This window comes from Bidens hawaiensis, unplaced genomic scaffold (genome assembly GCF_021521415.1).
Source record: "Bidens hawaiensis isolate Kalapana, Puna unplaced genomic scaffold, B.hawaiensis_p1.1 tig00040203_1, whole genome shotgun sequence".
Taxonomy (NCBI): domain Eukaryota; kingdom Viridiplantae; phylum Streptophyta; class Magnoliopsida; order Asterales; family Asteraceae; genus Bidens; species Bidens hawaiensis.
The window spans coordinates 58,250-130,338 of NW_027497102.1; the positions used below are offsets into that span (position 1 = coordinate 58,250).

Sequence of the window (72,089 nt, forward strand, 5' to 3'; positions counted from 1 at the left end):
TTTTTTTATATTTTAACGTAATAAAATGAAACAATTTAGCTATAGAAAAAGAACATGCCAAATGAGATAAAAGTGGTCGGAAGATTGCTTTATTATTATTTTTTTTAGTATTTTCAGGAATATAAAATAAAAGACAATTAAAATACTTTCTTCATTTAAAATTTTCATTATATACATTGACTACGCTCTTATAAATTTGTTTATCCATATACTAACCATTTAAATTTATTCTTTTGGTTTATTTTGGAAAGCTATAATCATGAAGTTCTTTTCTTAGCTATCATATATATATATATATATATATATATATATATATATATATATATATATATACTAGCTTTATTCTCTGTAATATGGGGTTGTTTTATATTATTCATTTCTAATATTAATATATTTTTTTGGATTTTAATATTATTTATTGTAAGGAAGTTATTAATATACTTAGAATTTTATGATGAAAGAGTTCATAAATAAATGAGATGTTATAACCCGGTTAAAAGCTATATCGGTTTGGTGAGACCCATGACCCATTTTTTACTATAAAATTGTTTCTTAATTATAAATAATATCTTAAAAAAACAGATACTAATTTTTAATATATCTCTATTTTAGAGGATTTTCATATCAAATAATTTGATGAGATTAATTTATAATATAATGAGATGTTATAACCTGTTTAAAAGGCTATCTGGGTTTGGTGATACCCATACCCGTGAATTCGGTTTGAATGCATGAGAAACATTCATTTACAAATAAAGTAATTGATGACCGTCATTTTATTCAATCAAAAACCTAATTATTCTAAATAGTTAGAGCAAGTAGGGTATCGTATCACAAGGAGTATGTGGTCAATGTATTCGTGTAACAGATTTCTAATTATGAAGTGACTGGTTTTTAGTGCTGATCACACAAGCAATTTTAGTAAATTTAGAGAACTAAGCAACGAACAAATAAACGAGTTGTAATCAGTTAACAAAGCAAATCACACCCGGGAATTCAAGTAAGCAACCAACAGTATCTCATGCAACCTAACAAATTAATTATTAACGATCAACTGAAAACTGATCAATCAGACAAAACCTTAGACATCAACAATTACTTTACACACGGCACTGGTTATCAAACAATCCTTGCCAGTGTGACTCAGTTAAGGGCAATTGTATGTTTTATCGTATTCAATCTAACCAAACAGTTATATGACTAATTATCGTTCAGACCAACGTAAACCTAAACCGACCGAACACACAGAAATACCAAACATCAATAATCATATATCAATCATCAATAATAATACACAAATATTCTTAATCACATGAGAGAAACTGTAAAAGGTTACAAACTATACATCCCGGGTACGATTCTAGGAGATTAGCCGAGCCTAGACATCATCAAATCTTCGATACGGGTAATATGAATCATGTGGAGGGTCTTGGCACGAGCTATGATGGTGGAAATCGCCTTCTTGGACTGTTGGAATCGCCTCTTGGTCGTCAAAATGGAGTTAGTGTTTCATATGATGAAAAAGATGATATAAACTAAAAATCCCGTCTGCACCTCTCGTCGCGGTACGTGACGGGGTCTTCCATGGTCAATCGCGTACCGCGATTGACCAAAAGTCAACATATTTTAATCTCCCATCGCGTACCGCGATGGGGCCCTCGGCAAGCCCATCGCGTACCGCGATGGGACTCTGTTACAACAAACTCCAATCATTTCATTGGTTTGCATGCTGGACATCCCGGGTATTCATTCCGTGTCACAACAGGTCCATATAAAGTACTTTAATGCCTATGACCTGAAATCCATTAATACACGTATGAAGTATCGATAGTTCTAGAATAAACAGTTAAAACTAAGCAATAAACTAACTAAAACATATACAAATTAACCAACCATCAGCAATCTGGTGGCTTGAGAGAATTTAAGGAGGTTTCGCTTATATATATTTAAGATTAAGATTTAATACATAATCTTGTTTTATTATTTATGGTTAGCTTGTGCTTGAAAGAACCCGTGTTTTCACACGGACATCAATACGTCGCTTTGTCAAGATTTACAGCAGGTATTGACTAAAAATTTCGATATTGATAAACTAGGTATATTGACCGACACAACCGCAAACGTAGTGTACAGGAAAATTTTTCTTATTAGTAAATATTTACATAATGTTTCTTTAGTAATTCCTATAATTTTAATATAAATTGTAATTTTATTAACAATATATGATAATTGTGTTGTCGTATTTTGATTAACGTTCAAATTTTAAAATTTTTTTCAATTTCCCGTGTAATACACGGGGCTCAAACTAGTAGGTAATAAGCTATGAGGGAAAGCTTTAACATGTTATGGTCTGCAATTCAGAAAGGGGTGGCGGCGCAGCTTGTTGTCCGCCTACCTGCTATGTTGATGTAATATCTATGTTTCTACTTTAATTAAAAAAAAATTCTTTATTCAATAGTAAGAAGTCCACTTTGTTAAAAAAAATTCTCTCTTTTTTTAATGAATTTTGGTGCTTATTTGTCACATCAAGATTATGTTATTGTTATTTATTTTTATCCTGATTAAATACAGATGATGTTAAATCCTGATATTAGGAATAAGTCAATTGCTAAAGTTGTATTGAATCACGGGTTCCCGAAAGACGCTCTTTTTTAAGTCCCTTTTTAGTAATGTGAATTGTCAAGTTTGTAAACTTTTATGGGAAAACATTATGATCACTTTTAATGCCAATTTAGCATTGTTTCATTTGTGAGTATGACCGACAAAAATCTGTATTGTTCACACTAGAAGTTGACTCTCATTTGAACATTTTGTAACACTTTAAAACATAACTTTATGCACTTATTATTTATCTTTAATTGTGTCCACATTTAAGTTACTTGGTTATATGTTATTTTGATTTTTAAATTTTCATATATTATATTTATTAGTATTAATGTGTTAAAATAATTTTTTTTCAACCCGTGTGTAACACGGGATATAAGCTAGTATAGATATATAAAAACATATAAAAAGTTGTGCCCCGGCCGAGGGTGCGGCTCCCGCACCTCTTTGGCCGATCCTGTGGATAATCCCACATTTTGTGTATTGGTCGATGATAATCTTACATTTAAAAATCCTTGCCAATGGTCCAACCTTTCAACTATTTTTTCTCTCAATGAACCTCCGTTAAAAAACACTTAGCGTCGTTAAGTGTTTTTCTGAATTTCAAACCGATATTTTAGAGATTTTAATCATAGAAAGTATACGAGTCGACTAATATAAATTTATCTTGAAAGGGGATTAAATGAATTTTGGTCCCTTACCTTGCATCTATATCTATAATATATGAATTATCTATAATCTATAAATTAATAACAGTTTTAATAACTTGCTTATGAAGTTACTTGCCTTGGCGTGCAAGGCAAGGCACTTATAGAGATCGTATAAATACCCCCCAGTCAATTAAAATAATATCAAGATATGTCTGCTACTTTGAAGGATGTTTTTCCGCATGCGAAATCGTCGTCTGCAGCGATATGGTATGATCACTCAAGTGATCTCAAGTGATCCATGGTTTAAGCAAAGATATGGTGGCGGTGTTGCTATTAAAACCAATACGGTAGCATTGCCAGAAAGATCCAAGGACCCGCTGCTGCCTGGGAAAAGAACAACACTGGCGGTTGGTGTCGATGAGCGTGGCAATTTAGCATTTGATGCTATCGTGAAACAAGACGAAAACGCTACAAGGATTGTTTATTCACAGCACTGAGATCTCATTCCCAAGATTCTGAAATTAGATGAATATCAAGATTCATCAAAACAAGACGAAATTAGATGAATATCTCGGTGAGCGTGGCAATTTAACATTTGATGCTATCGTGAAACAAGACGAAAACGCTACAAGGATTGTTTATTCACAGCACCGAGATCTTATTCCCAAGATATGTCTGCTGCTTTGAAGGATGTTTTTCCACATGCGAAATCGTCGTCTGCAGCGATCTGGTATGATCACTCAAGTGATCCATGGTTTAAGCAAAGATATGGTGGAGGTGTTGCTGTTAAAACCAATCCGGTACCGTTGCCAGAAAGATCCAAGGACCCGCTACTGCCTGGGAAAAGAACAACACTAGCGGTTGGTGTCAATGAGCGTGGCAATTTAGCATTTGATGCTATCGTGAAACAAGACGAAAATGCTACAAGGGTTGTTTATTCACAGCACCGAGATCTTATTCCCAAGATTCTGAAATTAGATGAATATCAAGATTCTTTAAAACAAAAGGATATGATTGAGAAAACCAAACTAGAAACAACTAAAGCTCTTGTAAACATTATGCTAGCTAGTCATGTTGCACAATCCCAACATTCTTCAAAGTTTATAAAGTATAAACACTCGGGTGCAGGCACAATAAAAAGGGTCTTGTATTGTTTAAGCAACACTCCATCACGTTGGCATCGCTCATGCCGTTTTTTCTCTCATTGTTTCAAACACGGGTGTAAATGTGGGAGAGATTGGTCATTTTTTTGCGCATTGCCTTCCCTTTGTTGGAGACGGAATCCTCCCCGCGGTAGAAACCTGACACATCGTAGCAAAGAACTTATTACATATTTCTTCCCAAAACTCAGTTGTATGTTTATCGTCACCTTCGATACAAATAAAAACTTAGTATTAGTCAACAAAAAAATAAAACATTAAATACATATAAATATTTTTATAATTTACCTTCAATTGAGTATTCGGATGAGTCAATCCACACACGCGCCAATGCCATTTTTTCACCCGTTTCCCACTTTTGTCTTTCGGCTTTTTCGTTAGTTGTTTGACCGCAACATGTTTCTTTTTATTATTTTGTTTACGATGAACTTGCGGTTCGGATACTTGGGTTTCGGGTATTTGTGTTTCGGGTGTTTGGGTTTCGGGTACTTGCGAAGACATATACGATATTGGTTGTCGAAAGAACATATCGGTGGTAAACGGTTGCATGGGTGGAGGCATTACGGGTCGATGTTGGTTGGCAAAGAAAGGGTTGTTAAGGTCATTGTTATTTGAGAGCAAATTAGCCCATCACCTTTGAGCCGTGCCCCTCAGCGGTGTTCCGCCCCACCTTCGGCACCCCCCTAAACCGTGCCCCTCAGCGGTGTTCCGCACCATCCATGCCCCAAGTGAGCCCAATAAGGCGCCTATAGCGAACTGTCCTATGGAGATCTTGGCGCTTAACACTATATATTTTAAATTGAAATTTATGATTTACGCTACAACCTACAAGGGTAACGTAAAACTCAGCTGCCTAAAGTTTCAATCCTTTTTTTTTTTGGTAAATAGTTTTAAGACATTGTTTTTCAGATTAATTCAACCGGTCCGTCTTAGTTAATATTGAAAACATTAATTTTAATATTCCATGACTTCTGAAAATAATAGTTTCTGACAAAAAGCTCTAACAATAGTTTTGAAACCATTTTTTTCCTTCCTTATTTTCTCCACCTGCCATTATAAATTATTTAAGTTTTACTTTTGTGGCAAAAGGTTAAGTGAATCAAAGTTTTAAATAAAGCTGTGGGCCAAAAGAAAAATATTTAAAACTTATATCACAAAACTCTAAAAAATCAAACTTCTAAAGTTGCATTTATATGTATAGTATTAGAGCTCAACGTTCATAAACTAATTGTTATTAATTATAGATATAGATATAATACCTCGAAATAACAGTCCAACAACGAGAGGGATCACATATAAAGACAAAACGTGGTTTCAAAAAAGACATGTAACGGCAATTATCGCGTGAGAGGGATCACATATAAAGACAAAACGCGGTTTCGAAAAAGACATGTAAAGGCAATTATCGCGTGGACCCCTCAAAATCATACCAACAGAGATCACCTGGATAGCGACATGGAATATGGGATCACTGAATAAAGTACATTATTCGATACCCACTTTCCCGAAATTTTGGCATCCATACGACACCCATACCATCTTGAGTAGGGCTGTTCACGAACCGAACCGAACCGAACGCGGCATGCTCATACTTGGTTTGGTTTGAAAGCGAGCCGAACCGAGCGGATTGAATTTAAAGAAACGAGCGAAATCTTTACGCTTGAACTTGGTTTGGTTTTGAAACCGAGCGGCTTGGTTCGGTTTGGATTTGCTTGATTTCGTACAAAGTTTCCAATTTTAAATTTCTAAAACTTCAAAATATCATTAATTCAAGACCTTCAACTCTAAATTGGCTAAACTTTCACCTTTAAAATGTATAAAACTCATAGTTAACAATAAAACATATATATAAAACGAGTGACTATGGTTTAAATTTGAACTTTGAATTCAACACAAAAGAGGGAAATTTTAAAAACTTAAAAAAATAGTATACTTTTATATATATACATAGAGTTTATATATAAAACTAATATATAAAAATTAATTCGAGCAAAACGAACCGAACCAAACCGAGCGAGGCTTTGCTCGTGCTTGGATTGCTTTTAAACCGAACCGAGCCGAACGGCTCACTTGCAAACCGAGCCGAAATCGAACGATGAATAAGCGGCGAGCGACGAGCAGTTTGGACAGCCCTAATACCATATAGAGATAAAACATTTGGTACCGAGTATTAGTATCAGCACCAATACTGTAAAACTCTTACAATATTCAGTATCTATTTTTACAAAAATTTTGTATCGGCCCGATACCAGTATTGGTCTCATTTCTAGACAAAAGAGACTGGTTTTGTATCCTAAGTGGTCATTAACTTGGTTATTTTTTCATTAAAATCGCCAAAAAATAACAAAAGATATTTAATGTACTATATTTAAAAAAATTGATATATATATATATATATATATATATATATATATATAGGGGATGGTTCAAGAGAGAAATGATATTATTGCAAGAAATGTAAGCAATGAATATGAACCACTAGTTTTGTTATAAGTTTTAATTTTTTAAAGCTAAATAAAGAAACTATTAATTATTCTCTTTCTTCAATTAATATAACTAATAAATCATAATACTTATTTATTTAATTAATATAACTAATTAAATTATTATAATTAGAAAATATTAAGAATTCATTTATTTTTATAACTTACTTTTTGTTTCTTGAACTTTTATCCTACACAAGTGTAATTTATTCATACATTAAAAATTCTTTCTATCCAAAACTAATTTCTTCCAACTCAATATATTAATATCCATCAACACATACTTACACTATGATGAATAATACCAAAAAACAATTTTACATGTGTTTGCATTAGATATCAACAAAAAACATACAACCTACACAAAATCGTATAATCTACACTTGTTCTAAGAATAAGACAACATATAACCTACACACGAAAAACATTTAACCTACACACAAAATTCATCATCAATATACACACGCACACGAAAACATATAACCTACACACGAAAATTTTATCTTACACAAATACAATTTATTCATACATTAATTTCTTTACAAAACCAATTTCTTTAAATTCAACATATCAATATCCATCAACACGTAGTTACATTATGATGAATAATACAAAAAACTATCTTACACATGATTGTATTAAATGTCAATAAAAAATATACAACCTACACAAAAACATATAACCTACACTTGTTCTAAGAATAAAAAAACATATAGCTTACATACGAAAAACATATGACCTACGCATGTGTAGGGTATGTGTATCTTTGTGTAGTTTATATAACTGTTGATGTCGAATTACATATGTAAGTTATATTCTTTTTGTATGTTGTACGTTTTTATTGCTCAAAACAAGTGTAGGTTATATAACTTTGTGTAGGTTGTATATTTATTGAACTTAAAACGTTGATATATGCTAATATATTGAGCGGAAATTATTTTTTTAATGTAAAGGAATAGTATTATATGAATAAATTGTATTTATGTTAAATAAAATGAAGAATGTGTAAATAAAAATAAAACTAAAGTAATGTTTTTATCTTTTTAATTATTATAGTTAAATGAGTTAGATATATTAATTAAAGATATTTATTATGGTTATATTAGTTGTATTAATTGGAGAGAGGGAGTGCATTTATTGTTTCATTTACATCTTTTTTATTTATTTTTAAATATTTAAAACTTAAAATAAAAATAGTGACTTATATTTATTTCTCTCATTTCTTGCAATAATTTAATTTCTTTCTTGAACTTAAACATATATATATATATATATATATATATATATATATATATATATATATATACATATATATATATATATGGCAGGGTTAATGTAAAAAACAATAATTTTGTGAGAAGCATAAGAAGAGATCTAGACCTTTGGATCTAAGATCTAGCGGTTGAGATTAGTAGTTTTTAAAAACCGTATAGTTTCCTATTTATATGGTATAGTTTCCTATTTAGATGGTTTGCTTTATTTTAAAACATTCTCACACTTCTCACAAAACAATTGTTTTTATATGAATCCTCTTCTCTCTCTATATATATATATATAAACGAAAACATAAAAATCCTACGTGTCGCGATGTGGTCGCCCCATTTTTTTGGAGTCACCAGATTTGCTTGATTTTTAAATGGAGGCTTCTCATGCATTTAACCCGGATTCATGGGTGTGGGTCTTACAAACCCAGATATTTCTTAAACGAATTATAACATCTCATTAAATTAAAAATTATTCTCACCAAATTATTGATGTAAAAATCCTATAAAATAGGATATAATAAAAATTGATATTTTATTTATTTTAAAAAAGATATATATATTATTTAAATTAAAAAAACCAATTTGATAGTAAAAAAAATAAACGGGTCTTGGATATCATCAAACCATAAGTATATTTATTAACTTTCATAAATATTATTTATAATTAAAAAACCAATTTTATAGTAAAAAAAATAAACGGGACTTGAGTCTCATCAAAACCATATATCTTTTAAACCGGGTTATAACATCTCATTTATTTGTTAAACAATTTATCATCAAACCATAAGTATATTATTAACTTTTATACAATAAAAAAATATAAATTCAAAAAATAAATAAATATTAGAACAAACAATATAAAACAACCCCCGTAATACGGGGGATAAAAACTAGTATATATATATATATATATATATATATATATATATATATTGAATGTGAATCAAACCATTTACCGGGGTTAAAATTTTTAAAACCGATAAACTAAAAACTTAAAAAAAAAATTAGCAGTGAACCAAACTGATAACTTTTATGGTTTTAAACTAAACCTTATAACATTTTACATTTAACTTTCAAGAATAGTAGAGCACATAATACACCAAATGATGGTAGACCTAATAAATAATAATTAATAACTATTTTTCTTTTCAATTTCTTTTCCTCTTTTCAATAATAATCAAATTAAAAACAAAGTAACAAGCAAAATTGGCTGTAAAGTCTCGTTTTGTCCAAGCAAGTTCAAAGCAGTTGGGCCCAACAACTTGTATCGGTCCATGTGTAAAATTAGGGCTTGTTTCCCAAAGTTATCAATTCTCAAGTGATTCTCTTACTTATACTTAAGAAAGAAGGATATAGAAAGACTCATTTTCTTTTTCCATTCATTTTTTCTACTCTCCTCTTATCTTCTTTCCCTTTTCAATTTGAAAGGATGGAATTTAGCCCCAAAACTTCCATCCCTTTATCTTCTATTCCTTTCACTTTCTTTCCGTTCACTTCTCTTCTATTATTTCATTATGTAAACTCGGGTACAGAGCGTAAAAGCATTCACAACCCATCCATAATGCCCTTCCACATTTGTAAAACAATCTTCTAAAAACAGATTACATCCAAACCACCATTCTCTATCCTAACTCTATATATTTTAAAAAAATTTATAAATGTTACAGTAATTTTTTATACTTGAAAAGCTATTATTCATTCTTCATCAAATTATGGTGAGGCTATAAAAGCGCGGATTTTAGCAAAAAAAGGTTTTTGAGTACTATAAAGATAAAAATTGGGAATAAGATGAGAGAGGTTTTTAGAAAGAGCCCTTATTGCCTCCACCACTCGCTAGGAAACGACCAAGAACCCCAAACTGGTTTATACATCCTTTCTCGCCGTCACATCCATCATCATCTCCGCCACACCTCTTTGCTGGAATAACGAATCACCGTATCGAGAAAAACAAGGGTGAATCTGAAAGAATCATGGTTGGTGGTCATCTTAATAATTAGGTCAATATCTTGTATATCAATACTGGTTATGATAATAATTTGAATACCAAATTTAAAGAGATGGCAAATTTTATCAAGATTATGAAAGATTTGAATACCAAATTTAAAGAGATGACAAATTTTATCAAGATTATGAAAGATGATGTAAAAGAATACAAGATTATGAGAAACAAAAAGAGATTGAAGAAACCACACAACAAACAAAATAAGCTTTTGATAAGGTAATAAAGGATGATGTAGAAAATATGAATATGATCACAAACGATAAGATAGTGAAGAACCCACGCAACAAACAAAAGAAGCTTTTGAAAAGATCGTAAAAGATGATATAGAAGGATACGAAGATGATCACAAACAATAAGATATTGAAGAAACCACACAAGAAACAATAAAAGCTCTTGAAAAGATTGTAAATGTCCAAACGCAATGTCAAGATTCAAAGCTTATTAAAATACATACATGCGAGGTGAAGTGGTGGTCAGGAGATATCAGAGATGTGATTTATAGTTAAATTATAATGTTAGAAATAGAGGATGAGATGTGAATATCATAAGGGGCCGTTTGGTTCGCATAACGTTTATGAAGAAATTTGAATGTTTTTGTTAATTTAAAGTGCAAAATATAAACTAAACACTTCTAAGTTAAGAATTTTCACTTGAATGCAAACTTTTAAATATATCAAGACCGGACCGTGAACACCCCTACTATTTAATGCTTGAATAACACTCCGGAATTGGTCCATTCGACTTGGCGACGGGCCAAACTTGAGAAATCTATTTTAACCAGCATGCTTTGACTAGTACTAAAAAACAAATTTCTGACTGAACTTGAGTCACCAAAGCAAACCCGCCAGGCCTATCAAAGTAGTATAAATGATTAAAATAATTACCATACCATCTATGTTTGACATCTAAATCCCCAAAACACATATAATCAATCAGTACACACTTTCAAAAAAGAAAAAGAAAAAAAAAAGAAAAATCCATCAAACATCTCTATATATAACAAAAGAAAAAAGGTTCTGACACGTGTCACCCCCATATTCATTTGGGACACGTGTCAGCCTAAGGTTTCATTTACTAACGTGTTTATCAATAAGCCTATCCACGCATTCTCTTTCTCTTTCATCAAATCTTCTCAAGGAAACAATAAAAGCTCTTGAAAAGATTGTAAATGTCCAAACGCAATGTCAAGATTCAAAGCTTATTAAAATACATACATGCGAGGTGAAGTGGTGGTCAGGAGATGTTGTCGACCAGAGATATAAGAGATGTGATTTATAGTTAAATTATAATTTTAGAAATAGCGGGTGAGATGTGAATACCCTAAGGGGCCGTTTGGTTCGCATAATGTTTATGAAGAAATTTGAATGTTTTTGTTAATTTAAAGGAATTGGAATTAATTCCATCTCAAATTTTAAACATGTTTGGTTGGTAATTTTATAAAAGGAAATTGAATTGCTAAAAACCAAAATGATAAAATTACCCCTAATTAACCTCATTTATTCAAACTTCTTCCTGGAAGTTCATCATTGACGGTGGAAAAAACTTATAGCAAACTGATGCTTATAGGAAGAAAATTAAAATTCTTGACATGTTTTAACATTGCAAATAAGAGGCGTGAGTCCTGATTAAACTTTTTTTTGTTTAATTTATTTCTTTACCGAATACTAAATTTCCTCACATCTGTATGGCAATTAATTCGACATCCAACGTCGACTTTCTATCCTTCATGACGTAATTTCAATTTTTTTTTGTGTTGATTAATGTCACACCCCGACCAAAGGCGGAAAATGCTGGGGTGCAACGTGATTGGACAAATACACAAGACACTATTAAAGTGAAAATATTTAATCAACTCATTTATGTCATAAATCAATAAACAACACATCTTGGTCATACAAACAAATTGAACAATCAAGTAAACAAATATATTGTTCGTTTTACTAATATCCTAATAGTCTTGTTAACGTTTTCCGACAAGTCCTCAAGTCGATAAAAGTCAAATCTGTAACAATGCATAAAATAATATTTTGTCAAAACGTATGTTGGTGAGCAATTTCATAGTTGAGTATATATAATATGAGCGAAATCCACAAAGGTATATGAGACTATAAATAAAAGCATCAATCGTGGCATATAAAACATATGTAAATGAGTATCCTTTCTTCTCGGTAACAACCGACATACTCGGATAATGAGGCCCTATTCTACTAGCACAAGGCTAAGTATTTAGGGGAGCGTATGATCATACTTAACGAGGCTCAACAAAAACATAAAAATAAACACTCGCGCACGTAAAGCATATGAGGCATATAACACACAAAAGAGCAAGTATTCCAAGTATCATATACCCTAAAGTTTGTGGTTTAAGAAAAGTGTATAATAAATCATTCTTGTTTTGAATAAGTATGCATGTTACCCCCAAAACACAAAAGGGAAAACGGGGATGAAATGTACTCACCTCGATTGACGAATCGAGAGATAATAAATGATCGAAATGTAGAAAGCTTGCGAACGAAACGAACGAATCCAACTTGAAAGCTTATTCGAAGTCGGAGGTGAGGAAAGGGCCGCCGGAGACGAGCTGCTGCCAGAGAGAAAGAGAAAGAGAACGAGAGAGAGAGTGACGGGAGAGAGACGGAGTGACGGAGAGAGAGACGGAGAGAGATAGGGAGAGCCGAGAGAGATAGAGATAGACGGTGAGATAGAGAGCGATAAAGAGAGAGACGGGGAGAGAGAGAACGGAGGCGGAGAGAGACCACGGCGGCCGGAATTCCGGTCTCCGGAAAAACGAAAACCGACGGGAAGGGGTACCGGTTGCCGGAAAAAGCGAAACAGAGGGGAAGGGATGATGGTGGGGGGTTTTGTGGTGGTTTGCTCGCCGGAAAACGAGCGGAGGGAAAGAGGGGTTGCTGGAGCAGACCTAGGTTGTGGCGGCTGGGTTAGATGAGTTAGAGTTAGGGTTTGTGATGGTGCGTCGGAGGTCGGTGGTGGTGCGTCGGAGGTCGGTGGTGGTGCGTCTGAGGTTGGCGTCGCCGGAATTGATTCCGGCCGCCGGAAAACGGCTACAAAGGTGGGTGGCGGCTGGTAGTTTGTTTGAATAATATGGTAGGGTTAGGTTTAGTTTGGTTTATATATGTATGCATATTTTTCACAAAAGTCCCTCAAGTTTCAATCATGTTTAAAACGAGTTAAAAGGTTTCTAAAGCTTATAACTAGTTTACGAAAATCATTTTAAACCCTCTATGTTTTCTTAACGACACTATAATATGACGAACATCGTTTTATGGTCGAGGTATATAATAATGTTATACAATAATTATATAAGCTTTTAAAAGTATTGTGTCGGGTTTACAATATGAAAGTTTACAAAACGAATATAAATCGAGACTCAAGTTTGACGAATGTCACAGTATCCCCAACTTTTTAGAAATTTCGTCCCGAAGTTAAAATAAACTTAAAGAAAATAAAATAATTATTAACGAATATTGTCTTTAGTAAGATAATTGCATGAACAAATTTTAAGCAAAAGAATAACGTCAAATCCTAGCATGACTCGAAAAACGCTACAAATGATAAACACGATAAAGGCACTTATATATAGAATGTACCAATGGCGTATCCACCATGCCTTTATCACGATTCGCATTTCCATCGTTTTTCCGCTATCATTCTCGGGTCTGAGTTATCGCACACAAGCGTACTTACTACGGCTTCCATATGGGATTTCGATAATTAAGTGTGCACCCATAATTATTTCGATCGTCGTATGCTCCACATGGTTCGTTCCATTGTGTGGTTTAAGAGACATATTTATTTTGAAATCTTTAAATAATAGATGTGTAAATAAATTTGTTGAATTTTTCCAATATTGACAAAACTGTACTAGCGGTTGAGAATTTCGGGATTGACTTTTTAATAAGTAGGAAAATGGGATACATAAATGAAACAGTTTAAAGTCTTAGAATATAAACCAAGGCGAAAATAACAATTCGGCTTAAATTAAGTAAACATGATCAAATAAATAAAAATAAATAAAATTTAGGGTAAACAATATGGAATAAGATTCGAAGTCAGAAGTCATCAAGATAATTACCAAAGTCTATAAATCGAGGTACTAAATGAAACCCGATAAATAGGAATGAAAAGTCCAATAAATGATCACATAAGGTTGGGATAAACGATTATACAACTTGCAATAACGTCGTACGATGAGTTTCACACGTGAAAAAAATAATAATAAAAATCTTGGGGTTATAAGTTATTTAGAATACGATTGCGTGAAATCACGAGAATGAGGTGAGTTTCTTTGGGGTGACGCATACGTGTATCAATATAAATAAAATAGTATTTGATTAACAACCAAAACAATCAATGAAATGTGATAAAACATGAATACGACGACTATTGTGAAACTATTTATATAATCGTCATTATAATAACGGTTTCTAATAGCGCCAAAACTTGTAGACAGCCACACATAGGTCGTTAATGGATTAGATGAAATGATGTAAAATAATGCATAGAATCTTGTCTTGCTTGAAAAGCATAAATGCTCAAATATGACTAACAAAATTTATGAAATATCGTTTGAAAAATAAACAAAAAATTTTTTTTAGCGAACTTGAGGTTTCAAAAGTATCACACAAATTGTCATAGAATAACTTGAATTCGGTCAAAATCAAAACACCAAAATGAAATCTCATGTGCATAATATTGTCGTCGAAACATCTTATCAATGAAGAAAAATCGCAATAATTGTGTGACTCGAATTAATGACTAAATATGTAAATCACGTTTTATATACTCATTGAAAATATAAGAATAACATCGAAAATGAAATCTCAAGTAAAGTCGTTTTATTGTTTCCAAGAAAATGAATATAATAATATCAATATATCGCTGTATCGCGTCGCTAGAGAAACGTTTTGATCATTATCAAGTGTAAATCTTGTAAGTCAAATTTGTTAAAAGGAATTTGTATGCATAAAGCGGTTGTGATGAAAATAATTTATGAAGAATTGATGCTTGCGTTAATAAGATGTTATAATTCGCATAAGTCGTTATTGGACAAAATTTGTGTAACAATGTAAAATATTTATAAACATGTCCCCAAAGATTTGTAGAGTCATGATCATTGAGTTTTTGCAAAATGATGAGAGTTGAAATTTGTTATTGAATAAATCTCGCATTCAACAATCAAAATGAAACCTCGTATTTAAAAAAATTACTAAGAGATTTATCACCTTAAGTGACAATATTTAAAACCTTGAAATCACGCATATAATCGTTTAATAATCTTTTTAAAAACAATTCCTCATATTAAAATTTTGTTGTCATGACAATACCATATATATATTTTTAGAGTTTATAATTTAAAAGTGATTATTTGAACACATGAGGTTGTTATAAATACACTAGTTGTATATATATAAATAAAAAAAATCTGAGAAAAACGAAGCTTGCATGTGTAGGGAGAGGTTTTAAGCTTCGTATGGTGAATGGTTTGGATTTTTTTTTTTTTTTGTGGTAAGTGTGAGTGTTTAGGTCCGTTTGGATAGTTGAGTTTTTTTCTTGAGTTGAGTCGATGAGGTTTGTTGAGTCTAGGTCTTTTGAGTGAGTTAGGCTTGGATGATTTGTGTGAGTAGTGGTTGGGCTAATGGGTGAGGTTTTTGCTTATTTGAGCTCGGGTTAAGTTGATAAGTTGGATAGTTTGATCTTGGCTAGTTTGGGTGGAGGTTTGGTTATACATGTATTTTGTAAAGAGCGTTTAGGTTGCTATTTGATATCAAATTCCATGTTCGATGGGAACGGTGTGGCGATATGGTTTGTGACTCGACGTAGCGTGGGTCAAAGGGTTTTGAGTCATAGTGGGTAAACTTTGGTTTGTATATGTTCAAGGCATTTGTGAGTGTGTTTTTCGGTGTCTTTGAAGTATTAGAATAGTGAGTTTGATAGGTTTTCGTGGCGTGGGAGTGTCGGTATTTAAGGCATTTTGTTGGGTTAGTGTTGTACATCTTGGATTTTGCATGGGGCTTGGGTAGGTGAGGATATAACGTTGATGTGTTAGGTTTCGTTCATATTGAGGAAAGGTTTGAGTGCTCGGGAAATTTTTGAAGTGGGATGGTGGTTTGATTTAAGGTGGTAGTTTGAGGTGGGATACAGGTGTTTGAGAACTTGTGGTTGTGTATAGGGAGATTTTCGATTAGTAGTAGGTATTAAATTGAAAATATCATAATTTATAAATGATGTTTGAAATGTCCATGAAAATGTTGATAATTAAAATTACAAGTTAATATATATATATTATATAATTAGAATTTTTTTTTTTACTTATGAGGAATTTAAAATACGTAAATTGAACGTCAAAATTGGTTATGAGGTCTCAATATTAAATGATGAATGTCGTTTTTGTGAATACAAAGTTGCGAAATAAAAATTTTCTTTTACCAAGTTCATTATTTAATGTGGTGTAACAAAAATATTATAGTAAGTTAAAATGACCGGCATTATAAATCGAGATATCCCGAGCAAACTATTTTTGTCTTTAAAGTAAAATTTATATGAAGTTTTGCATGAGAGTTCCAAGAAGATTACAAGCTATAAGTTTGTGACTTTCTTGGAAGATCATGACAAAACTATCATAAAAATTTTAAAACGCGGAAAATCGTATGATTTAAATTTTTATTTGCGAAAATTTATAACGAACCAAATATTGCATGATGAAAGTTGTTATGAAAATAAATTTGGGTAGCGAATTTTTTTTTACCACGTGTATTATATAACGTAGTATAATTAAAAATGTCGTGAGAAGTTTAAATAATTAAAATTATGAAGTGATTGTCCAAAATTAACAGAATAGTTATAAAAATAAAATTTTATAAAATTTTTATACAAGGACTTTAAAGACAATTTAAAGTTTATACAATAGGAAAATTTACTTGAAAATTTAAGGTGAAATTTATTATAAAACTTTCTTAATATGATGAAATTTATATAATAAAGATTTTGTATGTAAATAAACTTAATGAAAATAAATAGCATATTAAAAAATCATTATGAATAGATCGAACTAGCTTTATATATACAAACATATATTTTTAACTTATATCAAATAGATCATAATGAACGAAACTTGTAATAAAACCATTGTGATATCAAAATGAGAAAATTGGTGTAAAACTTTACTATATAAAATCGAGATATAAAAGAATTTTTAACAATAAATAAAAAAAAATATAACATTTATAAATGTAAGCTTGTGATAAGGATTTATAACAAAATAAAGGGAAAATGGTTTAAATTCTCGAAATGTAATAATAATGTTTTAAGATTTAAATGCGGAAAAATCGTGCATGAACCACCATGACTTGATATTCCGACACTAAAAACCTTTATTACAAAAATACCATGTTGGAGTCTAAACGTGTAGCAAAAATAATAAATTAAAATACAGTGTCATGCCAAAACACTAGTCCACGAAATCACCGTAGTTCTATTGTCTTAACACCGAAAATTAGGATAGCGGGCGGAACGCTCGCATTAGACTACTTAAAGTGGTCATCTCATATGAGACGATCTTTAAGGATATTTGAAACAACGGGATCCAAGTTAAGCTCGTGATACATAAAACACAATAAAAACTAACGTTTTTGCGTATTAAGGCAATGATACCTTGGAGTACTATAAAGTGTGTTTATGTGTATAAATAAAATTAAACAAAAGTAAGGTAAGGATACCTTAGTAGTTTCGAGTATTTGTGTATATATACAATTTGATGAAATAAATAAGTATATAAATAAACAAGTGTATTGAACAATCAAGTAGGGTAAACATGTATAGGCAAACATGTATAACGACCCTAAAGTAAAGACTATACTAGGTCGTTACGTCTAACCACCTATCCTATAGTCTTGTGGCTCTGATACCAATCTGTCACACCCCGACCAAAGGCGGAACATGTCGGGGTGCAACGTGATTGGACAAATACACAAGACACTATTAAAGTGAAAATATTTAATCAACTCATTTATGTCACAAATCAATAAAAAACACATCTTGGTCATACAAACAAATTGAACAATCAAGTAAACAAATATATTGTTCGTTTTACTAAATCCTAATAGTCTTGGTAACGTTTTCCGACAAGTCCTCAAGTCGATAAAAGTCAAACCTGTAACAATGCATAAAATAATATTTTGTCAACACGTATGTTGGTGAGCAATTTCATAGTTGAGTATATATAATATGAGCGAAATCCACAAAGGTATATGAGACTATAAATAAAAGCATCAATCGTGGCATATAAAACATATGTAAATGAGGATCCTTTCTACTCGGTAACAACCGACATACTCGGATAATGAGGCCCTATTCTACTAGCACAAGGCTAAGTAGTTAGGGGAGCGTATGATCATACTTAACGAGGCTCAACAAAAACATAAAAATAAACACTCGCGCACGTAAAGCATATGAGGCATATAACACACAAAAGAGCAAGTATTCCAAGTATCATATACCCTAAAGTTTGTGGTTTGAGAAAAGTGTATAATAAATCATTCTTGTTTTGAATAAGTATGCATGTTACCCCCAAAACACAAAAGAGAAAACGGGGATGAAATGTACTCTCCTCGATTGACGAATCGAGAGATAATAAATGATCGAAATGTAGAAAGCTTGCGAATGAAACGAACGAATCCAACTTGAAAGCTTATTCGAAGTCGGAGGTGAGGAAAGGGCCGCCGGAGACGAGCTGCTGCCAGAGAGAGAGAGAAAGAGAACGAGAGAGAGAGTGACGGGAGAGAGACGGAGTGACGGAGAGAGAGAGACGGAGAGAGATAGGGAGAGCCGAGAGAGATAAAGAGATAGAGATAGACGGTGAGATAGAGAGAGATAAAGAGAGAGACGGGGAGAGAGAGAACGGAGGCGGAGAGAGACCACGGAGGCCGGAATTCCGGTCGCCGGAAAAATGAAAACCGACGGGAAGGGGTACCGGCTGCCGGAAAAAGCGAAACAGAGGGGAATGGATGATGGTGGGGGTTCTGTGGTGGTTTGCTTGCCGGAAAACGAGCGGAGAGAGAGAGGGGTTGCTGGAGCAGACCTAGGTTGTGGCGACTGGGTTAGATGAGTTAGAGTTAGGGTTTGTGATGGTGCGACGGAGGTCGGTGGTGGTGCGTCTGAGGTTGGCGTCACCGGAATTGATTCCGGCCGCCAGAAAACGGCTACAAAGGTGGGGTGGCGGCTGGTAGTTTGTTTGAATAATATGGTAGGGTTAGGTTTAGTTTGGTTTATATATGTATGCATATTTTTCACAAAAGGCCCCTCAAGTTTCAATCATGTTTAAAACGAGTTAAAAGGCTTCTAAAGCTTATAACTAGTTTACGAAAATCATTTTAAACCCTCTATGTTTTCTTAACGACACTATAATATGACAAACATCGTTTTATGGTCGAGGTATATAATAATGTTATACAATAATTATATAAGCTTTTAAAAGTATTGTGTCGGGTTTACAATATGAAAGTTTACAAAACGAATATAAATCGAGACTCAAGTTTGACGAATGTCACAGTATCCCCAACTTTTTAGAAATTTCGTCCCGAAATTAAAATAAACTTAAAGAAAAAAAATAATTATTAACGAATATTGTCTTTAGTAAGATAATTGCATGAACAAATTTTAAGCAAAAGAATAACGTCAAATCCTAGCATGACTCGAAAAACGCTACAAATGAGAAACACGATAAAGGCACTTATATATAGGATGTACCAGCGGCGTATCCACCATGCATGTATTAATGGATTTCAGGTCATAAGCGTTAAAGTACTTTATATGGACCTGTTGTGACACGGAATGAATACCCGGGATGTCCAGCTGCAAACCAATGAAATGATTGGAGTTTGCTGTAACAGAGTCCCATCGCGGTACGCGCTGGGCTTGCTGAGGGCCCCATAGCGTACCGCGATGGGAGATTAAAATATGTTGACTTTTGGTCAATCGCGGTACGCGATTGACCATGGAAGACCCCGTCACGTACCGCGACGGGAGGTGCAGACGGGATTTTTAGTTTATATCATTTTTTTCATCATATGAAACCCTAACTCCATTTTGACGACCAAGAAGGCGATTCCAACAGTCCAAGAAGGCGATTTCCACCATCATTTTTGTGCGTTAGCCTAGTTACTGAATGGTTTATAGTTAAAAAGTATTGTTAGATAAAAATAACTTAAATTGCAAAATAAAAAAAAATCCATATCTCACGACAATTTATTTGCTCTATTTCTCACACAAAGAGGGGAAAGCATCTTGATACGTGCTTTAATCAGCCGGTTATGACTCAAAACCAGTTTGACACAACCGACCCACCCATATTGTCAGCCGGCCGGTTATGACTTAAAACCCGCTTCAACTTGTGACAAGACACAACCGACCCACCCACATTGTCAGCCGTTCTCAATAGTAGAAAAAGATAAACTTACTAATTTCACCTTTATAGTCAATAGGCTCTCCAATAAAACTCAAATGATGAGGGCAAGTGTTTTCTGACAACAGTTAATCCAAAGTGGTTTCATCAAATATAAATTCATTTTTAATCAAAAGTGGCAACTGCAAGTCAAACCAAAAGTTAGATTATAGGAAGCAAATATAAATCTTTGGTAAATTTATAAACCATAAATTTAAGACTGTAAGATTTAAATTAAAGTGCAAAATATAAACTAAACACTTCTAAGTTAAGAATTTGCACTTAGAATGCAAACTTTTAAATATATCAAGACCGGACCGTGAACGCCCCTACTATTTAATGCTTGAATAACACTCCGGAATTGGTCCATTCGACTTGGCGGCGGGCCAAACTTGAGAAATCTATTTTAACCAGCATGCTTTGACTAGTACTAAAAAACAAATTTCTGACTGAACTTGAGTCACCAAAGCAAACCCGCCAGGCCTATCAAAGTAGTATAAATGATTAAAATAATTACCATACCATCTATGTTTGACATCTAAATCCCCAAAACACATATAATCAATCAGTATACACTTTCAAAAAAGAAAAAAAAAAAAAAAAAAAAATCCATCAAACATCTCTATATATAACAAAAGAAAAAAGGTTCTGACACGTGTTACCCCCACATTCATTTGGGACACGTGTCAGCCTAAGGTTTCATTTACTAACGTGTTTATCAATAAGTCTATCCACGCCTTCTCTTTCTCTTTCGTCAAATTTTCTCAAGGAAACAATAAAAGCTCTTGAAAAGATTGTAAATGTCCAAACACAATGTCAAGATTCAAAGCTTATTAAAATACATGCATGCGAGGTGAAGTGGTGGTCAGGAGATGTTGTCGACTAGAGATATCAGAGATGTGATTTATAGTTAAATTATAATTTTAGAAATAGCGGATGAGATGAGAATACCCTAAGGGGCCGTTTGGTTCGCATAATGTTTATGAAGAAATTTGAATGTTTTTGTTAATTTAAAAGAATTGGAATTAATTCCATCTCAAATTTTAAACATGTTTGGTTGGTAATTTTATAAAAGGAAATTGAATTGCTAAAAACCAAATGATAAAATTACCCCTAATTAACCTCGTTTATTCAAACTTCTTCCTGGAAGTTCATCATTGACGGTGGAAAAAACTTATAGCAAACTGATGCTTATAGGAAGAAAATTAAAATTCTTGACATGTTTTAACATTGCAAATAAGAGGCGTGAGTCCTCATTAAACTTTTTTTTGTTTAATTTATTTCTTTACCGAATACTAAATTTCCTTACATCTGTATGGCAATTAATTCGACATCCAACGCCGACTTTCTATCCTTCATGACGTAATTTCAATTTTTTTTTGTGTTGATTAAAGAATTGATTTTTGAAAGAGATTCTTGATAAAAAGATTTCGTCGTTGATTTTAATGGTTGTATGGGACTTGTCCCACATCGGTTGTATGGGCAACTGATGTGCGGTTTATAAGCCAAATGGGTTCTCTCACCTATCAGACTAGTCTTTTGGGTTGAGTTCTTCTGTTTGGCTTGTAACAGAAACAGACCATAATCCCAAAATCATTACTTTACTACTAAAATCAGTCAATTGTTGAGCAATAACGAGCAAGGTTGACCGTTGACTTACCACAATCATCACACTCTCATGGAACACTTGCGGTTCTTTCAGTGGCGGATCTAGAACATTAACTTAGTGGGGGTAAAAAATAAACCATGTAAAAATGTAAAGATAATGCAAATTTGTTTTTACAATCTTCAAACGCGACGGAGCATCTTTCAACCAACGTGGTTACTCCCCATCTTTCATTTTGAGAAGTTATGCTTACGTGCTTGGCAGAGTCCATTAAGACAATACTTTCTCCGTATCGCTTATCTATCTCGATGATAATTCAAAATTCTTTTCCCATCAACTGAATCCCAATAAGGATTATTTAAATTAGCTAGACTAGGTCCGGAGTCTCATTTATAATAATTGTTCCAATAATGAATTCAATCATTATCATTTTTTTATAACTGAATAAATTAAAAAATATAAACTTAAATCAATATTTACTTTAAAAGAAATCAAATCTCACAAATAAAAAACTAGATACAACATTGTTCATCCAGTTGGGAGAAGGTAAAAGGGGGCTAATTATTTTTTTAACAACACTAAAAGGGGACTAATTATATTTTGTAACAAATTAACACTACAAAATTTATACAATACATAAAACTATTGAAGGTTGAGTGGGTGACTTACCCCCCTCAACATAACTTCCATCCGCCAATGGGTTCTTTTATTGCGGTATGTCTAGGAGTACTTATTGGGTCTAATAATGGGGGGTTTTATTATCATCAACTTTGTTAATGGTGTATGGTGTATGCAAATAGCTTTGGCGTCTACCTTATGGTGTCGGGTTCGCATGACGCCAATCTTTTTTCACATTTTGTTTAAAGAGTATATGATCATTTATCATCAATATTGTTTGAAAGAAAATGTAATTATTTAAACCCAAAATAGTCCCATGCCATTAAAGTTTAAAACCAAGTCGGTTATATTCAATTAAAGCCAATTAGTCGGTTATAGTATTTACTTGTTGAACAAGCATGTTATTCTGTATATAAATACCTACAATATTATTAGTGATCCATATCATTATCCACAAACACTACGCACGATTTCCATAATCGAAATATCATCTCATCGTATTAGGGTATCTAATTAAGGTTTCATTAATAATAACTAAAGCTCTTGCGGGCATCATGCTAGCAAGTCAATCTCGAGATTCTTCAAAGTTTATAAAGTATAAACACTCGGGTGCAGGCGCAATGCAAAGAATGGTTAGGATGGTGGAAACGCCTGTTGACCCGGTAGAGCCTCCCAAGTTTAAACACAAGCGCGTCCCCAGAGGCAACCACTCCCCGCCTGTGCCGGTCATGCACTCCCCGCCACGACCGGTGACGGTTCAAGACCAAAAAGATTGGAAAGTCCCGCCTTGCGTTTCCAACTGGAAAAACCCTCAAGGGTACACGATCCCACTCGATAAACGCTTAGCTGCTGCAGATGGTGCAGGCAGGGGGCTTCAACAAGTCCAAGTTAATGACGGGTTTGCACGGTTTTCAGAAGCTTTATACGTAGCTGAACGGCATGCCCGCGAAGAACTTTGTATAAGGTCCAAAGTGCTAGAGGAGATGATGTTGAAAGAAAAAGATAAGAAAGAGCAAGAGTTACGTGCGTTGGCTCAAAAAGCACGGTCTGAAAGAAATAATCATGAGATGAAAGAGGTGAAACAAGAGCGGGTCCAAAGAGAGAAAATCCGGGAAGAAAGACGTAAAGAACGGGAGAGGGAAAGGCGGCTGGAGGCTAAAGATGGACCCGCCAAGGGGAAAAAGCGTAAGATCACCCGAGAATGGGACCGTGACATCAGTGAAAAAGTGGCTTTGGGTATGGCCTCTTTGGCTGCCGGTGCAGGCTGCGAAGTTATGTATGACCAGCGCGTGTTCAATCAAGAAAAGGGTATGGACTCCGGGTTTGGTTATGCAACCGATGATCGGTACAGTGTGTATGACAAGGGCTTGTTTACCGCCCAGCCTACTACTTTGTCCGCTTTATACAGACCAGTCAAGGATAGCACTATCGCTGACGACGAGATCAAGTATGATGAGAATAAGACTGGCCGCTTCACAGGTGCTGCTGCTGCGGTTGAGTTTGAGAGGGAAGATGCTGATCCGTTTGGTCTGGACCAGTTTATAACACGGGTTAAGGGATCAAGAAACCGACCGGGAGCGAGTGGATTAAGTGTTGGTTGCTAGTTTTGAATTGTTTTGTTTTGATGTTGGTTGAATGTATATTCAAGACAGACTTGTTACTTTTAAATAATATTGTATCAATTAATAAACTGATTCTCCATACTCGATTTTGTGCTTATTTTGTTTCTGATTTATTTTAAATGTTTTTATTGTTTATGGGAATGTTTTAATTCTCTGCAGTCTCTAGCATTGTTAGTTTTGACCTCCATTTGTGGTTTATTTTGATTGATCATGGAACTAAATTAAGTTAATATCTATATCTATACTACATATAAAAGATTTAGGATGGACAAAATTGTCTTTTGCTTATTTTCAGACGTTGTTAAACTTTTAAGAAAGAGACGCCGCTATATTTAATACGTTCATTCTCAGGCGTCTTTCCACTTGCTCTCCGGCGTCCTTCCGCCTACGTTAGTTTAAGTCTCCTGCCGGGGAAACGTTCCCTCTCCTTCTCCTTCAATTGGTGTCTGTTTCATGTTCAATTACGCATTTAAACTCTTTCATCCCCCCATCCAATTGGGAACACCTACATAAATTATTCAGGTATCAAATTGCATCTATGAGGTTTGATTTTTTTTTGAAATGGGGGCTAAATTACAAGGATTAATCACTTGGGGGGTTAGAAAAATATTTTTTTCAAAAGGGGGGTTGCCTCCATTTGTAATGGCGGGGAGTTTCAAAAGTATAGGGATGTCGGAGTTAGTTAGAGAATGTAAGAACTTTTAGAGGTACGAGATATCTCTCCTCCATTATCAATGGCGGGGACTGCAAAAGTATCTCCCTTTCTAACGGAGGGGAGTCTGAAAAAGGTATCTCCCCTCCATTTGTAACGGCGGGAAGTTTGCAAAAGGTGGAGAAGACTTTTTTTATTATCAATTTAAAATTAATCTTACACAACTAGGTTCAAGATTTTAAAAGTTAAAAATTTAAAAATAATATTAAGAAATAGTTTTTTTAAAACTTTGCATGTATTTCTTTAATAGTGATAAGTAATTTTCTTAACTAATTTTGTTTCATGCGTTGCAAAGTACTCACGTAAAAGAAAATTAGTCAAGAAAAAAAATTAGTTAAGGGGGTGTTTGGGATTGCTTCTTGAAATTGCTTATGGCTTTTTGGAGATCCAAAATGCCCCTCTAAAAGCACCTAAAAGCTCCAATTTGATGCTTTTAGGTGCTTTTGGATAGACATTTTGGATATTTTGCCTCTCCAAAAAGCTATAACCAATTTCAAAAAGCAATCTCAAACACCCCCTAAGAAAATCATGTATCACTATTAAAGAAATACACGCAAAGTTTTTAAAAAAAACTGTTGCCTAATATTATTTTTAAATTTTTAGCTTTTAAAATCTTGAACCTAGTTGTGTAAGACTAATTTTAAATTGATAATAAAAAAAGTCTCCTCCACCTTTTGCAAACTCCCCGCCGTTACAAATGGAGAGGAGATACCTTTTTCAGACTCCCCTCCGTTAGAAAGGGAGGGGAGATACTTTTGCAGTCCCCGCCATTGATAATGGAGGGGAGATACCTCGTACCTCTAAAAGTTCTTACATTCTCTAACTAACTCCGACACCTCTATATTTTTAAAACTCCCCGCCATTACAAATGGAGGCAACCCCCCTTTTGAAAAAAATATTTTTCCAACCCCCCCCCCCCCCCAAGTGATTAATCCTTATAATTTAGCCCCCCTTTCAAAAAAAAATCATGAGGTTTAGGTTTCAATTTCGTTTTCTGTTGTTTTTTAGGTTTTAATTTCATCTCTAATTATCATTCTTTTAGGGTTAATTAATTTTTTAAATTCGGGTCCGATTGAGGAAGAACTCTATAGATTATTTAGGTATCAAATTGCGTCTCAATTAACCATGTACTTTTTGTTGTTTGATTATAATTTAGGATATCGATGGTGTTTGATCAGTAATCTTGGAAGGCTAACCACGCTAATATTAACTTGTAACAATTTTATATCCTTATTTTTTTGATATGTTGCTAAGGCTCACTCTGTATGTAGGAGACTTAATAAAATTCTTTCTTTTTGGCAGACAATGAGATTGTTTCAATTTGCAAGCTTCATAAGATGAAATAATTAAATACCCTAGGTATGAAATATGCACTGGATTACTATATAAACTTGTTTGTTGAATTAACAACTTGATTTCTGTCTATGTGACCTGCATTTCATTCAAAGAATCCAATATCTATAATTGGTGAAACTCTGAGAAAGGTTATGTCAATTATAAAAGCAATTCATTTAAACAACATAACTTCAACTTAATATTGAAGCAAATATCTCCAATTTAGCAATTGATATAATTGGTCTTGGTGTTTTCAATTATGACAAAATAAAATACATGTGCTTTAACTGATGCAGTTTTGGAAGCGATCAATGACTCGAGAGATTCATAATTAATCAAAGACGATACACGAACCGAAGGTTCCAAGAACAATGTTATTTTAATAATAAACTTAATCAAAAACTTTCTAACAAATAAATCCTAACACCCTATTATCTAATAGAAGTAAAGGAGAAAGGTCGGTGCCACAAGATAATTTTTTAGTTTTTTATTGCTTTTTTGTTTTATTGTGATTTGACTTTTGGAATATTTTAATGATACTTTCTGGTATATATTTTCGAAGGTAGGAAACCCATGTAACAAAACTCTTTGGTAGATTAGCCAAAGTTAAGTGTTATTTTGGTTGTGTGGACTTAGGTTCGAAATTGGTACACTGGAGTAATATATAGCTTTTAAGCTTTATTTTTGATGTGTCGCTAAGCCTTTATTGGGCCAAGTGACGACACTGAACTTGTCCACGCCATTTCGATTTTCATTTTTAATATTGGTAGCATAACGAAAACCGATCGACCGTCAATTTTTTTACATGACGAAAACCAACTGAATTCGCGTAAACTTACCACGCCAACGTCTGGGACTGACAAGGTTCGGGTTTTGACGCCATCTGATTTTTTGTTTTAGTTACGTACCATAACGAACGTAATGAAAACCGACCGGATACCAATATTGTTTTTGTTTTAGTTCTGGTACCGTAACGAACGTGTAGGAAACCGACCAAATTCATGTACAACCATTATGCTTTGTTTTAGTTTCAGTACCACCATAACAAAAACTGACCAACTGCCAATTTTGTTTTAGTTCCGGTACCGTAATGAAATGCGTCGACTTACTGTCTCAACGCCCGAGACCAATAACGTTTGAGTTTCACCGCCATCCGGATTTTAATGACATGCCCCGGCGCAACGCGCGGGGTAAATTTCTAGTTTATACTAAAAATGAAAAAGATAAACTAGGAAACTAGATAAACACAAAATAATAAAAGATATTAAAAATCATAATTCTAATTAAGAGATAATTCTGCATCATTCTCCCCGTCTTTAAAAAAACTCGTCCTCGAGTTTTGCCTTTCGACCAAAGCCACCAGGATCAAATGGAACATCAACCCGCTCTTTATTTATTAACACCATGACCCGCCCAAACCGTTCAACTTTACGGGTCGTCTCACCCGGATCTAAATTCATACCACCTGGGTCTATTGGGTTGTCGGATCTCTCCACCTCCTTCTCCCCGTCTTTGAAAAAGACTCGTCCTCGAGTCTTGAGTACGTCGAAGAAATCATTGACATCCCGAGATAAAAGACCGGCTCCTTTGTTCTTGTTACTAGACAACTTGAAAATCTTAAAAAATAAACTTGAAAACTTCAAAGGCAATCCACCGGATTCAAATGGAATATCATCCCGCTTCTCATTTATTATTATCATGACCAGGCTAAACAATTCGACTTCACATGTCGATTCACTCGACTCTTGACCCGTGCCACCTGGGTCGAATGGATTGCCAGATCTTCTCTCTGCCTTCCTCTCTCTATCATGATATTCAATATATAACGGGAAGTTGGTAAGGTTGCTCTGCGGATTAAACGCAAGAGTGGATCTCCGATGAGGAGGTTCCGTTTCCGTCGTACTAGAATAAGCCCCATGATTATTATTGCTAACGGATATAACGGTTGACCCTTTTGATTCAAGTATTTGAAAATAATCAATATTCGAATTATTGTTGCTCTGTAGCTCACGTAAGTCAAGCAAGCACTTCCAAAAGTTGACAAAATTCTCCAAATATTGAGCAACAATATTATTTGTGTTTTTGATATCCATAATTTTAACAACCGGCATCTCATCCTTATTTTTACTTTCCAGATTCATATAATATCCCACATTATCCATATTTTTGGCAACCCCAATAAACCATTTGTTTTGAAATTTAAAATAAGTAGGAGATCCAACCTTATTCGATTCAACCTTTGAACCTTCCACACCTGTCGGCTGAATTATTTGAGTTTCCAGGCTCATCTCATCGTCATCAGCATCAATAACCGCTTCAACACCACCAATATTTGTCTCTTGTTTGTTGCCCACGAAATATGTTAGTTGTTACACATGTGATTACATTAAACGTTTTGCTCATATTTTACACCCGCTGCGAAGCGCGGGCTCTCTTACTAGTTAATATCTATGTTGCTTAGTGTAAGTGGAAAATTAACAGTTGCTACAAGCTAGTAATGAGTTGTGGTGCCCCATGGATTGTTTCTTGCTGATATATGCACTTACCTCAACCATTGACCAAAACATTTCTAAATTGTTTTGAAACTCATGGTGATATTGTTTTGTTGAAGAATGAAGATGCAATTATCTTAAAAGTAGTAAAACATGATCCCAACTGTAGAATTCAATTATCTTAGAACTTCATTTCAATCTTACTTATTATTATCTAATCTTGAATGCAAATCATGAAACAACTCCATCCTTTAAAACAAATCAGGGTCCTCACCCAAGTTAAATAATTCGGGTTAGCTGGACCCAACCCGTGCTACTCCGAACCAAAACGATCATTCTTTACATAGACCTGAACACGTTCATATTCTAGACCCGTACCAGGGCGGATACACGCGAAAACTCATGAGGTGTTCATATGGATCATTCGCATAGTCGTTAGAACTGAAGAATTAAGAAATGATACAATGTAGGGGAAAGGTTCCTAATTATTATCTGATGGTTAAAGTAATGAAATGTTTTTAGAAATATTCGTAGAAAAATCCTGATAAAGAAACATATCTTAAGTGCGGTTCTAAAAGAAAATGTAGAAACAATAGAAAGGATTGGGTATCTCCCATTGCGAGGGCTACAAAATTAGTTTTCCATAGAGGAAAATTCCAAAAATTTCGTTTTTAATTTCAAGGGTTCGGTGTCACGTCACCATCTTTGATAAAAATGATCCTTGGAGACTAAATGTTAATATGAAATGGTTGAGATGGAGTTAGCACGAGTAAATACAGAAGAAGTTAACACTTAGTTTTGTTGGATTTATTACAAGTTTTAGATAACATTAACATCACCCATTTAGAGTTTCATATACAAGTGGGTTGTTTAGGACAATTCACCATTTACCCACTTGGTTAACTTTGTAACATATGTAGCAAGAATACACATGGTTATCCTCCTGTAATCTTAAGCAAATGTGGTTGAATTCGCTCACTTATCTTTGATTGGGTCTCGATTTTAGCCGTGGTCGCCACAGCATAGTGTCGAAGTCAAATCATAGTGTCGAAAGTCGATTTGACGCACAAGACATAAGGAACTAGCATTTGTAAGCAAGCAGTGTTAGAGCAGAGATAGTAATGTCGTTTTTTTCCAAGATCATTGGTAGTAGCCATTGGAATGAAGTAGCCGAAATCAGAAGTATCGCTAAGGAAGCAATATGATCAGCTGAAGCGTTCAATAATGTTAAAACAAATATGATGAACCGGAAAATCTTCATGTTTCATAGAAGGTTATGATGCGTGTGGTGAGGTCGTAATAATATTCAAGGTATGGAAATGCAACGCATGAGTTTGGGCTCGGCTTGTAGATTATTTAGTTATTTAATTTAAATACTTATATCATTAACTTTATATACATAACTAGCATTCGGACTCACGTGTTGCGACGGGACCGCTAAATCGAAAAAGGACGCATGTGAAAACGTTAAACCATACATGCATGTTGACCGTTGAGGCGTGTTAACTCTCAAATTCTATATCAAAGTCCTATATTGAGTCAATGTTAAAAAAGAACAGTCTAATCAAAACAACCTTTTTACCTGTATATGATCGAACTGAGAACAAAATAATTAGTAAAGAAGAGATTTTTAATCATCAAATATTAACCTAAATTAGTAATAAATTACAAATAGATAAGTCATAAATTAGTAATAAATTACAAATAGATAGTCATGATGAGTTAGAAGTATTTGGAAACTATATAAATAAACTGATCAAACGGAGGATTAGAAAAAGGAAAGGAAAGGTAAGAAAGAAAAGAATAAAAAGCAAAAAAACAAAATAATTAAAAATGTGAAGCTCACATGTGAAATTTAGATAAGTGACTAACCCATAATATGTAGCAAAGAATGGTACATGAAGGCTGAAGCATTGAAAGTGATATAAAAGTTCAATAGTAAATTGAACGGTAGAAATCATCTCACAACCAAAATCTGCATTTATTATATATATTAACATATTATGTATTATTTTTATCAATCCTATACATTATATTTATATAATTTATATGTAGTAAAGGAGACTTTTGGTGTCACAAAAGTGATATGTGTCATGATTTAATTTTTTGATATATAGATATTTATGAGGTGTGAACACAATAGTTGGTTCTGCTTGAGTGGTAAGGGGGTGTTTGTTTTGGTGTTGTTATGGCTAGGGCTGTGCAACGGTTCAGAACCGTGAGAACCGAACCGGAACCGAAAATTAGTGAAAGAGAGAACCTGAACCGGAACCTAATATAGTAAACCGGTTCGGTTGTAGAACCGCTAAAACCGGTTCTCGCTAATCGGTTCTAGCTAGAACCGGTTCGATCGTTTATTTATCAAATGAGTTATGCAAACTTTGCAAATTGCAAAACAAGTTTATACAATTGTATGTCTTCTTTCACGGTAAAACTAATTTAGATTACAACATGAACATCCGTTATATTTTTTATTTAAATCTAAGTGTTAAAGTTAAATAAATCATTGGCAACGATAGATTAATGGAAGATCATATCATTTTATACTAAATTACCTTGATAGCTTAAATCAAAATTGATCATAGTTATTAGATCTTGAACATAAAGAAAGAAGATTTGAATTAAAAAATGATTGAATGAATGTCGGTTAATAAGTTACTTTATAAAAAATGGGGATTGGTAAATTTATTTAAAACATTTTGAATATTCCGGTTCTTCGGTTCCAAGTCTAGAACCGTCGGTTTTACCCGGAGGCGAACCAGAAACCGTTTAATGCAAATTCTGAGAATCGAGAACCGAACCGTTACACACATTAGCGGTTATGAGGCATCGGTTCGGCTCCTGAGAATCGAGAACCGAACCGTTTTTTGCTCACCCCTAGTTATGGCCACTTGCCTAGGTTCGATTCTTTGAAAGAATACTAGCAATATTTAGTTATTTTCTTTATTCCAAGTAAAGATCAATATTTTTTTTTGTTTTTAACCGATTTAATTCGCGTACTCTAACCACCTCAACGTCCAGGACCGATAATTCTCGGGTTTGAACGACGCCTTGGTTTAGTGATCCCGCCACCCCATTGGTCCACGTCAAGTTTTTTTTTATATATTTTTGCTTTCGTTCCGGTATCATGACGAATGTAAACGAATGATTTTTTTAGTTCCGGTACCGTGACGAGCATGACGTAAGCCGACCAAATTCATGTAGACTCACTGCCTCAACGATCGCGACCGACAACGCTCGGGTTTTACCAACACTCGATTTTAACAACCTATGACACCCCATTGGTTCACCCCAACTTCTGTGTTATTTTTTATTTTAGTTTGCTACCACAGTGAACGTAACCGAACCTTAATAGACATGACGAAAATTGTCCGAACTCACGGCCTCAACATTTAAGATCGACAACGCCCGAGTTTTACCAACGTTGCTTATACCGTAACGAAAGTAGCTGATACTGATCGAATTCACGCTGACTTACTATCGGGTTTTACCAACGCCCATGCATGCTTTCTTTTAAACATGTTAATTTAACAAACCCTTTTTATGTTATAGTTTCAATACCGTAACAAACAGTGCAAATATCCATCAAATTCGTAACAACTAGTTATACGTAATAACTAATTAACCCTCAAACCCACCTTACTACTAAAATAAAATAAAAAGAGACGTTTTTTTTTAAAAAAACTATTAATACAAAGAGTTTTTGTGGGTCCCACAGAAAACCAGTCTGTCTTCTTCACCGAACAGCCTTTCCGGCGAGAACTCCGGCGACCTTCATATATCCGGCGACTGTGTTGTAAGTAATTTCCGATCAGTATCTCTCTCTTTCTTTCTACATTTCCGGCGACCTCGCCGGAAAACTGTTGTGGGTCCCGTTCTTGATCAAAAGAACCGGAAAAACCCTCGTTTTTTTATCCCAATGTTTTGAATTGTAAGTAATGTATAATTATTTAATAATATAGTAGTTTAAATCAATATGATGTAATCACTTATAACTATTAGTATAACTAATGATAATGAAAGCATTTATTTAGGCCTAAAATTCATTATTATTTTTAGAGCCCAAATGGCAAAACAAAAACAAAAAAAAACGAACGGTTTTCAAAAGCCGACATTTCGGTTCTTGATTCGTTTTAGGCCAAAACCGAACCATGCGTACCCTATACTCCTATAATTGAGTTTAGATAGGGTAGAAAATGATGTGCTTGTACATATATATATATATTTATTATAAAGGGTATTTTAGTCATTTTGTTAAAATACGGTAACATACAAAATATGGTAATCACTTCATTCTGTTTAGAATAGAGCTGTAAACGAGCCGGGCCGACCTTCCCAATAATAATAATATCAAATCACACACCAGGTTGAGCTAGGCTCGTTTTGACTTACAAGAGCTCGAACTTGACTTGTGCTCGTTTATTATTTAATAATAAATATATTCATACTTTTATACATATTGGGAAACCCATAAACGGGCCTAAACTCGATTCGAGCTTGTGTGACAATCCAAAGCTCGGCTATGTATTCGTAAAAACCAAACTTTTTGTTCGGTTTCGGTTTTGTGTGTGATCAAAATATGTAGGCCTAATATTCAATTCATTATTTTAAACAATTTCTTAATGCAGGACACCTGCTGCTGTTGATCTCTTTTGCTCCCATCAGCTGTTGCTGCTGATCTCTCTGCCTCCCATCAGTTGCTGCTGCGCCTAAAAGCGCGACAGAAAAAATCTGGTACTATTATTACATGTTTTATTAACTTACAAGATACAGTAATTACTTCATTCTATTTTAAATAAAGTTGTAAATGAGCCGAGCCCTAGGTCAACCAAGCTCAAGCTTGGCTTGTTTTGACTTACGAGAGCTCGAACTTGAGCTGGCTCTTTTATTGTATAATAATAATTAATATATTTACACTTTTAACTACATTTATATATATATTGAGAAAACCATAAACGAGCCTAAGCTACATTTGAGCTAGTGTAACATTCCAAAGCTCGGCTTTGTAGCGTGAAACTAGTACATAGTTTGGCATTACGTATTCGTAAAAACCAAACTTTTTAGATTTTCAATTTTTGTTTCTAATTTTAAGTAAATAATAATAATTTAATATATAGTTTAGTCCAATCTTTTTGGCCCATTTGTAATCAGTTAATTATGAACTAATAATTCTTGTAATTGTTACCATAATTTGATATCAATTTCTTAATGAAGGGCACTTGCTGCTGATCTCTGTGCTACCCATCTGCTGCTGCGCCTAAAAACCGACATCACGACAAACAAAATCAGGTGATCACCTAATTTTGTTTTGAACAGATCGAGCTTTAAACGAGTCAAGCCCAAGCTAGAGCTTGACTCGTTTTGACTTACGAGTGCTTGAACCTGAGCTCGGCTCGTTTGGAGGAGTCGTTTTTTTAATCTTGAGCTCGACTTGTTTGTTGTTTAATAATTAAATATATTAAGGGGGTGTTTGGGATTGCATATTTTATCTCCTTATGACTTTATAGGCTATAAGATGTTTGATAAAGTTAAACTTTGTGAGTGGATAAGTCATAAGTTACAACTTTGTAAGTTATAACTTATGATAAGTTATAAAGTGGTTAAATAAGAAATCTCAAACAGCCCCTAACATTTTTAACTTGAAAACCATAAACGAGCCTAACCTCGATTCAAGCAACTTAACTTGGTTGAAACAGCTGACTTTCCAATGAACGAGAGCCTAAGCAAAGATTATTATTATTATTATTATTATTATTATTATTATTATGTGATGTTTCATCTTAGGTCCCACTCACCCTGGGCCAATATTATTTTTTTATATTTATTTAATATATAGTTTAAATATGTAAATAATAAAACAAGAATCCATTCACGACATGGCCTGTAGCTTACCGGTCAACTCCTTAAATTTTTAAACCGGGTCTCGTGTTCGAATCCCTCCACACTCACTTATTTTTAAATTCCCTTCAAATCCGATTTATAGCCCAGCCCATTACTTTGTTGCAGCCCAGCCCACCCCATTACTAACTATTATTCCAAAGTCCAAATATAGTTCTGCCAATTAATAAACAAATAATGGATTAAACAACAATAACAATAATAATAATAATAATAATAATAATAATAATAATCATTTGAGTCATTTAACTTTACTCTAATTTAGGGGCCCATTTTTTTAACCCGTCTTCAATTGACTACAGGCAATAATGTCGGGATTACCGGCATTTGATATGTTTCGGCCTCGGGGTTTTACTCAATCGTTTGTTAGACAGTGTGCTAAAGAGCTAAAAGAATTTGTTCATGGAGCCATTATCAATATCCAAAACTTATGTGATTTTTTTGATGTGACGAGCTTCGGTTACGAACAAGGAAAATCATGGTTGAAGACAATTGCAGAGGCCATTATTACAATCCACCATAATTTGTATGTCGAATACAACGTTTTCATTGATAATCAGGTGAGGGTCGTTCGAGACGTTCTATGCAATGATAAGATTTCAATTATAGAAGCTTTTAAATACATTAAAGACATTGATGACATCAATACAAGTAAGCTTCTACAAATATATATATTTACATATGCAAATTGTTTTTTCAATATACATAATAAATTTGATGAATTGTTGTAAAACCAGGGATGTTTGAGCACTTGGATACGACCATTAGTGAGATCGATCAAAGTTGTGATTTTGAAGATCTCACATTAGAAAATTACGAGGCGTACAAGGCTAGGATATGTGCACTATTGCTAGAGTTTGCAACTAATCATGAGAAGCTTGTTGACTTAATCATTAACCAACATCTTGATACTACCTCTCGCAAACTTGAAAAATTATATAAAAGTTACAACGATGATGTGATATATCTTAGCAACTTTTTAGCAAAGGCAGAAAAGTGGGCCGAGACATCAAAAGAAGATGCAAGTAATAGTCAAAAAAGCCTATTCGCCTTAAAACAACAGTTTCACAATCTTTTGAGCATTACCCTAGAAGATATGGATTATTTGAAGGATGAACTACAAAAGTTGGACACTAGAAGAATGCTAGAAACAGTTAAGCAATTCAATGAGTTGTTTACAAACCTTGTTTGTGATTTGAATAAAAAAGCCAACAATTTGTACATTGCCGAAGTTGTGAATAAAGCCATGTGGTTCAGTGATAAAGTCGATTTGCATGAGATTAAAAAACCCAATCTGGATGATGATATCAAGAAACGCGTTGTTGCGGTTGTGAAGGATATACAATCGATTATATCAAAATTTGAGGAACTGGAAACTAAAGAGAAAAATATGCTTCAGGATATAGAAATTGAAAAGGACTTGAAGTTGAAAGAAGTTTAAGTCCTTACTGTTTCTAGGTTTGTTATATTTTTGTTTCTTTACTTTTTCAATATTGTAAGTATTTCTACTTTTGTTATATTCCTTTCATGGACAGTTAAAAAGCTAGCAAGTAATTAGTTTTATATACATGTGCACATTTATCAATATTTCTTTTTTTTTGGGGGGGGGGGGGTATCGCCCCTGGGCGATTTTGGGCGGGGCGGGGGGAATTGACGCCGGAAGGGGATATAAGAATATTATTATTTTATTCATATGTGTGTGTTATATATATACTAGTTTATATACGCGTCTAGCACACAGGTTGAAAAAATATTTTAAAAAAAAAATCACAAAAATAATCTATGAAATTTTAAAAATTAAATGAATATGAAACAAATAATAAAAAGAATATTTAATTTATAAATCTATTACAAATAGAATATTATTTAATTTAAAAATCTATTACAAGGGCGACAAACATTTCCAACCTATGTTGCAAAGGTGGTGCAACAGCTGCCACTGCTCCCTGTTCACCTTCAACCTGAAAAGTCAACCATAAATTAGAAATAATTAAAAACCATATCATATGCAAACATATAATATACGGAATTTTTGAATATTAGGTTTTTATATCATATGCAAACATATAATTCCTGGCCGGTTGAACATTACAAAGTCTACCTTATAACAACAACTTACTTGCACTAAAGCTGACTATATGCTTCTTTTACTTATATGCATAGCAAAAGAAGTTCAAATGAACAATCCCAAACATAAACTATTTAGTAAAATTGGCATAGTTGACTTGGGTTGGGTTGGCCCACAAACAGTCTTCTAAACATACTATATAAAAAGTGTGTGTTAAATATGATACAAAAATGAAACGATACAGAAGGTTATACGCATTAATGATAAAGGACTCCTTTTCACCTAAACCTGAACTCAACCAGATTTGATATGCGTTTTAACAATATTTTCTATTTGACATGTTCAACCCATCGCAATATTAATGATAGATAAAAATAAACTTAATGCACAGTGAAAGGTTGCAGCAGTGTCTGTGTGAAGAACAGATTCCCTATTCCTGCTACAAAAATAACGACCCGTCATTTTCCTAAATGCCTAACCGCCCTTCGCCTTATATACGGTTCAGCAACCTGAGACATCTTATGTTGTGTGCGCTTGTTACGGGATCCCAATGCTCTCCATTGTTATAAATATATAGCATTCATCACAATCACCAACATTCTGACACGTATTTCAAAATTACAAATTACCCTTGCTGTGAAAATTATAGTTTTACTAACGAAAGAGTGACTGAAGTTTTACCCAATGTAATCAGCAGATGTACTATCGAAACCACTACTTCCGGCGTATGAGGTTCCACGGAAGATGTTTCCTCCACCACTATTGGCTACCTAAAATTATAAAATTTATATTAGAAAAAAAAAATAGTATATACGATTATTCAATATCACATAAACCAGTTTAAAAGCATGCATCTAAGCACCGCTTAAATTATTAAAAAAAATGATACCTCAATGCCAAGGCGTCGTGACATCAGCAACTTCTCTTGCAATAGATATTTATTAAAATACTAATCAGAGTTAGCATCATAGCTAATATTTATTAAAATATAGATATATTATAAATAAAAACAAAATATAGATTAAGTTACCTTTGGGTGTTTGTTCACCATCACCCATAAGTGCTTCACCGCTTACTTTAAGGGCACCCTTTGCCTCTTAACCGGAGCTCTAGACGTACTGTTTTCATTCAAACTAACATAAAGACAATCCAAATAGGCAAACAGCCAATTTTATGGTGGCTAATCAAGAAACACATATTAAATAATCAAAAGAAATTAAATGCCAAATCGTCCTAAAGGTGGGATGGTATAAAATTAAGTAAATCCTTACTATCTTGATAACATGAAATATTCAGAAAAAGATTATAGAATTAAAATATGCATCAATTATCCATATAATTTGCTAATCTATTATACCCACCTTAACAAACTTAAAACATTAACAAATAATAATAATAATAATAACTATTATTTACTGGGTTCATAGAAATATACCTAAAGGGCAAAGGCCATGGAATCTGAAGAATAAGCCCTTTCAGAAGAAGGAGCAATTGATGACTATGGGGAAACGTTAACATTTGTCAATTAATTTTGCCCTAAAATCTTTAGGAATGAATTATAGATAAGGAACCTGTGGCAAACATGCTTTACGAGTAAGTAAATTAACAATAATAAAAAAACCAGCAATAACAAATTGAAACGAACCTGTAGCAAACATGCTTTAGGTGGATGAAGGAGACAGTAGGGGTTAGTATCTCGGTTGTGTCGAGAGCCGCTAACGGGAGGATGTTGGCAGCCACGACGATTGGCGGTAGGTCTCTGCCTAATGCTGAAAAGGTTTAGATATGTGAATGAGTTTAAAGATTCTTAAAGAGCAAAGCTTCAGGAGGAAGTGAAGAGGTAGGTCCCAGCAGAGACCAGTTGGTCCCGCAAGACTCACCTTGAACAGGGACGTCTGCGCAAAGGCCATCTGCTCCCGCAGGACCCACCATGCTTATAGAATCTTACGCGCAGTACGCAAGCTGTACACGCAGGGAAAGCCTCCCAATGGTGAAGTACCCCGCCTGTTCCCGCAGTTGCGGATACAAGCCATCAGGGAAGGCTACCCGCAGACAGCAGGGCTACACGCACAAGACACTAGATACTTCAGTAGTCACATGAAGGAATGAGCAAGGCGGGAACAATCCCGCCTAAATGAGCCAGTCTGTATGATTCTGAAAGATCTTTTGTACTATACCTACCAAGGTATGGATAGGACAGACGATCTGACCAGAACAGCCCATGAGCCAATCACAGGGTGACAGCTCACCGACAACAGTGCGAGGAGGAGCACCCTCTAGTACTGTTTGTCACTATTAGCCGCTGCCTACTCACCAACCCTTACTGTGGGACATGCGCAGCCTACAGTTGGTGGAATAGTGTTACTGTTGGCCGTAACCTATTCACCAACCAGCATGGCCTGCGTACAATCCACAGTAGGTGGGACGTGCATAATCTACAGTTGGTGGAATAGTGCAGCCGACTTTGTCACTGTTGGCCGTAACCTACCCACCAACCAGTATGGCCTGTGCATAGTCCACTGTTGGTAGAACAGGAATACTATTCAGCCGGCTGTACCTTCTAGGAAACCTACCTTCGGCTATAAATACTCCAACATCTTGGAATGGTAAGATCATCTGCTATCCAGTTATCTAGCAATCTCTTAATATACACTTATATTCAGAGCAATCTAGTCTGATTCTCACGCCGGAGGGTGGTCACAAGGAGGATCCCCCCCCTTCTCAGTGACGAGCTTACGGTGTTTGTTTTGCAGGTCCCCTGAAGAACAACCGTCTCTGTTGGACCTCATTCTCGTGGGAAACATTACTTAACCCCAGATTATCTATAATCTGTACCGGGTCACTTAGTGTTTCTTCATTGGCGCCATCCGTGCATAAAAGCTAGAACTATTTTAGTTTTTTCACAATTTCTGAAGAAATGGTTAACGTTACTCCGGTCCAAAGGCCTGTAACCGACCAAGAAACCCCGGTAACAACCCCAGCAACTGGGGGGAACACCGGCGGTTATACAATCCTTACGAACACTACCCCGACTACCCAAGCCGGGGCAAGTGCAGTAAATATTCCACTGGGGTTCACCGATACCCAGCTGGAAAAACGAACGAGGGTCCCTCGCCAAACACTAGATCAAGTGAAGGCGTGGGCCGAAGCACGGCAAAGAGAATTCCAAGCCGAATTGGATGAACGCTTGCGTTCAGCTCAACAGGCTGACGAATTCGGCAGTACTCGCCAACACCTCATTATGAGCAGTTACTGCGAGTACTCAGACGACGAGTTGGAGTCCGATACCGACGCGAACCCTCGCCATAAGGCGAAAGGGAAGCGTAAGGAGACGGACGTCCAACCAAAAAGGAATTTTGGGGAAGCCTTTAAACCAATCGCGGAGAGAAACCCGCGTGACTTCTCCAAAACCTTTAGACCAACTGCTACAAATGCAGGAAAGTCAAAATTCGCAAGGGACATTGCGGAAGCAATCGCCCCGAGAAGTGCCAAACAAATGTCCAACATCGGCACTTATGATGGTCTATCCGACCCAGATGACCATTTGAACAGGTTCATTGCGGGGGCTACCGTCAGCAACTGGACGGAACCCACGTGGTGCTACATGTTCCAGATGACTCTGGTCGGAGCGGCCAGGGCATGGTTCGATCGTTTACCGATCCAACAGAGGAAGTACACTGAAGAGCAGTGGACGATACTCAACTGCGTGAGAGAGGAGGATGAATCTTTACTAGACTTCATCACTCGTTTCAACTCCAAAAAGCTAAGTCTTGGCAACATAAGTGAGGATCTGGTTCGCGCCGCCTTCATCCAAGGCGCCGAATACCCAGAACTTATCCGCACATTGACGGGTAAGGATGGCATGCCATCAACATGGGATGCCATCATGACGGCGGCAAAGCGCTTTGCCGAGACAGAAAGCAACTGGGAAGGGATCTTCCCCAGAGTACACACCTCTACACGCAGAGGACAAGAGAAAACAATGTCCGGATCGCCCGGCAGAACAAAAAGAGGAGGCTAGGTATTTGGCAGTCAAGGGTAAACTTTGACACCTCATCCAGCTCTCGCCCTCTTGTTGGCGGAAGGGACAACACACACCCTTCAAACCGAAAACACCGGTGGACGCCACTCACGAAGAGCGTCACGGAGATATTTGCCACGGAAAAATTGCCATGGCCAAAAGCCCCATTGATCCGGCAGAAACCTAATGCGGATCAAAACAAATCCTGTGATTTCCACGGGACAAAGGGTCATGGTACTGAAGAGTGCACATCATTGAAAGATATTATTGAGACATTTGTCAAGGATGGAAGACTTGCACATCTCGTGGCATCAATCAGGAAGGGAGGAAGGAATGACAACCGGTACAGAGGTAACGGACGAAAGCCCGTCAACATCAGCATCAACATGGTTCATGGCAAGGTCCGAGGAAGAAAAAGACGAGTGACAGAACCATGCGCGTGGAAGGAAGCTGAGGTGCGCTTCCCGCGAGTGCCAGGAGGCCCCAGCAAAGAAGGCCCCATCGTCATCAGAAGCCAGCTGGGGCATTACATCACTTCCCGCACTCTTGCTGACAACGGCGCTTCGTCGACAGTGATGTACAGGCAGTTCTTTGATAAGCTGGATGACGAAGACAAAGAACGCTTGGAAACGGTCTACGCTTCAATGGAAGGGTTTGACGGCAGTACAGAAACCCCCCTGGGTATCCTATCTTTCCCCGTTACTCTTACTGATGGAAATCATTCACGCACAGAAGACGTGGATTTTGTCGTGATGAAAAAGCCACACCACACGTACGACATCCTATTCGGAAGAGACGGGATGGCAAGATTCAACGCCGTGGTATCTTCAGTCCACGGCATGATGGGATGGCCGACAGCTGAGGGTGTAGCGATGATCACCGGCATTCCCCAGGTATGCATCGCATCTGTCTCATCTAAGCCCAAACCGAAAAAGGCTAAACCAACCATCACCGAACCGGAAAAATGGGCCTTCAATGGCAAATACCCCGACCAGGCCGTTACCATTGGACCAACAATTGTTGATCCCACCCGCACCCTACTCAAACGCTTACTGCAGAAAAACGCTGACATCTTTGCGTGGGCACCAGCTGACATGACTGGTGTACCCCGAAGTAAGGCGGAGCATAAGCTCAAGTGCGATCCGGCTGTTACGCCAGTCGTACAAAAGCGCAGAGTAATGGGGCCTGAACAAACTAACGCGTGTAGAACCCAAGTCAAGGAACTCCTTGACGCAGGCATCGTACGCGTTAGCAGATATCAAACATGGGTTGCAAATCCCATAATGGTACCGAAGAATGACAAACAATGGTGCATGTGCATAGATTTCAAAGATTTGAACAAAGCATGCCCCAAAGATTGTTATCCGTTACCAGAAATTGATCTTAAGGTGGATTCGTTGGTACCATTTCGCCTTAAATGCTTCTTGGATGCGTATAAGGGGTACCATCAAATCCACATGGCCGTAGATGACCAGGACAAAACCGCATTTCGGACGCCCGATGGTACATTTTGTTATAAAATGATGCCATTCGGGCTTAAGAATGCAGGGTCCACGTACCAACGACTGATGGACAAAGAGTTTCATGCCCAAATCGGGAGAAACTTGGAAGTCTATATGGATGATTTGGTCATCAAAAGCCCCGAGCCAGAAGCGATGTTGAAAGACATTGAAGAAACTTTCAACACGCTCAGAAAGATAAACATGAAGCTCAACCCGAGCAAGTGTTCATTTGGGATGGAAGAAGGGAAGTTCTTGGGAGTCATTGTTACTAAAGATGGCTTCAGAGCGAACCCTGAAAAGGTCGAAGCCATTATTAAAATGGAATCACCTACCACCATCAAACAGGCTCAGACACTGAATGGACGACTAGTCGCACTTAATCGCTTTTTGGCAAACCATGCGGATAAGTCGTTTCCTTTCGTGTCAACATTAAGAAACTGTTTAAAGAAAACGCACTTCCGCTGGACACCAGAAGCGGAAGCAGCTTTTCAGGAGATTCGGTCACGCCTGATCGAACTCCCAACACTTACAGCACCACAAGCGGGAGAGGAGTTAATCCTATACCTTTCCGCAACAGATAGAGCAACCGGGGCAGTCCTGCTAATAGAACGAAAAGGCATCCAGATGCCAATCTATTATGTTAGCCGTGTACTAACAGACGTAGAAACCCGGTACTCTACCCTCGAAAAATTGGTCTTAGCACTTATACACGCTTCACGCAGGTTAAGACGATATTTCCAGGGCCACCCAATCACCATTCTCACCAACTTCAAACTCTCAAACGTTCTAGGCAAACCCGAATTATCGGGACGTCTAGCCAAATGGGCAATTGAATTGGGAGAATATGCAATTAAGTACAAGCCAAGACCAGCCATAAAAGGCCAGGTCCTGGCCGATTTTATTGCAGAAGTCCCCGCTTCGCGGGAGAAAGAGTGCCAGGAGGAGGCTCAACCCTCCCCAGCACAAGACATCAATGATGTCTGGCGACTCTACACTGATGGAGCAGCCAGTAACGAGGGTTCAGGCGCAGGGTTAAAATTAACCAACCCAGCAGGCCAAGAATACACTTACGCTATTCGGTTGGATTTTCCAAGTACGAATAACGAAGCCGAATATGAAGCATTCTTGGCCGGTTTGAGAATTGCGCGTAAGATGGGAGTGAAAAACTTGGAAGCCCACGTGGATTCCATGCTGGTGGCCAACCAAATAAATGGGACGTACACGGCTGTGAACGACATAATGGCCCTGTACCTCGCCCAGGCAAAAACCCTTATGCGTGATTTTAGTGATTGTAAAGTCATACACGTCAAGCGCAGCGAAAACAAATCTGCGGATGCGTTAAGCAAGCTTGCATCACTAGCCTTCACCCACTTGGGAAAGGACATCCGCATTGAACTCCTCGAAGCACCATCAGTCCCGCACAAGGAAATTTGTGTCATCCAAACCGGTACAGAAACGTGGATGACACCAATAATAAATTACCTTGCAGCAGGAACACTACCAGAGTCAAAAACACAGGCAAGAAAACTACGCTGTAAAGCACTGAATTATCAGCTCGTCAATGACATCCTTTACAGACGTAACTTTCTTGGCCCACTCTTGAGATGCGTGGACAACCAAGATGCTGACTACCTCCTAAGAGAAGTACACGAAGGCATCTGTGGAGTACACGCAGGTCCTCGCGCTGTTGTAGCCAAGCTAAACAACGCGGGATACTTTTGGCCGGGGATGCATACGGATGCGCTGGCATACATCAGAAAATGCAGGTCTTGTCAGCTTTACGCACCCAACACGCACCGCCCGAAGAATGAACTTGTTCCAGTCACTTCTTCATGGCCATTTCAGAAGTGGGCCATCGATGTGACAGGCCCATTTCCTACAGCAGCAGGAAATGTCCAGTTCCTAGTGGTAGCCATCGACTACTTCACCAAGTGGATAGAAGCAAAACCTTTAGCCCAAACAACCGCGAAACATATCAAAAAATTTATTTGGGAATTTATTATTTGTCGTTTTGGACTTCCACAGAATTTGGTGAGCGATAACGGCACCAACTTTGCTGACAAGAAGCTACAACAGTGGCTAAAAGAACTTCAAATCACCCACACCTTTACCTCAGTGGCACACCCGCAAGGTAATGGTGAGGTGGAAAGAGCAAATAAGAGCATCGTCGAAGGCATCAAGAAGAGACTATCGGAACACAGATCCGGCTGGGTGGACGAGCTTCCGCACGTCCTTTGGGCAAACAGAACGCTGAAGAAGGCCAGTACGGGAGAAACCCCGTTCAGCCTCACTTATGGCACTGAAGCCATGGTCCCGGTCGAAATTGGTCTACCCTCGCCAAGGGTCTTGATTCAGCCAGAAGACAATGATGCGGAAAGACGGTTGGATCTTATGCTAACCGAGGAACGCAGAGACTTAGCCGCAGTGCGTGAAGAGAACTACAAACGACAAATGCAAAAGTACTACAACACGCGGGTAAAACTCTGCAACTTCAAGATAGGAGACTACATACTGCGTAACAACGAGGCTTCAAACCAAGAGCGCCCGGGAAAGCTGGCCCCGGTTTGGGAAGGGCCATACATTATCAAAGAAGTCCTGGGAAAGGGCGCATACCGGCTCGAAAGGCTCGATGGCACTCCCATCCCAAGAACATGGAATGGAGCTCAATTACGCAAATGTTATATGTAGATCAATTCCAAAACTTGTAAAGAAAAGGCCTAGAGCCACTTCTAATGGAAATGATTCTCCTTTCATAATGTGTTTACCTTTATCCTTATGAACTTCCCACTGGTGCCGGTATTTACCGCATAAACGGGGAGAAGTAAGTCGTTACGTGTGGAAGGCGGCAAAACCCGCATAAACACAACGTTAAAAATAAGGGAAACCTACACGCAGGTATGATGAAAGTTAAGTTTAGCCATCCTTGTAAGTGCAAGTGACGGTCTTACCCGCACAATCACAAACAAGGAAGCAAAACTTCAACCTATCATCTACCACGTTCAAAGGTTATCCTAAAAAAAAAAAAAAAAAAAAAAAAAAAAAAAAAAAAAAAAAGATAAGGAAAACCTACACGCAGGTCAGATATGGGTAAAGTTTAGCCATCCTACTAAGTGCAAGTGACGGTCATACCCGCACAATCACGAAGGAGGAAGCAAAACTTCACACCGATTACCTACCACGTTCAAAGGTTAACTTATCCTCAAAGATGAGGAAAACCTACACGCAGGTCAGATATGGGTAAAGTTTAGCTATCCTACCAAGTGCAAGTGACGGTCATACCCGCACAATCACGAAGGAGGAAGCAAAACTTCACACCTATCTACCACGTTCAAAGGTTAACTTATCCTAAACACTTGGAAAATTGCTAATTTAAACTAAAGAATGCAAGTCATATAAAGTTTATAAAGCAAGGAATCCAATGAATCAAGCGGTCTTAGCCGCACAAAGATTTACATTTCATAAATATTCGTTACAATGGCTGGATGACTACCCGCCTACAAGAAAGTAAATCTATACAAACTAAATCTATCCTAGCAGCGGGAAGGGATCTTCAGGATCAGGCTTCAGGGCCACTTCCACTTGGACCAGCGCCGTCAGTAGAGCGTGGCTGTTCAAGGTAAGCCTTAAGGATAGGTAGCCCGTCATCAGCAGCAGCAATTTCATTCACCTTCTCCACCACCGGATGCGGGAAGGCGGCGTATTGATTTACTGCTTGGTCATATATGGCTTCGGTATCTACATTGTACAAAGGGAAGTTGGATGGCGGGACGCCTTTCTCAACAAACCCTAGACCAAGCAGGAAGCCGACCCGTTCCCCATCCTCGTGAGAAGCGTTGAGGGCTGCGCTCATTGCATCGTCGTAGGATGTCTCTGAAAAGACCCGATGCACAACCTACATAAGAAAATATACAAGTGTCAGCACCCTATCTACAAAGAAAAGCGTGAAGACATGAAGATAGACTTACCTGAGACAACGCTTCTCGAAGAAGCCATTCCTTGGCAACCAGAGCTTCTTTAAGGGCGGCTTGAGCTTGGGTGCAGGCGCGTTCGGCTTCGCTTTTGTTAAGGTTGGCAAGTAGCACTTCCTTTGCGGCAGCCTCTTCGACGCCCTTAAGCTTCCGCTCGGTATGGTCAAGCACGCCCCTCTGGTCCAAGATCTCCTGGAGCTTCTTGGCATCTTCCATCGCCAAGGCATCATGAGCGCGTTGGAGAGCCTCTAATTTGGCCTTGAGCTCCTCGTTCTCCACGCGTAAAGGCTCAGCAACGGCTTCAGCCTTGGTGGCCCTCTCGGTCGCGTTCCTCGCAGTCTCCTTAGCTAGCCGAAGCTGTTCGTTAACAGCTTGGGCAGCCTTGGAGTGGGTCTCGAGTCGCGCTTGAACCTCAACCTCGAGGGCCTTGAAGGCCTTCTCCTTCTCCGCAGCAGCTGCGGACAGCTTTTGGTTCTCCTCCCGAAGAGCCCGCGCTTGGGATACTTCCTTGGCGCGAGCTGCTTTCAATTTGTCGTTTTCACGACAAAGCAGCTCGACGCGCGGCTGCATCCGGGCTTGGAGAACTCGAAGCTCGTTGGTTAGCCTACCCTCCTGGTAGCTAGCCATGGCTTCCCCCAACGCACCATGGGGAGCAGCGTGGCGAGCCCATTCCACGCACTCCACAGGGGTACGAAGGGTTGTTCCTCGGCGTATGTTCCATCGCGGAACATACACTTCATTGGAATCCGAAACTGCAGAAAACAAAAAGCAGTTAGGAAAAGATGATAAAATATATAAGTGAAAAAGGGCCAAAGGAACCCTACGCACCTGTAGGGTCAATTACAGGCCGATAGCCGCCGAACCCATCACCTGAACCCAATGGAAATCCATCCAAGAGGTCAGGCAGATGGGAATGTGGCGGAAAGATGCGAGAAGCCCCACGCGTACCTGAGGGTCCGGCCGTCGTTGCCGGGGGCATGGTAGCAGCCGCCGTGGTCGCCGCCGCGGTCGCTGCCGCAGAATCCGCGGCAAAAGTAACCGCCGGCTCTGTGAAGGATGCTGTAAAAATTGCACTCACAGCCGGCGGTGACGTCATCTCGGCTGGAACAGTCGGCTCAGAATGAGCAACTGAACCAGCGGAAGCAGGCGCAGGCGCCTGGGTCGACGCCTCAGGTAGGCTGACCAAGCCTACCGTCATTGGCGGGGAGGTAGTACTCGGCCCCTCACCCTGGAATGCGCCAACATCCACACCTGCGTAAAGAAGAAAAGTGTTAAAATGACTTGAAGAGACTTGAAGATTAAACTACGAAGATAAAAGCTAAGAGTTGTACTTACGGGTTTTCTTGAGCTTGAACGTACGGACGGGCGGGGACGAACCCGATGGAGCCGGTCACTTGATGCCGGTCACCGTCGTCGTCATTGGTTATCCGGAGGTAACAGTCGTAGCCTCTGGAACAGTGGTCTTCTCACCACCGGGGTTCCCCGCCACCTCTTCACTATCTGACTCAGTGTCAGATAGAAGCACTGGATCGGCTGTGGATGCCACCTTCGCCTTCCCCTTTCCGCCGGCACCTTTCCTCTTCCGCACCAGCGAAGGACCATATGCGGATTCCTCAGAAGAAGAGATGACATGAATTCTGGCAACGGGTACAGCATTGAGGGATTGAGGGTAGAATATCGCCTTACCTGGCCGTTGGTGGCTCAGGATCTCGTGGCCCAGCGGATAGACCTCCACAAACCGATCCGCCGTTTGTTCCAGGATGGGCAACTCGCCCTCGTCTAGAGCACGAGTATCCATCCGCGCGGGACCGTCAGCTTCCCGCGGGTACAGGAGCGACTCCAAATTATTCCCCTCTGAAAGAAAAGAAACAGTTAGAAGACAAACTCGTATCAGTAAAAAAGACAAGACATACCATAAGGAATAGAGTTCAAACCGTATTCGAGAAGGATGGGAACCTGAGACGCCTCCTTCCACACCCGGCTCATCCCCAACATCACCATCCCGGACTCCGCAAACCGGTAAACCGGAGATTGGACCAGGGATATCTTCGAGAACCATTCCGCCTCCTGGTAGTTGGGGGCGTGAAGGCTCGGAATTGCTTGGCCATTTTTAAACTTCATGGCAAGGGGGACGGCGCGGGTCGATATGTAGAAGAACTCCTGCTTCCACGATCGGAGACTGCGCTCGGTCGCGCAAATCTTTAAACCCTTAATACGGGTTGTCAGGGTGTACCACCCCTGGATGCACCTCCAAGTATAGAAGGTCATCAGGCGGTCCACATGGGGCTCGATGCCCAAAATCCGGCACACCCACTCGAAGTGGCGAATCTTGGCGACCGCCATAGGGTGCAGCTCGGTCAAATGAACACCGTGCCTCTCAAGGACACGGTAAACAAACTTTGTCAAGGGGAACCTAAGATTCCCATAGACAAAGAATGCTGCATAAACCCCGATCTTGCCTCTGGGGGCATCGTACACGGTCTGATGGGGTTCAGGAAACTCAGGCTCGAGAGGATCGAGCATGAACTTCCTAACAACATACCGGTACTGATCGCCGGGCAGAGCACACTGGCACTCGCCAGCAGTACTCCTGTCATCGGTGGTAGACTCGAGATCATGTGAAGACATCTTGCAGAAAGAGCGATTTCGGGAAAATGCTTGCCTGAAAAGGGGAGTATTTGCCGGAAATCGCTAAGAAGAAGAAGAGAAGGGTGAATGTGTGAATTACAAAGGACCCTCTCCCCCTTTATATACTAATCGCAATTAATGCGGTGAATTTAATGCGGAGGAGAGAGAAATCGAGGGTGCAATGAAACTATGACGCGTGGCAAAAAGCAACCTGGCAACAGCTGTCAAAAGGACGCGTGCCAGTAATTTCACGGCCACGCGCCCGAAAAATCGCGCCCACGCGCCTGAAAAAGCGTCTGGAATGACCATGTACTGTCACGTCACCATAACTTCCTGCACGTCCTGACACAGTCAGAAGAAACCGTCGCACGACGTTTCAGATGTTTGGACTGTCCTTATCCTTACCAACCTTTCGAATTTCAAAATTCAAAATTCAAAAAGATTCAAAAGTAAGCGGGAAAATACCCCTTACCTTGGCAACCAAGTAACCATAAGACGGATGCGGGTACAGTGTTAAGGCAAAACCCTTCACATACCTAGCACCCGCAGGGAATTGAAGCCAAGAATACCCCGGCAACAAAGTAACTATAAGACGGGTGCGGGTACAGTGTTAAGGCAAAACCCTTCACATACCTAGCACCCGCAGGGAATTGACGCCAGGGGTACCTTGAAAGTAAAGTAACCATAAGACGAGCGCGGGTACAGTGTTAAGGCAAAACCCTTCACATACCTAGCGCTCCGCAGGGAATTGAAACCAAGAAGGATCTTCTGGGCAATGCTTGCGGAAACGGAAATAACATCCCCGCATAGCGGGAACGTCGAGAACTACATTGTTTGAGGCTCCAGGATGGAATTGGTGGTTTAAACATAATTGATCACTATGTTCAAAACCACTAAAACCTCAAGGAGAATCTACACAAGTGAGACTCAACGCTCCTGACTTGCGAGAAGGTTACATACCTACCCGCATCATACCCAAAGATCAAGCAAAAAAAAATCGGGAATTTTTGCAAGTGACATTAGGAAACCCGCGGGAAGAATCTCCACGGAGAACCTTAAAACTAAAAACCCTTTTCAAAACCCCTTGCTTAAAGTCCAAAAGTTCACCTCACTTTATTAAACATTCATGAGAAGAACATTGGACTGGGGGGACTTGAAGAGGTAGGTCCCAGCAGAGACCAGTTGGTCCCGCAAGACTCACCTTGAACAGGGACGTCTGCGCAAAGGCCATCTGCTCCCGCAGGACCCACCATGCTCATAGAATCTTACGCGCAGTACGCAAGCTGTACACGCAGGGAAAGCCTCCCAATGGTGAAGTACCCCGCCTGTTCCCGCAGTTGCGGATACAAGCCATCAGGGAAGGCTACCCGCAGACAGCAGGGCTACACGCACAAGACACTAGATACTTCAGTAGTCACATGAAGGAATGAGCAAGGCGGGAACAATCCCGCCTAAATGAGCCAGTCTGTATGATTCTGAAAGATCTTTTGTACTATACCTACCAAGGTATGGATAGGACAGACGATCTGACCAGAACAGCCCATGAGCCAATCACAGGGTGACAGCTCACCGACAACAGTGCGAGGAGGAGCACCCTCTAGTACTGTTTGTCACTATTAGCCGCTGCCTACTCACCAACCCTTACTGTGGGACATGCGCAGCCTACAGTTGGTGGAATAGTGTTACTGTTGGCCGTAACCTATTCACCAACCAGCATGGCCTGCGTACAATCCACAGTAGGTGGGACGTGCATAATCTACAGTTGGTGGAATAGTGCAGCCGACTTTGTCACTGTTGGCCGTAACCTACCCACCAACCAGTATGGCCTGTGCATAGTCCACTGTTGGTAGAACAGGAATACTATTCAGCCGGCTGTACCTTCTAGGAAACCTACCTTCGGCTATAAATACTCCAACATCTTGGAATGGTAAGATCATCTGCTATCCAGTTATCTAGCAATCTCTTAATATACACTTATATTCAGAGCAATCTAGTCTGATTCTCACGCCGGAGGGTGGTCACAAGGAGGATCCCCCCCCTTCTCAGTGACGAGCTTACGGTGTTTGTTTTGCAGGTCCCCTGAAGAACAACCGTCTCTGTTGGACCTCATTCTCGTGGGAAACATTACTTAACCCCCAGATTATCTATAATCTGTACCGGGTCACTTAGTGTTTCTTCAGGAAGCTTTTTAAAAGAAGATGACGTGGTCTTTTCTTTGCTTGACACGGTAGGACATTTAACCAGGTGATGACATGTCAGCAAACTAAACCTAATGATGACAAGTGTCAAAAAAATGTTTTCATTTAGTACATTAAATATTTTTTGCTATTTTTCGGCGATTTTAATGAAAAAATAACCAAGTTAATGACCATTTATGGTACAAAACCGGTCTCTTTTGTCTAGAAATGAGACTGGTGCCGATTCTAGTACTTGGTACCAAATGTTTTCTCTCTATATGGTATGGGTGTTATATGGATGCCAAAATTTTGGGAAAGTGGGTGCCGAAAATGTACTTTAGTAAGTGATCCCATATTCCATGTCGTTATCCAGGTGATCTCTGTTGGTATGATTTTGAGGGGTTCATGCAATAATTACCGTTACATGTCTTTTTCAAGACCACGTTTTGTCTTTATATGTCATCCCTCTCATTATTGGACTGTTATTTTGGGGTGTTAAGTCAATAACTAAAAACAAATAGTTTATGAACGTTGAGCTATAATACTATACATATAACTAAAATGCAACTTTAGAAGTTTGATTTTTCATTTTCAGAGTTTCATATAAGTTTCAGATATTTTTCTTTTGGCCCACAGCTTTATTTAAAACTTTGATTCACTTTTATTAGTTAAATTATATATATATACATATATAATTATTTATGTGTATAATTTTTAATTATAAGTTTATAACGTAATATATATTATTTAGTTATTTTTTATTATATTTTATATATAGTAGTAATTGAATAAAAGTATATAAGCAATATGCTCGTTTAGGCTCGTGAGCCGGCTCGAGTTCAATAATTAAAGCCTAGGCTTGTTTACTAAACAAGCTTATTTTTAGGATCGAGGTCATTTAAGCTCGGCTCGATTTGAGCTTTTTTGCTAGCCGATCTCGAATAGCTGGTGACTGGCTTGGCTCGTTTACACCCCTAATTGTCTTTATTCTTATTTAACACGTTAACAATATGTAAAATTCTTAGTACAAATTAAGTCTTATTCTTTTAGTGTTTCGTAGGCATATTTGGATTTTGTGAACAGGTATGGCGTGACAAATTTATATAAGTTTTTAGCACGTTAATGAATGTCTCGCCCAAAAAAAAGCACGTTCTGGTAGAGAAGGTTTTCCACCCCTTATAAGAAACACTACGTTCTCCTATGGATGAGCTCGTTACCGGGAAAATGCCAGTATCGAAAATCCCCAAATATAGGTACCGGTACCAAAGACAAACATTTGGGAAAATACGGGTATCGTACCGATCTCAAAACATTGGTATCAATGCATTAGCTTCTAGATGTCATTCAAGAAACCAATTGAAAGACAACCACTTTTCAATGATCAAGTTATCAAACTGGTTGCGGTTGGTCTTACGGTCTTACCAAGTTACCTTACCAACAAACCTCTTTTAGCGTCTTATTATGTGGATGAGTCAACAATATTCACATGTGAATACCATGTATTTAAATATGAGGCTATGAGCAACATATATTCATATGTAATAATACAATGTTCATATCCACATCCATACAATGTATATTCCAACTGTCACATTAAAGGATTGTATCTAAATCTCCAAACAATACTCATTGAAAATCATAATTAGCCCAAACAAGTTGATTTGATGATAAATGAGTGCAAATTTAAATTTTAAAATATGAATAAAAACATAATTGAATACAAAAGACTCATAGGCTATGTGTAGTGGAAGAGCTAAAAAATGAGACGTTTTGTGTCATGTGATGCCAAGATAGCAAATGGTGGGTTTTTGTTTTAGGGTTGTAGTGGTGTTGTAGCTCAATACACACACATATATATATACCACACGCAAAAAAATATAATAATAATCTTCAAACAATCACCAGCGACAAAAAACACTCCCTCCTCCCTCTTATCACCCCATTTATCATCTGAGAGAGGTGTTCGACCGTAAAATCGCTTCATTTTTTAGACATTTGTCGCCCAGTACAGATGACTTTAGTGTTTTTGCATATGGGGCAACATTTCTCATCAACACCCACTTGATGCAATCCAACCATAATCATGTCCACATTTTTCAATGGTTCCAATCTTATCCCCACCCTTGTACTCTTTCTCTTAATGTCATGTTCCCATAACTACAAAGTCATCAACATAATTATTTTTTATATATTTATATCTAAAATATCTTAGACTATGCATAGTGGAGTGGCTATAAATTGAGGCTTTTTGCGCCGTATGGCGCCCAAGTAAGAGGTGAGAATTTGTTTTTGAGGTGTAATGATGTTGGGGCTATAATAGTAATATAATATATATATGTATATGTATATATATAGCACACACATATTAATAAAATAATAATATTTTTTTCTTCTTCCACTGCGACAAATTCCACCCACCCCCGCCCCAATATCGCCGGGGGCAGTATTCCTCCACAATTTCGTCCCACTTCTCGCCCCATTACACTACTATATAATAATAATACTTAAATCACATTTAACTAAGTCCAATAGTTGCTCGAATTTTATCTAAAATAATTTTATTTGTGTCATCCCTATAGATATCTTTACGAACTGAAGTTGAGAATAATGAAAACAAAATGGGCAAAGACAAATGGATATTGTAATATATATATACATATATATATATGGTGCAGTTACTGTACGCTAATGCTTAACGTACGGTAGGTACGCGAGACGCTCAAAGGCAAAAAACGCAGGCAAAAACCTAAAACGCTCAGAATACGCTCACAAAACCTTAAACGCTCAAAAACCGTCTTTGTGAAAAAAAGTGAAAATTTGATCGATTAACCATCCAAAACAGTTTTTTTCGGTGAAGCAATGAATAATTCGATATGTATTGACGATTCCAAGATGTTTGGATGTGATTTCATGGATCGATTAGTGAAAAACGGAATTTGCGTACGTATTTGTACGATAAGCATTAGTGTATTGAATCTTTTCACTATATATATATATATATATATATAGGATTGATTTCTTTTGATAACCACTTTGAGTTTTAAGAACTCGAAAGAACTCAACGTAACAAAAAAAAATTTTTGAATTTTTTTTACACATGTGTAATACGTAAGTGTAAGTGATGTACAAAAAATTACGGTATTTTTTTACACACCGAATCGACTTTTTACACATTTGTAACTAAAGTTTAAACTTGTGTAATTATCAAAAAATACTTATTCTCTCTCCTGCTTTATTTTTTAATTAAATTTAATCTCAGCCACATATTTCATATGATTTAATTAAATGTGTGGTTCAAAATTGAGTGCGTAAAGTTTTTAAAACTCACCATGGTTCTCAAAATAACCCTCCCATATATATATATATATATATATATATATATATATATTGATTTCTTTTGAGACCACTTTGAGTTTTAAGAACTCGAAAGAACTCAGTGTAACGATTTTTTTTCGAATTTTTTTTACACATGCGTAATATATGTAAGTTACATACACGTAAAAAAATTACAGAATTTTTTACGCACCGATTCAACTTTTTACACGTGTGTAACGGACGTAAAAGTTAGTGTAACCACTTACATATTTATTCTCTCTCCTACTTTGACTTTTTTGCCAGATTTAATCTCAATCACATATTTCAATCCATTTAATTAAATGTGTGGCCTAAAATTGAGTTCTTAAGTTCTTAAAACTCAACATGGTTCTCAAAATATCCCTCCCCTATATATATATGATTGATTTCTTTTGAGAACCAATTTGAGTTTTAAGAACTCGAAAGAACTTAACGTAACAATTTTTTTTCCGAATTTTTTTTACACATGTGTAATACGGAAGTGTAAGTGATGTACAAAAAATTACGGTATTTTTTTACACACCGAATCGACTTTTTACACATGTGTAACTAACGTTTAAACTTGTGTAATTATCAAAAATACTTATTCTTTCTCCTGCTTCATTTTTTAATTACATTTAATCTCAGCCACATATTTCATACCATTTAATTAAATGTGTGGTTCAAAATTAAGTTTTTAAAGTAAACTCATCATGTTTCTCAAAATAACCCTCATATATATATATAATATGAGTTGTAGATCCAGTATACAACAATGGGTCCATGTTCTAGAAAATGTACATAATAATTTAGTATTATATCATCTTACTTGTAAACTATGAACTAAAAAACATGTAGTGACATCATATGCGATTCAAATCATAGTGGGACTGGAAACAGTAGCAGGAAAAGGAAAGCTATTGAATCTAACGAGTTCATAAGTTAAAACCCAAATTGATAGAAACCACTAACGGTTCAACTAAAAATCATAATAAAAGTCCTGAACTCAAAACGAACTAAACTCAAATGAACAATTGTTCAATGTGAAGATGTAAACAAGTTAATTTAATTGTTGATCAATTGTTCAATGTGAAGATGTGAACAAGTTAATTTAATTGTTGATGATTTTAGTATATCTAGTTATTTGAGTAAGTGGATTTACATGGAGATTAAACGTATTTACCTTGAGATCAAACATTAAGTCATAATAAATATAGATGTGACTTACAAGAATAGGAAGTGTGGACTAGGGGTGTTTAGATTGATTTGTTCGGATATGAATTTTTTCCTGAATCAGAAAACCGAACCGACCCGAATTCAAATTTATTTAACCGAGCCGAAATCATCTGAATTCAATTCGGACCAGTTCAGTTAATCCGAAAAAACCCAAATTCAATCCGGAAAACTGAATCTCTATTGTACAAATCATAAGGATTGTTACATGGGATTGAGTTATTGAGGAACTTAGCCAGTGAAAAATGAAATCGAGTTGTGGACGGTGGATTTGGTTGCGCTCTGAAGGCCTAAAGTGGAACGTGTAGATGGATTTGAAATTTTGGAGGTGTAAATTGATTACTCTACATTTTGGGTTTGAAAATGGAAGCTTGGTGGGCTGGGTTGGTGAAATAGAATACTGGACTCATAACATAAAACTTATAGAAATTAAAAATAAATAACTCCACATAACCTAGTTTGGATAATTCGGTTATACGAATTCAAAATTTTCAAGATTTGAAAACCTAATTGGGAATTCGGATTCGGTTAATATTCGACCCGAAATTCGGATTAGATTTTTTGGTTACGGATATATCTCGGTTTACGGTTTTTTCCAATTTTCGGTTATTTTGCACACCCCTAATATAGACTATGGAGTACACGCTTGTTCAATTGTATTATGACTTTTATACCAAAGAAAATCTATGGTTAGCCCATGTACGAGCTATGCAATTATACAAGACCCACAACTTCTGAAGCTTAAAAAGGAACTTTATAGTAGGACCCTTAAATAAAAGAATTATGTATTAGTTGTTAAGAAGTAAAAAAGAAATATCTTATATTATATACTTTTTTTTATATTCCGATCATTTTTGTTTGCACCATATAGGTTAGAGATCTAGATTTAAATGCATACAATAATGGTTTACAATGTTGAAAGCGATGGTAGATAATGGAAAGGATTCTACATGATCGCTTTCTTTAGGCCCATGAAAAATGTATTCCAAAACAAAATAATGCCACAAAGAACAAAACATTAAAAAATTATAGTCAAACATCATTCATATTCTTTCTTATGCCTGGATTTCATTCTTCACGTTCTCTTACAATACAAAGAAATGTATTTTTTGAATTTATGAGTGTGAGTTATTTATATGAATCAAAGGAAAAAATGCTTTGTAATAAAAGTTGGATTATTTCATTAAATTATTTAACAAAAAGATTAAAGTAAAGTAAAAGAAAAGAAAAGAAAAAGGAGAATGGATGATGAACAAAAAGAAAAATTTAGTAATCTGATTGAAACAAAATATTTTATGATTGACTTGATTGAAATAGTTTCAAAATTTGATTACTATTCTATGGAGTTGCCCCTATATATAATGGTCGATTAATGGAAGATGCCAAATGTTATAAGAGTATGATTTAATCACTGATTAAGATTTACAGGTAAGGGTGCATTTTTTATAACAGACATTTGGATCACTAATGAGCCACTGATTCATCTTCATTCCATCATTAGAAGACAACCAATCATAAGTGAAACCCTTTGACCCAACTAAAAGCCATTTTTTGTTATATGTGAGACTTGAACCTCAAATCTTCGCTTTTTAAAATAAGTATTTTGTGTTTCACCTCAACCACTTAGAGAGATCATTACCCATGAATAACATTCTTTTCTTATAATGACAAAGAAGCATTTTATTGAATTAGCCCATCAAATCAAGGTGCTAAAATGAAAGTGTCCAATTACAAATTACCTTGATCGTTTGGAGACAATATCTTCTTCTCCCACGCGTCCCATGATGTCCTTTTGCTATTCTTAATCGTCCATGAGAACCATCTTCTTATACCTTTTGGATTGTGAATGACTTGCACAAGAGCTCGAAATGAAGCCAAGTAATAAGCATCTCTGAATAAGGGCTAATTTTCCTCCAACCGAACGTGTACTAGCTTGTCAAGTAGATAAACTGTCATTGAACTTCTCAAATTATACTCCAATGCTTCACTAAATTTAAATTTACTACCACGGGGAGTCCGAGATAATTAAAAGGGAAGGATTCCTTTTGAAACCCAAGTATCCTAGCCATATCGTCCCGTTGGTCCACCGTCATGCCAATTCAAAAGATTCTACTATTCCTTAGGTTTATCGTACGTCCAAGAGGCATAGAAACACCTAAGCACAAGGGTTAGGTTTAAACCATTTGATAAAGAACAATCATCAATAAAGATAACATCATCCGCGTAAAACAAGTGTAAAATTATTGGTCCGTCTTCACAAACTTACTTGTCATTTGATAAGCTTGAAATAGTTTATTGTGAGCCGAGATTGACGTTATTCACTCATGATTTAGATGAATTAGAATTGACCACTAATAATCTAATTCCACTTTACAATACCCAGAAATTTGAGACAAAATGGTATAATGATTATACACTAATGATTAAGTTGACAATCTCTTTCACATGTCATCATTTAGTACATACAAGATGTTTTTTCCAAACAAAATTAGTGTGTTGTAAGCGTGTAAATAGACCAAATGAAATTGAATAAGGGAGAAGGGGTACTGGATGTGATGAAGTTTCTCATCACACATCTCACTCAATCAAATGGTATCAGATCATCAACTTTAAATCCATCACATGTGATGATTTTTTACTAGAGGTGGTGGTGTGGTGTGGTGGTGTGTGATGGATTTTTTTGTTTTTGTTTTTTTCTTTTTGCAACTTAAAAAAATATATATTTTACTAAAACTTAAAAAATAAAAACAATTGTAACATCCCGAAATTTTTAAAATAATATCATTTATATTAATTATTTTTGGTGAGAAAGTTTACTCGGGTTAGCGGAGAAATAATTAAATGAAGTAGAAGTTAATACGAGTCGGACTTGTGTTGGGTTAGGTAATAGGGGTAATGGACTTGGGTTAAAATGAAAGGAAGATAGACCATGGGCTCAAGCCCATGACCCATCATATAAATACCTCAATTATGCCCAAATCCCTTCATTTGCACATATTCCATGCACCACCAAAACACACACTTAGCTCTCTCTCATCCTACTCTCTATATCTCTAGCCGAAACCAAGAGGAAGAAGAAGGAGAATCGGTTTTCAACCCGAGGTAAGATTAGTATGTTGTTGTATGAACCCAAACCTGTTAGGTTTAGTAACAAAATGACGAGACGACACCGTTAGAGCCACGAGATCCGGGTGGATTCGGGTATAAACAGAACCTAAGATGAGCTTAGGGGTCACCCTTGCTCATATCTGGATCGAACGGGATGAAAAACAGTGAAAACGGTGCTGGAATGCGTTTTTTCCGGCCACCGCACGGTTTTTCGGCGAAGGCGGCGCCGAAGTTGGCTGGTACGAGGATAAGGCAAATGTCAGAGAATGTTCTGACATTCTCTGACCTAAACCTAATTCGTTAGCGGAAGGGAGACGAACTAGCCTTAGTTCGTTATGCCAGTTCGCTAGGGGAAGATAACGAATTAGCCTTAATTCGTTGTGTCAATTCGTTAAGTCAAGGATGACGAATGAACCCCCAGTTCGTTAAGGGTTCAGTTCGTTAAAGGACCAGTTCGTTAACAAGGTCCAATATGGAAGATGACGAACTAGATTAACGAATCGGCTAGGAAGGATAACGAATCAGAATGTGATCTGGATAGCGAATTAGAGTGTGATCTGATAACGAATTACACTTAATTCGTTATGGAATATGAGATGGTGAATAAAATAATAATTTAAAATCGTAGTGGAAAATGTGATAAGACAGTTAATAGAAATAAAAATTTTTCAAGCTGACCTGGCAGCTCGACCCCAGCCAGGGGCTCTGCCCCTTGGACCCTGCTAGGGGCTGCCGCCCCTAGAACCCCGTTGTCAGGGGCGCTGCCCCCGAACCCCCGTTCGTTGAGGGTTATAATTAGACCAGGAACGCGTTATAGGTAGTGATAGTTAATTGATACGCATAATTGTTATACAGCTAGCCGTGCACAACCAAAGAAAGGAGTAACCATTAACGGAAGAAGTAACCGAGTTCAGGTGAGTTTTTAGCCCTATTTCCTTGTTATGTTTTCGGGGCTGTGTGCATACTCGACGTGAAGTGTGAATACACTTACCTTAAGTGGTAAGTGTATGCTATAGATGATATATAAGTTAGCTATTATAAAATGCTTGTCGGTGCGTGAATGATCTTCGGATATTGCACGTATCGCCAAGGATAGTGATTGCCAAGTGGTTGTTTGTGTGTATGAATGCTATGATTTGCTTATTATGTAAATGATGAAATGTTAGAAAGCGTGCTGTAGACGAGTAGAGGTCGAGTGTGATAGAAGTTGCAAGGGTCTAGTAAGAGTGTTAGTGGCATGATGATAGTGCGTGGTAGGGTAAGCCTACGCGTGCCCTCGTTATTAAAGTGGCATGACGTGAGTGCGTGATAGGGCAAGCCTATAGCCTATACGTGCCTTCGTTATTAAGTGGCATAACGTGAGTGCATGAGAGGGTAAGCCTCTATGTGCTTCCGTAAACAAGTGGCTAAGACGTAGGGGACAATTAAGTGGTTAAGCGGTAAGGTGAACAGGTCGGACAGTGTACTATGTGTCTTCGGACACGTATATAATTACATGTAATGGTTGTATGGTAAGTTGCTTGATTAACTAGAACTCACTCAGCGTCGCTGACTTTTAGTATGCACGCAGGTGAGCAGATTAAAGCGCTGGTATGAGGATGGCACATGGCAAGGATTGAATGGCTGGCATCTAAAGAAATAAGAAAGGATGTTTTAAATATAATATTTGATGTTATGGTTTTAAAGAAAGGATTTAATGTTTTGTAATAAACGGTTAAAGTTTTATATTCCGCGAAAGTTTTAATTAACTCTGATTTGTAGAACTGTGTTTATGAGTAAATCCGACGCTAAAGTAGGGCTACCGGGAACGGGGCCTTACAATAGTTTAATAGAATATAATTCAACTTTAAAATTAGAAATAAAAAATAAAAGTTACAATAAACGTCTACTCCTCGTCTGAATCCGGAAATTCCAAACCTAAAGAACCTATAAGCTCAACTAGATCTCATCTCAACCGATGATGAATATCTTCATCCCGCAAGTCTAATTGGACATCATCGGGAATGGGAACTTGAGTCGGAGGATCCGGTACCCAATCTGGAGAAATTGCATTTCCATCTTCTTTTATTAGCATATTGTGTAATATGATGCATGCATGCATGCACGTAGCTAGAGATTGTGGGTTTTTTTATTGCACGAACCGGTCGACCAAGTATGCACCATCTACCCTTTAAAACACCGAAATCTCTTTCGACATCTTTTCTTGCCGATTCTTGCAACTTCTTGAACGCCTTTTCATTGGTCTCGACTAGAAACGAAAAGGCTTTCACAAAAACAGACAATTGCGGGTAGATACCATCGACAAGATAGCAGCCACGTCTGTAATATCTCTCGTTGACAAAGTACGGACAGAAAGGTGCGGTTCCATCTGTTATGCTCTGAAACAACGGTGATGTGTACAGAACGGTGATGTCGTTGTTTGAGCCGGGAACCCCAAAATAAGAATGCTAAATCCATAAATCATTTGACGCAACCGCTTCTAGTGAGATGGTCGGTCGTTTGATATCACCCCTAACATACGCCCCTCGCAACTCCCGTGGACAATTCCTCCATTTGATATGTGTACAATCGATGCTACCGAGCATCCCTGGAAAATGCCATCTAGCCTCGTGCGTGGCGTAAAGACGTGTAATGTCGTGTCTTGTTGGTTTTCGTAGAAACTCTTTGCCATACAATTTTATAATCGCATTATAAAAGAATTGTAGACATTCACGTGAAGTTCTCTCAGCCATTTGTAAGTATTTATCGAATTGGTCGGGTGGGTTACCTGTCGCTAGTTTACGAATAGCGGATGTGCATTTTTGAAGCGCCGTAAAACTTTGTTTACCCCTCGCGTCGTAAGATTCTTGAAACCATTCTTCGTTTGCTTCGACGTCGGCTACAATCTTTAAAAATAAAGATTTCGGCAAACGAAAGCGTTCCCTAAACGTCTCGTCATTGTATTTCGGCTCCTCCACAAAATAGTCGTTCATTAGCACGTCGTGGGCATGTATACGATCATGCTCCACCATTTTTTTCTTTGGACGGCTTGGGCCTTCAAGTTCGTTATATAGCAACGAGAACTATTCGAGAATGTCATCGTCCGAAGACGAAGAGCTATCGGTGTCTAAGGGATGCAAGTAATTCGGAAATGCCATATTTTTTTGTTGTGAATGAAGGGGAAGTTTTTGAGTTTGATTTGAGTTGGATTTGTGTATGTTTTGAAGATATGTAACATCCTAAAATTTATAATGTTGAATAAAGAAAGTTACGTTTAGTGATTTCGCGTTATTAATTAATTAATGTCGAGTAAAGAACGGATCATGGACTTAGATTAATTGAGATGGGTTAAATGAGAATGATCCTTAGGTCCATGGGCTTTAAGGGATATAAATATCCCCTAAACCAACCTAAAACCCTAAACCCTCATTTCATTTCCATCTTATTCTCTAACACACTCCAAACACACACACACACCATAAACGAGCAAGACCCGAGAGAGAGTAAACGTTAGTTGGTATTAGATCTTATTACACGAGATCTAGAGTGCATAAACAAGCTAACCAAGATCGAACGAGCGCTAAAGGTATGTTCTTGACCTTTAAAGTTTACGTTTTATTGAACGTTTAGCCTTTTGAATGTCCTTAAGCTTAAAGATCCAAGCTTTATAGTATATACGGGATATATATACGACCGAAAATGGTTAGGGAACGTTAGTGGGTGATGTCGAACCATAACAAGGGTATTAAAATCGCCAAAATGCTTGATAAAAACCAAACCCGTAGCTGAACTGGGCAACTTCGCCTGCGAACTGGGCAACTTCGCCTGCAAAAGCTTAACTTCGCCTTCAAAGCTTAACTTCGCCTTCAAAGCTTAACTTCGCCTTCAAAGCTTAACTTCGCCTATGGCCAAGTTCGCCTAACTGGTAACTTCGCCTAAGACCAAGTTCGCCTAACTGGTAACTTCGCCTAAGACCAAGTTCGCCTAACTGATAACTTCGCCTACGGCCAAGTTCGCCTAACTGATAACTTCGCCTACGGCCAAGTTCGCCTAACTGATAACTTCGCCTAAGGCCAAGTTCGCCTAACTGATAACTTCGCCTAAAGCTAAGTTCGCTTAAGGTTTAACTTCGCCTAAAGTTAAGTTCGCTTAGAAAATAAATTAAAAACCTAATGGAAAATGTGTTAAGACAGTTAATGTAAATAAAATTTTTCCAAGCTGACCTGGCAGCTCGACCCCAGCCAGGGGCTCTGCCCCTTGGACCCTGCTAGGGGCTGCCGCCCCTAGACCCCGCTGCCAGGGGCGCTGCCCCCGGACCCCCGTTCGTTGTGGGTCATATAAAGATAGAAATACAACATGAGTAGTAGTAGTTAATTGATACGTATACTTGTTATACAGTCAGCCGTGCACAACTGAAGAAAGGGATAACTATTAACGGAGAGCGTAACAGGATTCAGGTGAGTTTCTAGCCCCATTTATGTGTTATGTTTTCGGGGCTGTGTGCATACTCGATATGTTTGTTAATACGGTTATCCTAAGAGATAAGTGTATGCCTTATGTGAATGATGTGATATGTATGAATGATGGCTTGACGGTACGTGAACGATCTTCGGATATTGCACGTACTGTCAGGTTGTAACGCTAAGTGTAAGGTAAGTATGATATGTATGCTTATGTGTATGAATGTGATAAAGTTAATAAAAGAAGGAAATGATGGTTGTATGGTTACGAAGAGGGTACCGGGCCCTAATAATACTCGAGGTATAATGTATGGTTTTATGGTAACGAAGAGGGAATCGAACCCTACTAATATTCGAGAACTAGGGAACCGAACCCTACTAATATTCGAGGAAAGAGGGTACCGAGCCCTAATAATACTCGAGGAAGGAGGGTACCGAGCCCTAATAATACTCGAGGAAGGAGGGTACCGAGCCCTAATAATACTCGAGGAAGGAGGGTACCGAGCCCTAATAATACTCGAGGAATGTAGGGCGTAATGCTCTTTATAACGTAAGATATGAAAGTAAGTTAATACAAAAGAAAGTATGAAAGTATGAATGAAAGAATATAAGTTTATGTGTATTGTATAGTGTATGATTAACTAGAACTCACTCAGCGTAGCTGACTTTTAGTATGCACGCAGGTGAGTAGGATGAGGCAGCTCGCTTGAGGAGACACGTGGCACTGAATAAGAGGCTGGCATCGGAAGACTCAAGACGTTTAAGTTTAATGTTTCGTTTATTTTGAAAGACAAAATGCTGTTTTAAGACAAGACGTGTTTTGTTATGAAATGTTTTATGAAAGCTTTTATATTCCGCGAATGTTTTAATTAACTCTGATATTTAGAACTGCGTTTATGAGTAAATCCAACACGAAAGTAGGGCTACCGGTAACAGGGCCTTACAAGATATATTGTAGTTATTTATATAGGTAAAATATGTTTTTTTTTTATTTTCCCAACCCTCATCCAACGGTTATCCCAACGGCTAGATTCCTTGGTTTTCACCCCATCACACGCGTGATGGCCAGCACGCAAAGCTCCTCCATCAAGCTTGATAAGGGAGTGGCGGCGGTGTTGATAAACCCATCACGCCGTGCCCCGGTCCTCTAAGGGCTTGTTTGTGCATGTTTATTTAAATTTAAACGAACATGAACACATAATCACATAAATATTTGTGTTCATGTTTGTTTGTTTAAAAAATTGAAATGTTCGTTCATTTAAAATCTAAATAAATAGTTCACAAACATAACTGAACAAAGATAAACAAACAATATATGAACTAAGGTAAACAAACACGAACAAACATAAATAAATAAACATAGTAAAATGAACACAAACGAACAAATATAAGACATTAAATAGAGAATCATCAAAACGTGAACATAAATGGACATAAATAAACATTCATAAACGTACGAAAAATGCATTCATATTCGTTCGTTTAATAAAATGAACATGAACTAGTTCATGTTCGTTCATTTATCAAATGAACGAATATAAACGAATTTCCTTGACAAATAATTTATAAACAGTGAACATTCGATTAATCATAAGCTTAAGTGTTTTGAATCATTTGTGTGTGTGTATATGGTTATATTTGTTGTAACTAATAGTTAAATATATTAAAGGGATTTGGTGAGTTTGTATTTAAATTTCTATAACTACTTGAATCCCTTTTTAGAAAAATATTACTCACTCACTGTTACCAGAGTGATTTAATATCAGTGTTATTTAATTCTAAAGTTTTAAATAATAATTACAATATAATATAACTTTGTATGTCGTGTTTTTTAAATTATATTTGTATTTTAGCCATTTTTATAGACAAAATTACAAATTTTGTCCTTTAAAATAAGACGAATTACGGTTCGTGTCCTTTTCTAAGTTTCCTTGCAGGGCGGTGTACTTTAAACTTTTTTTTCCTACAAGTTTTGTCCTTTACGCTAACTGGGTTAGAAAAAGTCAGTTAAGTATGACATGTGCCAGACATGTGATGGGCATAATTGTAATTTTAATAGGGGAATGTATTATATATATTTTCTTTTCTTTCTCTCTCTTTCTCTCTAAGTCACCACCATCACCATAAATTCCGGCCACCATAAATTTCGGCCACCTCGTTGCATATTCCATTCAACCCACCCACCACCACCTCCTCTCCATCTCACAAACCGCCACCACACTTTCCGTTCACAAACGCAAACGATCCCTATCACCCGAACCCGACCCATCCTTTTCCAAAACCCGTATCCGAAAATATTCTATTATATTTTATACATATACCTGTATTGAATGAATACGACAGTGAACCATCTAATTATAACTATGCACTTGATTATTATAACATTATTCTGATATAGCTAAAGTATTATAATTTTACATAAATATTAATACGACTTCTGTTATAAAAATAACAGTAATATGAGATCTACAAATAATTCAGATAATAATACTGAATTGCAAAATATTAAAGGAAGCACGGCCGTAGCAGAGGCTCGGGTAGACGGGTTTCGACGGGACCGAAATCCTAAATGGCTTGAACAAAACCCAGATCGAAACCGATTGTTCAACGAACCCCGACGGCCACAGTTAGAACTCGAACCAGATCTGGAGAAAGGCCGTGCGATGGGAGGATTTCGCTTCTGTAAATGGTAATTCTTGTATTTCATTCTTTTTTTTTTTCCTTTCACATATTTATTTGATCAGATCAATTTAGTTGTGTTATATTATATTATATCATGCCTGAAGCTACACCAGCCATTGAAGTTAACCAACTGTTAAGTCGCTTGATTGGGTGCGACTGATCTTGGTCAGTGGGTGGGTTAGGTGAATTGGGTTTTCGGATACGGGTTTTGGAAAAGGATGGGTCGGGTTCGGGTGATAGGGATTGTTTGCGTTTGTGAACGGAAAGTGTGGTGGCGGTTTGTGAGATGGAGAGGAGGTGGTGGTGGTGGGTTGAATGGAATCTGCAACGAGGTGGCCGGAATTTATGGTGGCCGGAATTTATGGTGATGGTGGTGGCTTAGAGAGAAAGAAGAGAGAAAGAAAAGAAAATATATATAATACATTCCCCTATTAAAATTACAATTATGCCCATCACATGTCTGGCACATGTCATACTTAACTGACTTTTTCTAACCCAGTTAGCGTAAAGGACAAAACTTGTAGGAAAAAAAGTTTAAAGTACACCGCCTGCAAGGAAACTTAGAAAAGGACACGAACCGTAATTCGTCTTATTTTAAAGGACAAAATTTGTAATTCTGTCATTTTTATATGATAACTAAAAAATAAAATTGGCATCCTGATAACCTTTTCTATTGAAAAAAATGTAATATCTTTTTACAAGCATTTTGACCCAATTTATCTCAAACGCAAAGAAGGTTTGGAACCGAAACGGTTTTTACATATATCAATTATGCCATTGGGTCGGGTTGGGTTGGGTCTGATCGGGTTAGGTCGGGTTTGAAAGCGTTCTTGAAACCAACTTTATTTACACCTCTAGCTGTCATCTCACCTCCCTTATAATTGCTATCATCATTATAGCCGCTGCCACCTAAACCTAAACCATGCTATCTTCAGTTCTTCACTCCTGCAGCTGTCAATGTCGTCATTAACGTTGTTGTCACGATCACCATCTCTATCACTATGCTCTATCTATACAAATTTACAAACCAAACATAATTATTTTATCAACCAAGTGTATTATAAATTTGAGTTTCTTTGAAATATGAAAACACAAATCCTAAAACTAATTCATTTAAAAAAGAATAACCAAATTAAGGTCACAATAATTTCCTTCGAAAAGCTTTTCAATAAAGAGTCTATACCCACAACAAATTTATGACCCACCAAAGATGGATATGTATTAACAATCAAATGTTGAACATAAATTAATATCCCCCTTTTACTAGCATAAAACTACCTATTAAGAATTATTTCTTAGATTTTTTTTAACCAAAAATTATTTGCTAAATTAAATACAGACTGTCACTTAGATAGTTGACAAAGTGGTAGATACTTATGCTTATTGTTGAAAGGTGACATGTTCGACCTTGGCAACGAGAATAGGAGGGACACCATGTGGGTACTATAATCGGATAAGGTCCTCTCTTAAAGTACACCAACCCTTGTTGTTAGGGCAGTGGTGTGAGGGTTGTAGACTTGTAGTCACCGATTCATGTGTAGGAGTGAGGAGTGCAGGTGAACCCCCAATCTTTATATGACCCATCATTCTATCATTTATCTATATATATATATATATATATATATATATGTATTTAAAAAAATATAGGAAAAACGATTTTAGGGTATTTGAAAGGATTGTTGTCTATGATTAGCGTGTTTTAGTATAGTTTTTTTTATTGAAAAACCAAATTTATAAAAGAAACAAGGAACCCAAGTAAGTAACTAGGGCCCAAAGAGTACATAACGAAATGAACCTTAGTGAACTCTAGTTTAGGAAAATTTTGTAATTTAAAAGTGGTGTAGTTTGATACTTTGGTGTAAAAAAAAAAAGAATTTATTTCAGTTAATATTTTTCCTTTATCTTATCAAGAAAGTCATTAATACGTTTTTCTTTTGTTAAACGATACTAATTATAAAATTTAATATCTTTTTGTTGCATAAGTCTGACTTTCTTACTACTATAAATGCCTAAGATCTTAGATTTTATTTTAAAACAAAACTCAAGAAGGTTATTCTTTATTCGACTATTTGAAAGATTTGGAAAGTTTGAAACACCTCACTTTCAAAAAAGGATAATCAATTGCATATGAAAACTACCAACGAATATCAAGCCTTTTCTTATTTAATTGGTCTAAAAATACAACAAATTGAATTAGTGTTATTCTTCGTATTAGCGTATTAGGTGCTATTCTTAATTTGGTAGGGGTGGTAAGGTGATGAAGTTGTAAAATAGAAACTTTAAGGTTCAATTCCTCTAAAGTCGGTGTGACATTTAGCTCTTAAAAAAAGTGTTATTCTCTATATTTATGTTGATTGTACTAATTTTAAAGGGGTGCAAGAAATCGAAAAAACTAACCCGAAATCAAAAAAACAAATCAAATCAAAAACCGATGGTTTAGTTTTATGTTTCTGTAAAAACCGAACTTACAATTATGTTTTGGGTTAACATGTAATATAAACCGAAAAGACCGATCCAAACTAAAATCTTTTATTTTAATTTTCTATGTTGAGTAATATATAAGAACCTAATAAAAGTAACTCAAGTATTTTTGCATTTGCCCAAACTAATTTATACATAAATTCATTATTTTCGGCCTAAAATTTTCAAGATTAAATGATAAAACTCGAAACCGAAGCTAAAATCAAAAAACCCGAATGATATCAAAAACAATAAAAAGCAGAAGTTTCGGTTTATGAAATGGTTTTAGCCCAAAACGACTAAACCAAATCATGAACATGAACACCTGACTACTTCTTTCGCAACTTAAAAGTTTTTCTATTTAATTTTTTGTTTTTTTATCTTTTATAATATTATCTTTATATAGTAAATATTGGAGTACTTTCCAACTCCCAAGAGTTACCATTAATTAATTAATTACCAAAACCAAAAATCTACTTCACATACACTCCATTAATTTGGTCAAAACAAAGTGTTATTATTAGTCACCAAGACCAAAGATCTAATGGCATATGTACTCCACTCCATTAATTTGGTCAAAACCAAGTGTGAATGTGTGTGTATCATGTGAGAGAGAAAGACACACAACCCCTTGAATAACATTGCATCATATATCATAATAATAATATAATATTAATAATAATAATAAATAATAAGATGCTCTATACATACTTGCAACTCCATTCTTTATTCTTTCAATTCAATTCCTTCAACTTCCCATCAATCCATCTCACACCCAACATTCAACAACACTTTCTTCATCTGGGTTTCATTCAAGATTATTATTATTCATCATTTTTCAATTTTAATTAATGGGTTGTTTTTCTTGCTTCGATTCGACTCAAGAAAAACATAAATCGAATACCCAGAAGCCCAAAGCTGATCGGACTGAAGCTCATTCATCTGCACCTAATAATATCTCAAGATTACCTTCTGGTATGTTTTAATTTATTTGATCTGATTCAGCTTTATGTGTATGTTATGAATTTATAAATTTTTGAATTTTTGAATTTTTGAATATGAATATCATTGATGTAAGGCTGAGGGGTGTGGGGGGCTCTAACGGGGGCGCGAGTGGGGCTCCAGCCAATAATATTGTGACGTGTGGCAGAGAAACTGGATAAGGTGGGTGTTGGAGCCCCGCTGGAGCCCTTGGCCCTGGTGTGGAGGGGCTCCAGCAGGGGCTCCAGCGGATTTTTTTTTTATTTTTTTATAAATATATTTAAAAAACGTATTATTAAAAAAACTCATAAATTATTAAAAAAAACACACATTAAAAAAAAACACATTAATATCTAAAAATAAAATAAAAATTAAAGTACTAAAAAAACATTATTCTTATTCTTCGGCTTGGTCTTCTTCGATCATCCTCTTTCGGATATGTTCCTTTTGCTTTTCCATCAGCATTTGATCGACCGGATTTAGGTTACTGAAGTCTCTTGTAAGGGAGTCCAAATCTCTCATTCGACTTTTTTCCTTTTTGTCATTAGAGACCACCTCCATGGTTTTGTTGAATTTATTGAGGGATTCAACAAGATCGACGATGTTTACAGCTCCCCCCTCAGCCGGTTTTTTCCCCTTGGCGTCCCGTCCCAATGGCCGCCTCCTCGGCGGTGAAGACGTTTCCTCCCCCGCAACGTTTAGGTCGAATCCAACGCGGCAATCCGACCCGGCGGAAGTGCTATACGCTCCAGACGAACTAGTTTTAGTCCGTTTCGGCCCTACTTCCGCATCATGGTCCGGCGCCACAAGCTCAACCCACTTGGAACACCTTTTCAACCTCTCTCACAACTTTAAATCGTCCCACGTCTTCACCGTCCCATACCTCCGCAAACACTCCTGCCTCCACTCTTCGACAGTGAAATTGTAAACCGCCAAATCATCACTGCCACTTGGTCTCATACGACCGGCGTTCCTGTTGAAAAGATTAGTAAACAAGCCGACAAATTTTCTGATTTCGGACCACCGACCCGAAATCATATCGGCGTTTCGCTCTGTACTCCCAACGAGCGTATAGAACGTCTCCCTAACCTTTGTCCAAAAAACCTTGCTTTTTTGGTAGTCGGCTGCAAAATGAGTAATTAAATTAGATTTCCAGTTAACTTTTTTATTTAACTTTTTTATTAAAAATCATTTTTAAAAACGTTAAAACAATTACCGCAACGCCGATCCTCAGAAATGACTATCCAAGCCCGACACAAGGCTTCCTTCTCATCCGATGACCACGGAGTGGTTTTCCGTTTCGTCCTCGGAGTCGAAGCCGGTCCCGGCCCGTCCGTTGCAGGTTGTTTTTTCCGGTGGACGCGTCTTCTTGCTCCGGTAGCATCACCGTGTGATTCTTGTGTCTCTGGAACAACAAAGTTAGGAGACGGTTGTATGTTGGATGGTTGAAAGCCGGATGTATCTTGCGGCCCCGAATAAAACATCGGTTGGTCTGGTGACGACCATAAATCGTCGTCAATATAATCTGAATCTAGGTTTGGGTACCAATTTCCAGACATTTTTGGGTATTATATAGGAGTTTGGGGTATTATATATGAGTTTGGAGATTGAAGTTGTGTTTTGATATGGTTGAAATGGGTTGATTTTGGGGTATTATATAGGAGTTTTTAATGTTTTTTTTAAAAAAATTCGGAGCTCAACGGCTCTTTTGGGCGGGCCCACCAGCTTTTCCTCTCTCTTCTCCCGCGACCACACTCACGCCTGCCTAGGGGCTCGCGCTCGCGCCCCGTTCGCGCCCAGGTTCGCGCCCCGGTGGTGTGGGGTTAGCGCCTGGGGGCGTGAGCGGAGGGGCTCATGCGCCCAGGTTTGCGCCCCACACCCCTCAGCCTAATAAAAATATTGTTTTTATTGGCACATTGATTTGATGGTTAAATTTTGTGCATTTTTGGTATGTAAAGATCCATGAAGTTGTAAAGTTGTTAAATTTATTACTGTTTGTACAATGGAGTTTTATTAATTTAAAGTTTAAATGTATTTGATCTGATTCAGCTTTATGTATATGCTATGAATTTATGAATTAATAAGATTTTTTTTCTCACTTTTATTATGATATATATTATGAATTTATGATTTGATGGTTCAAGTTTATGCATTTTTGGTATTTAAAGATCAATGGAATTGTAAAGTTGCTAAATTTATGTCTTTTTAATCTGGTGCATTAAATATTGACCGTAAATATGGAAAGTGTGTTTATTGTGCGGTGTGTTTTATTTTAGTTGCGAACGTGTTTATTGTTCGGTGTGTTTTATTAGATCTAATGGTGAAAACACACTTACTACACTTCTTAGGAAAAATCTGCTTCTTATTATAACCTTGATCTCTCTCTCTCTCTCTCTCTCTCTATATATATATATTATGAATTTATGAATTCCCTTTGATGTAATAAGATATATTTTTTTTTTACTTTTATTATGATATATATGATGAATTTATGATTTGATGGTTAAATTTTGTGCATTTTTAGTATTTAAAGATCCATGAAGTTGTAAAGTTGTTAAATTTATGATTGTTTGTACAATGGAG

At 37.0% G+C, this 72,089-nt stretch overlaps 1 protein-coding gene and 1 pseudogene across 1 annotated transcript in view; both read left to right on the forward strand.

The window, feature by feature from the left end:
* The first annotated feature begins 3,925 nt into the window (after nucleotides 1-3,925).
* LOC143591952 (SNW/SKI-interacting protein A pseudogene) lies at nucleotides 3,926-24,482 on the forward strand (annotated as a pseudogene).
* A 44,486-nt stretch (nucleotides 24,483-68,968) lies between these two features.
* Nucleotides 68,969-72,089, forward strand: part of LOC143591950 (serine/threonine-protein kinase PBS1-like) — a 5,741-nt gene continuing 2,620 nt past the window's right edge. Inside the window, exon 1 of the mRNA XM_077071996.1 lies at nucleotides 68,969-69,500. Within this exon, the coding sequence (XP_076928111.1) occupies nucleotides 69,377-69,500 (124 nt within the window). The 5' untranslated portion in view covers nucleotides 68,969-69,376. The remainder of the gene's footprint in view (nucleotides 69,501-72,089) is intronic.